The following is a 72,089-nucleotide window of genomic DNA, read 5'->3' on the forward strand; positions in this document are numbered from 1 at the left end:
CGGATTCTGTGTCTCCCTCTCTCTGACCCTCCCCCATTCATGCTCTCAAAAAAGTAATAAACGTTAAAAAAATTTTTTTGATCCCTATTTATAATCTAGAACACTTTCTATATATGTCAGTTTTATCAAGCTGATTCCTAGTGTTTTGACAGTCTTCCATAGTCCTTCTGATTTTGTGACTATCTGTTCTTACTTACTGAAGAAAGAGATTTCAATCTTCAAGTACACTCATTGAATTGTTTATTTATCCTTCTAATTCTGTCAGTTTCTATTTCATGTGTTTAAGGGTTCTGATGTTAGGTGATTAATATATGTTTATAATTGTTTTATCTTCCTCTTATATTGACAACCTTAACATTTTGAAATGTTTCTTTTAATTTCGGCTAACATTTCTTGTTTTAACAGCTACTTTGTTATTAGAACAGTCATTTCTACTCACTTCTTTTGGTTACTGTCTGTAGGGTCTATTGTTTTGCTATCCTTTTATTTTCACCAATGTATGCCTTTGAATCTACAATGTGTCAGTTACAGGGAGCATATAGATGGATACTACTCTTTTATTCAGGATGACACTCTCTATCTTATCATTGGAATACTTATTTAATTCCCATGAATATTCATTCGTTGTAGAGAACATATAGATGGATCTTTTTTTAAATTCAGAATGTTAATTTCTAACTTTGATTATATTTATTTCATTCAAATTAAGGCAATTATTTGTGTCCTTGGATTTAGGTCTGTCATTTGCTGAATGTTCTCGATGTATGTGTTATTTTCTTCTTCCACCTTACCTGACATCTTTTGGATTAAACACATATTTTAGTATTCCCTTTTAAATCCTCTGCTGATGTCTTAGCTATATTTTTAAATTATGTACTTCGTAGTTGCTGTAAGTATAACAAATATATCTTTTGTTTGTGTTTCGTGAGATATAATTAACATACAACACTGCCTAATACATTACAGTATGGTTACTATGGTAATATGCATTAGCTAACACCTTTGTCGTGTCACATATGTATTTAGTTTTAGTTTTTATTTATTTAGATTTACTTTTTCAGCAATTTCAAAATTCATAATGCAGTAATGCTGACCATTTCATTATATGGTACATTAGATCTTTAGAACTTCTTTATCTGTTTGTTGCAAGTTTGTAAACTTAAACAACACCACCCCGGTTCCCCCACCCCTCAGGCTCAGGTAAACAACATTTGGCTATATGTTTCCTTTACAAGTTCAGTTTTCTGAGATTCCATATGTAAGTAAGATCATACAGTATTTGTGTATCTCTCTCTGACTTAAGTCGCTAAATAAAATGCCTTGAAGGGACATCTATTTGTCACAAATGGCAAGATTTCCTTTTTTCTCTTGGCTGAATAGCATTTATATATATGCATAGTCATTATACATATACATTATATACACATTTAGAGTCATTATACATATCTTTGTAACCACTTATCTGGTGGCAGATACTTAGGTTGCTTTCATATATTGGCTATTGTAAGTAAAGTTGTAGTGAGCGTGGCTGTGCAGATATCCTTTTGAGATACTGATTTCAGTTCCTTCTAATACATACCCAAGATATATCCTACAAACTAACCATAAGTGAGAAGAAATGGCTATTCTAATAGGATTTCCTTCCTTTTTCTGGCTGAATAATATTACACTGGTAGGTGTATACCACGCTTTCTTTCTCCATTCATCCATCAGTGGACATTTGGGCTCTTCTACACCGTGGCTCTTAGGAGTATTGCTGCACTGAGCATGGGTGTGCACGTATCCTCGAGATCTTGCTTTCAATTCTTGTAGATAGTTTCTCACATGTGGGATTGCTGACTCCTGTGCTAACTGTAGTTTTAATCTCTGGAGGAAGCTCCATCCACGTCTTCATAACGGCTGACCGATGTGCATTCCCAACCACCATGTGTAAGTCTCCTTCTTTTTGACCTCCTCACTGAAGCATTTTTAAAGAGTATTTATTTATTTATTTATTTATTTTGAGAGAAAGAAAGAAAGAGAGCAAGCAGGGAAGGTGCAGAGGGAGGGAGATAGACAGCATCCAAAGCCGGCTTTGCACCATCAACACAGAGCCCAACGCGGGGCTCACCCTAAAACTGTGAGATCATTACCTGAGCCAAAACTGAAAGTCAGACACTTAACTGACTGAGCCACCAGACGACTCAACAATTTTCTGCTGTGTGCATCCATCTTAGTGAGTATGAAGTGATAAGTAATCATGATTTTGATTTGCATTTCTCTGATCATTAGCGATATTGAGCATCTTTCCATATGATTTTCACAATTTATATTGTCTTTGGAAATATGTCTGTTTAATTTCTTTGCCCATTTTTTCATTGTGTTCTTGGTGTTTATTGTTGTTGATACTAAGTTGTAGGCTAATTATATATTTTAGACGTGATTCCCTGTTTGATATATGATTTGCAAGTGTTTTCTCCACTCTGTCTTTTCATTGTTGATCATTCCCTTTAATGCACAGAAATGTTTAGGTTGATATAGCCCATTTGTCTACAATGGACTTTTCCTTTGTGGTCTGGTTTTGGTGGCAGAGCCAAGAAATCATTGCCAAATACAATGTTGTTTATATTCCCCCCCATTTTTTCTTTGAGGAACTTCTTCACCTTACATTTATGTCTTTAGTCCATTTTGAGTTAATTTTAGTATATGGTGTAAATGGAAACATCCAACTTCATTCTTCTGCATGTGGGAGGGAAGTCAGTTTCCCAACACCCTTTGTGAAAGATGCTGTCTTTCCCTATTGAATGGTCCTGGCACCCTTATCAAAGCTGGTTAGACTGATTATACCTCGGTTTGTGTCTGGATATTTTTAAGGTATTGTTTCCATGGGGGATTTAGAGTCTGTGTCTTTCTGTTCCTTGAATTTGCTGCTTGTATCCCGTTCCACTCGGAACTAGTGTGCAGGGCAGGGATATGGATTCTGTCCTAGATAATGTGGTGTAAGGCTGATGGAGGTGGAAGACGTGTCATCCATCCCTGATTTTCACGCTGACTTAAGTCACTTCACAATCCACTCTCTTCCCTCAAGACTATTTCTTTGTATTTGCCAGTGTTCTTTGGTCATTTCATTATGATGTCATGAGACGTGGATTTGTACGTGCTCATTCTGTTAGCAGTTTGCTAAGCCTCTGGTGTCTATAAATATTTTACATTATATTAGTGCGCAGTTCATTCGTCGTGCCTTAACATTGTTGTCCTGTTTTTTTCTGCCTCTGTTGTTCTTCTCATATTCTCCTTAGACCTATGCTGGCTTTCCTGATACTGTTTTGAAAGTGTCTGAATTCTGTAAGTGGTTTTCTTTTTTCTCTCTCATCCTAAGGTATAAATAAATTTTGTTACTCTTTCACATTCATTAGTTTTGTTTTTTTTTTTGTTTCTACTTGAGTGGATTTTCCATTTCCAGTATGGAATGATGCACTCAGATTCTCTGTGGTTTCTTCATATAGTTTTGTTTCTCTATTGATATTTCCTACTTGCTAAATTGCTGCCATCACATATTCATGCAAATTTTTCAACTAAGTTTTCTTTATAGTTTTCATATGTGTATAAATATGACTTTTATTTTTATTATGTAAAAAAATTTTTAATGCTTTTATTTATTTTTGAGAGAGAGAGAGACAGAGCACGAGCAGGTGAGGAGCAGAGAGAGAGGGAGACACAGACTGGGAAGCAGGCTCCAGGCTCTGAGCTGTCAGCACAGAGCCAGATGCGGGGCTCGAACTCACGGCCTCTGAGATCATGACCTGAGCCGAAGTCAGACGCCCAACCGACTGAGCCACCCAGGCGCTCTTAAATATGACTTTTAAGTACTTTTGGTCTAATATGTGCAACAACTTATCCCAGCAGATGTTTCTATTGACCTATGCTTTCCTTTCATTGGAAGATTTTTTAAATTTATCTTCATATTTTTTTACTTTTTAGGGAGACACTTTTTAAAAATACACTTCAGTAAACATGCATTGTATGTCATTTTTCCTAGATTTACTATTTTTTGTTGCCAAACATTTATGGCAGAATCTTCTCTACTATAATCTGTTTGCTGATAGTTTTGTTCATTTTTTCCAAATTCTTATTGCTTATTTTTATGACCTTGTGACTTTTACCTTTGAGGTTAATTACTGCTGATCAAGTCTCCACCTATGGCACCAGCACCCTTGCTCTTTGCAGCTTCTCCCAGTTGTAACATTTCAGTCTTCTTGATCGCTGAGCCAGGGGTGGGCAGGTGGGGAGACACTGAGCATCCTAGGCGAGAAGATGTCGGATGTGCTTCCTCCTTGAATCTCCAGGATTTTTTCCAATGTACCTATTTCATAAGTTATTAACCTGTGATCCATTTTCTAAACTCTGAAATTGTCTTCACGGTCAGTTTGTCCTCTTCACTTAGTCCTACTAAGATAATTTTATACTTTTGTGTCCACCGTGTAACATTATATTATAATTTGAAAGTGTCTACAAAGGAAGAAAGGATGAACTTTTATGTGTTATTACAGAATTCAAGTGAGCATAAGAGCTTGAATTTGACTCCCAATAAATTTTATTTTCTCATAGTTTTTGTTGAATTTACTCTCTGCTACTACATGGGTTAGAGGCTCCCAGAGAAGAAATCATAGTTCATCTGTGCAGCCAAAAGCCTTAACATTTTCTTCTGAAGTGTAAGTCTCCTGACAACTTTTTATTTTATGCCTCACAAGAATTGTTCTTAGAAACAAAAACAGCAATGTGTGAACAATCAGATAAACACAGTAGCTGTATGAGAAATATGGAGATTGAGATATATGAGTCAAAATGGATGGTTTATTCATTAAAATACTATGGTACCTAGTAAGAGATATAAGCAACCTTATGGTAAAATTAATGAGATATAATTGTCTGTATTTCAGGTTGTCAGTATCTTCAGAGAGTGACAAGAATTGTCCATATTTCAATTTTCGTGCAAAAAAAACTTATTTTGCACCCTGCTCAGTAATAAGACCATATGTTTGTAAGCACCAAGTGTTTTAGTTACCTCATTTGGGTATAATGTTATTTCACCATTTATAAAGAATACATCTCTCATTATTTCAAAACCCATATGATTATTTTCTTTGCATATTTTTAAGATAATATTTTTAGTGTAATTTTAGGCTCACAACAAAATTAAGAAGAAGCTCCTGAGATTTCCTGGATTGTCCCCGTCTGCACATGTGCATGGCCTCTCCCATTATCATCATCACTCACTAGAATGTTTCATTTCTTACCAAGGATGAATCCGCATCAATGCATATATATATTGCCCAAAGTCCAAAGAGTACTTGAGGCTTCATTCTTGGTGTTATGGAACTGTTCTCAAATGTAATTATATTAGTGTAAAAAAACATACTTGGTATATATTATTTATTTCTTATGCTTTGCTATTTAGTAGAATAAAATATATATTAATTACAAATCATAACATTAGTGTAAAATTCTCAATACAGTGAATAATTCCATTTCTATTTCCAAATTACCTGATTTGTTCTAGCCCTTTAAGGGCCTCAAATGAGGATTGAACACTCCAGGGTGACAAGGGTATCAGTCAGAATTGAGTCAGGAGACAGAAACAAGGAAGGAAGTTGAAGTAAACAATTATTATCTACTTGTAAGGGAAAGCTTACTAAGGGGAAAGGCTACTAAGTAAATAAAATCACAAAGAATATCTTAGAATTAAAGGAGGGATCACTGGGAAGCTAGGTCTACTCTCGAAAGATGGGATTCAGATGTCGTTGAAGGTGATGTGGGTACACACAGCTCATGGCTGACATGCTCACTTAAATGGCCTGGGACAGAGCAGCTCCATATTCCACGGGCTGAACTTGGTGAGGAAGGATCTCAGGCTGTGTCAGGCAAACAGGAAGAGCTCCCTGTCAGAGCATCAGGAGGAAAGACCAGAAGACAGGACACTGACGGACTGGCTACAATAAGTTGCTGGAGGACAAATACACAGGACTTCCTGCAAGACTGCAACTGGCAACCAAGCCATGGCGGCCAAAGGAGAGAAAACACCATGAAGCCAGGAAGAAGAGCCCTTTCTGCTGCACTGTATCTCCATTGTCTTTTACTGACAAAAGTCAACTTCATGTGAGATGACAAGAGAGAAAATGGATAGGATATTGCACCGTTATCTGAGAACAGGGCACTGAGGGTGGATTTGGAACTGAGAGTACTAAATGAACGGCCCCTCAGGGTTATCATGGAACAACCACAGGGTTTCTGTGTAAGAGCCACTCATATCAGCCCCACTTCCTCCAAGAATGGAACTCCAGTGTATTCTCTGAATCTGTCTTAGTGCAGCACTATCAACGATTAGATTTATTTCAAGGTAGAGATTGGTTTCTAATTGGATAATAACCAGTGTCCTTTGATACCTTTTCTTATATGTTGTTTTCCTCAACTGGGTTCATATATTTTGGATTACATTTAATTTTTTTCAATTTTTTATGTGCCCACTTCTGTCAGTCTTTACAGCCAGGCTAAAAAACACTTTGATGCAAAAAAATAAAATGTTAAATAATGAAGAAAACCAAAAATTAAAATGTACAGATATTTGTGTGGGTCAAACAGCTAGTTATTGACAGAATTCAAGACAAAATTGAGTAATTAGATGAATCAGAAATATTCCTACCCTGGGGCGCCTGCGTGGCGCAGTCGGTTAAGCGTCCGACTTCAGCCAGGTCACGATCTCGCGGTCCGGGAGTTCGAGCCCCGCATCGGGCTCTGGGCTGATGGCTCAGAGCCTGGAGCCTGTTTCCGATCCTGTGTCTCCCTCTCTCTCTGCCCCTCCCCCGTTCATGCTCTGTCTCTCTCTGTCCCAAAAATAAATAAACGTTGAAAAAAAATTTAAAAAAAAAAAGAAATATTCCTACCCTAAGTCAATTATAAGAGGGAAGTAGTTTAAACTCGATTATTATTTGCAAAATACATTCATATCTCATATACATTTTTCTGTGAAGATAGACATATTCTTTATATTCTCTCTACATATTCCCTATTATCTTATAGAAAAATTACATGAATATTCAAAATGAATTGAATATAACTGTTTATGGTAGCTGTAACTAATTACTAAAGTTGTGTTTCATACAACCCAAGATTGCAATGACATTAAAAATTAAGCATTTAATTTTCATTCACCTGTTTGTGGTTTGGCTCTGTTAGGGTTGATCAAGTCTGGGCATTTATGGACTTGACTCCAGACTACATATAGATGCAGCTCAGATCCTGGTATATGATCTTGCATAGCAGAGATAGCAACTTGCAGAAATGTGTTTCTTAGTGCCTGAACTTAGTGCCTCTGAACTCATAACCTATCACATTACCCACACGTTATATTGTGAAAACAAGTCACAATGGCAAACTCATCATTGGTTGTCTGTAGATTATACTCTTCTCAAAGTGGTCAGAGGGAAGAAATGTAGATTCACTGAAAATAACCTAATCTACCATTGTAGCCATAGGAATATTTTTTATAATATTTCAAGAGATAGATAAGTTTGTAAAGGAAAATTATTTGGAAGTAGATTAAAAATTTAATACTCTCTTAACTTCCCATCTGTTTTTTTTTTCTTGTGTGCCTAAAACCCTTGTAAAGCAGTTTTGTATAGAGACAAACATGATGGTTTCACCATGGTTCTTGATCAAATAAGGCATAACCAGAAGGTATAATGTTAAAGGACGTTGGCATTGAAACTGGTTACTTCATGTAATTTCTAATGTTTATTTATTTTTGAGAGAGTGAGAGAGAGAGAGAGAGACAGAGAGACAGCAAGCAGGGGAGGAGCAGAGAGAAAGGGAGACACAGGACCCGAAGCAGGCTCCAGGCTCTGAGCTGTCAGCACAGAGCCTGACGCAGGGCTAGAACCCACAAACAGTGAGATCATGACCTGAGCCAAAGTCAGATGCTCAACCGACTGAGCCACCCAGGATCCCCTGAAACTGGTCACTTCATATAATTTCTAAGTGCACACTCTTAGCCCTGGGGCTTAGTTACATAACTGCTCTGGCTGTTTCCTTTGCTGGAATATATGGTAGAAATAGTATCTTATTCATAGTTACTTGAAGAGTATTTGAACAGTACCTCTTGGCACAAGTAGTCACTAGATTTCAGTGGTTTGGGCTTAAGAAACTGACGCTTTTGTGCCATCACCTGTGACATTATGATCTTAATTGTAGCAACTTCATAGGGCTTTTCTGAGCAATAAATAACAATAAATAATATAATGCGTAAAGATCCTTATAATAAAGCCCAACCGCATGAACTTCTTGCTGTCTGTGATCTCTTCATATTTTGCTTTTGTCGATATTCAATAAAGGCCATCTTCCAGCTAAACCAAAGCCCTATAACTGTCACCTTCCTTCCACACAGTGAAATAGCCAGGCATCAGAAATGCTATCTGGCGACCATTTTGATCATATACATCAAAGCAATTTGCATTTTAAAAAGGGGAGAAATTCAATACACGTCATGTGTGGACACTAGAGTATTTTTTTCTGTATATGTGTTTGCTGTCTCGAAATCAAGTTGCAAGTACTGTTCTTTCCCTTATCCTAAAGATCAAATTGGTAATTTTCTCTGTGTCTTCCTTTGTGAGAATATCCATAGGTATCTAACATAATGGACTTGTTATTTTGGATCCCAGAAGTAAATAGTACCCATTTAGTGCTAAATTCAGAGAAAGATGGTGCCTTTTTAAAACCTACTATTGTTGAAACAGAGCAGAAAATGTATTCTTTGCAGGCAGCCATTGCCAAGGAGAATGCAGGAAGGACTAGGCTGTGTATCCTTAATCTCTTGTACCAAATTTACTAATCTGAAAATTTTGTTTTCTGGTAATTAATGGGTGTAAGGTTGGAGATAAAACTACAAGGGCACTTAGGTGGCTCAGTCACTTTAGTGTCTGACTTTTGATTTTGGCTCAGTTCATTATCTCATGGTTCATGATATTGAGTCTGCACTGACAGCACAGGGACTGCTTGGGATACTCTCTTTCTCTTCCTTTATCTCTCTCCCAGTATCTCTGCCTCTTCCCTCACCAAAATAAATATGTTTATTTAAAAAAAATAATCCTTTCCAGCATCTATGGTTTCCTGATTTGTTCATTTCAGCCACTCTGACTGGCGTGAGGTGGTATCTCAGTGTGGTTTTGATTTGTATTTCCCTGATAAGGAGTGACGTTGAGCATCTTTTCATGTGCCTGTTGGTCATCTGGATGTCTTCTTTAGAGAAGTGTCTATTCATGTTTTCTGCCCAGTTCTTCACTGGATTATTGTTTTTCGGGTGTGGAGAAATGACAACCCTCTTGCACTGTTGGTGGGAATGCAAACTGGTGCAGCCACTCTGGAAAACAGTGTGGAGGTTCCTCAAAAAATTAAAACTAGACCTACCCTATGACCCAGCAATAGCACTGCTAGCAATTTACCCAAGGGATACAGGAGTGCCGATGCATAGGGGCACTTGTACCCCAATGTTTAGAGCAGCACTCTCAACAATAGCCAAATTATGGAAAGAGCCTAAATGTCCATCAGCTGACAAATGGATAAAGAAGATGGATTTATATACACAATGGAGTACTACGTGGCAATGAGAAAGAATGAAATCTGGCCTTTTGTAGCAACGTGGATGGAACTGGAGAGTGTTATGCTAAGTGAAATAAGTCATAGAGAGAAAGACAGATACCATACATTTTCACTCTTATGTGGATCCTGAGAAACATAACAGAAGACCATGGGGGAGGGGAAGGGAAAAAAAAAAAAGCGAGGGAGCCAAACCATAAGAGACTCTTAAAAACTGAGAATAAACTAAGGGTTGATGGGGGGGGGGGCCCGGGAGGGTGAGGAGGGTGGGTGATGGGCATTGAAGAAGGCACCTGTTGGGATAAGCACTGGGTGTTGTATGGAAACCTATTTGACAGTAAATTTCATATTAATAAATAAATAAATAAATAAATAAATAATCCTTGGAAACAAATTCACTTTACCATCATATTTCAAATATATTTTCACTATTTTTGACTTCCAATTTATCCATCTCTCTTAGGTCACTTGGTTTGCCATTATTAGAAATAGGCAGTTAAATATATACCTTTATATCATAAAATGTAAATTCAACTATCCATATTATTTTGAGTAATTTTGGGTGTGTTTTTTATACTGATAGGCATAGATTTCATTAGAGTTAAAAGCCAAAAATGGGTACCCATATTTCTCCATGTAACAAAGGACATTATAAATTATGTAATTAAAAGCATAAATGTTTATAAATACAGGAATAACAGATATAAGTGCATCTAACTTCAGAAGACATTAGTGAATTTTACATTATTTGGCATCATTAATGAATGCTTTGTTCTAATCTTACCTATAGATAGAAAGAAACAGTCAAGGAAAATGAGGAGATAGGGGAATATGTTCCAAATGGAAGAATAAGATAAAATCTCCGAAAAAGATTGAAATAACATGGAGATAAGCAATCTATCTGATAACCAGTTCAAAGTAATGATCATAAACATGTTCACCCAAGAGAAGGATAAGATGAACACAGTGAGAATGTCAACAAAGAAATGGAAAATATAAAATAGAACCAATCAGACCTGGAGAGAAGAATGATGGAAATTTAAAAATACACTAGAATGAATCAATAACAGATTAGGTGATGCAGAAAGGATCAACTACCTGGGAAACAAGGTAGTAGAAATCATGCAAGCAGAACAACAACAACAAAGAATTAGTTTTATTTTATTTTATTTTTATTTATTTTTACTTGAGAGAGAGAGAGAGAGAGAGAGAGAGAGAGCATGAATAGGGAGAGGGGCAGGAGATAGAGAATCTCAAGCAGGTTCCATGCTCAGTGCAGAGCTGAACGTGGGGCTCTATCCCTTGACACTGGAATGACCTGAGCTAAAATCATAAATTAGAGTCTCAACTGACTGAGCTACCCAGGCACCCCAATTCTACAAAATACCTCTGCATCTTAAATTAGTCTCAAAACTGAAGACAATAGAAAATTACCAAATTCATTCCATATGGATAGCATTACCCTGAAATCAAAACCAAACAAAGACACAAAACATACACACACACCCACACACACACACACGCACACACACATGCACACACACACACACACACACAATTATAGACCAATATCCCTGATCAAAATCCAAAAATCATCACTCAAATATTAGCAAACTGAATTTCACAATACAAGAAAAGGATCATACACCATGGTTACATGGCTTTATTCCACTTATGCAAAGATGGATCAACACCTGCAAATTAACCAACTTGACACATCACATTAACTGACTCAATGATCAAACTCACATGGTAATCTCAACAGATGCAGAGAAAGCATTTGAGAAAATTCAACATCCAGTTATAATAATAACTGCCCAGAAAGTGTGTAGAGAGGGAATGTCCCTCCATACAATAAAGTTCATATATTACCAGCCCACAACCAACAACTTCTGAACAGTGAAAAGCCAAAAGCTTTTCCTTTCAGATCAGGATCAAGACAAGGAATTCCAGTCTTACCACTTTTATTCAACACAGTTCTGGAGGTCCTAGCCACAGAAATCTGAAAAGAAAAAGAAAAAAAAGGCATCCAAACTAATAAGGAAAATGCAAAACTGTCACTATTTTCCAATGACATTATTCTCTAGATAGAAAAACCTATACTCCACTAAAAATACCATTAGAACTAATAAGTGTAATTAGTTAGGTTGCAGGATACCAAATTAATATGCAGAAATCTGCTGCATTCTTATACACTAGTAAATAACTATGAGAAAGAGAAATTAAGAAACAATCTCATTTATAATTGAATTTATAAGAATAAATCATTTAAGAAGGAATTAACCAGAGAAGTAACTCATATCCTCTAAATTATAAGGCACTGGTAAAAGAAATTCAAAGATGACACAAATCAAAAATAAGGTGATATGCCATGCTTATAGACTGGTAGAATTAATATTATGCAAATATTCATATTACACAAAAAGACCAATGGATTCAATGTAATCCCTATGAAAACACCAATAGCATTTTTTCATAGGACTAGAATAAATTATCTTAAAGTTGGTATGGAACTACAAAAGACCCTAAATATTGAAAGCAACCTTTATTTTATTTTTTTAAGTTTTTCTGTTGATTGCAGTCAGTTAACATATAATGTAATATTAGTTACAAGTAGTTAATATAGTGATTCAACACATCCATACCACACTCAGTGCTCATCACAGCAAGTGTACTCCTTAAGCACCATCACCTATTACACTCATTCTGCCACCCACCTGCCCTCTAGTAACCATCAGTTTGTTCCATACAGTTAAGATTCTGTGTCTTGCTTTGCCTCTCTCTCTCTCACTTTTCACCCTTGGTTTTGTTTCTTAAATTCCAGATATGAGTGAAATCATAGGGTATTTCTCTTTCTCTGACTGACTTATTTCTCTTAGCATAATAGACGTTAGTTCTATCCACATCATTGCTGATGGCAAGATGACATCTTTTTTTAAAAAAAGTTTATTTATTTGAGAGAGAGAGAGCGTGAGTGGGGAAGGGGCAGACAGAGAGAGAGAGAGAGGGAATTCCAAGAAGCTTCCATACTATCAGCACAAGCCCAATGTGGGGATGAACTCACGAGCCATGAGATCATGACCCGAGCAGAAACCAAGAGCCAGACCTTCAACCGACTGAGCCATCCAAGCACCCCAAGATTACATCTTTTGATGGCTAAGCAATATATGTATACACACACACACACACACACACACCCCACATCTTCTTTATCCATTCATCAGTTGATGGACATTTGGGTTCTTTCCATAATTTGGCTATCGTTGATAATCCTGCTATAAACACAGGGTGCACGTGCCCCTTTGAATCAGTATGTTTGTGTCCTTTGAGTAAATACATAGTAGTACAATTACTAGGTCATCGTGCAGTTTTATTTTTAACTTTTTGAGGAGTCTCCATACTGTTTCCCACAGTGGCTGCACCAGTTTGTATTCCCACCAACAGTGTAAGAGAATTCCCCTTTTTTCGCATACTTGACAACATCTGTTGTTTCTTCTGTTGTTCATTTTTGCCACCCTGACAGGGGTGAGGTCATATCTCATCATGATTTTGATTTGTATTTCCCTGATGGTGAATGATGCTGAGCATCTGTTTATGCATCTGTGGGCCATCTATATATCTTTTCTAGAAAAATGTCTATTCATATCTTCTGCCCATTTCTTAACTGGATCATTTATTTTGAGTGTTGAGTTTGATAAATTCTTTATAAATTTTGGATACTAACTCTTTACCAGAAATATCACTTGTAAGTATCTTCTTCCACTCTGTAGGTTACCTTTTAATTGTTTTACACTTTCCCTCACTGTGAAGGAGGTTTTTATGTTGATGAGGTCCCAATAGTTTAGTTTTGCTTTTGTTTCCCTTGCCTCTGGAGACATATCTAGAAAGAAGATGTGCAGGCCAAGGACAAAGACTTTGCTACCTGTGTTCTCCTCTAGGATTTTAACGGTTCCCTGTCTCAACTTTAGGTCTTTCATCCATTTTGAACTTATTTGTGTGTATGGTGTAAGACAGTGGTCCGGTTTCATTCTTCTTTCTGTACGTTGTTGTCCTATTTTCCTAACAACATTTGTTGAAAAGACTGTTTTCCCCCCCCCACTGGATATTCTTACTGCTTTGTCAAAGATTAAGTTGACCAAACAACAGTGTGTTTACTTTTGGGTTATCTATTTTGTTCTATTGATCTTTGTGTCTTTTATTTTTCTATTACCATAGAGCTTTGTCATATAGCTTGAATTCTGGAATTGTGATGCCACAAGTGCCCAGAAAAATATAAACTATAAAAAATAAAACAGGAAGAAATAGAAAATTTGAACACACCCACAAGCACCAAAAAAGTTGAATTAGTAATCAAAAATCTCCCAATGAACAAAAGCCCAGGGCAGGATCACTTCCCAGGGGAATTCTACCAGATATTTAAAGAAGACTTAATACCCAATCTTCTCAAACTGCTCCAAAAAAATAGAACTGGAAGGAAAAATTCCAAACTCACTCTATGAGGCCAGCATTACCTTGATGCCCAAACCAGAAAAAAACCACTAAAAAGGAGAATTCCAGACTAATAACCCTGATGAACATAGATGCAAAAATTCTTAACAAGACACCAGCATATTGAATCCAACAGTACATTAAAATAATTATTCACCACGATCACATGGGATTTATTCCTGGACTACAAGCGTGGTTCAATATCTGCAAATCAACCAAAGTGATACACTGTATTAATAAAGGAAAGTATAAGAACCATATCATCTACTTAATAGACGCAAAATAAGCATTTGACAAAATACAGCATCCATTCTTGATAAAAACCCTCGATAAAGTAGGGATAGATAGAACACACCTCAACACCATAAAGGCTACATACAAAAGACCCACAGTTAAATCATCCTTAATGGAGAAAAACTAAGAGAAAAACTATTCCTCTAGGGTCAGGAACAAGACAGGGAGGTCTTGTTACTACTTAACATCATAATGGAAATCTTAGCCTCAGTAATCAGACAACAAAAATAAATAAAAGGCATCCAAACCTTCAAGTAAGTAGTCAAACTTTCACTATTTGCAGATGACATGATACTCTATGGGGAAAACCCAAAAGATTCCACCAAAAATTGCTAGAACTAATACATGAATTCAGCGAAGTCGCACAATACAAACTCAATGTACAGAAATCTGTTGCATTTCTATCCACCAGTAACGAAGCAGCAGAAAGGCATCAGAAACATAATCTGACTTATATACTTCGATCATACATACCAAAGATATTTGCATTTTAAAACATTTGATGATAACGTTTATATATATACGTTTTATATATATATATATACACACGTTATATATATATACGTTATATATATACGTTATATATATATATATATATACACATATATATATAGTATTTGTATTTAAGCAAGCAAAAACAGCATTTTTAGGAAATAGAAGTGAGGGTGGTTAGGTCTTTTCACTGCTTGAAAATGAGTAAAGGTACTAATTTGTTAGACTTTAATGAGCAAAGAATATATGCTATAAAATGTAGGGCACAGTAAAAGGATGTTTAAAACATATTAAATTCATATCTTCTTACAGAGGAAAGTTAAATAAAATATATATTGTGAAAAATAAGTAAACCAGGAAAAAGTAGAGTTCTAAGAAATGATAGTGTTTATCCAAATGAATTGATAAATATGGTATACTTAACAATTAATTATGTGTGTGTGTGTGTATACTTACCACAGAGATAAAATGTATCAGTAAAACTTATATAAGAAGTTAAAAATTATATTAACATAAATAGGATAATGTTCGTCTCAATTCCAAGAATGTTTATACTTAAGTAACTGTTTTTTAAATTGTTAATGAGATATTCCTTCAACAGAAGCAAACATAACAATAAAAGTATAAAAAATGTAAAAAAAAATCATCCAACACAAGCCAGAAAACTGCTCTGTCAAAATACAAGGCAAAAACCTTTGTTGGAAATGATGAAGCACAATTCACGGTGACAGACTGAGTATCCAAACCATTAGCAATGTTTCATAAAACTTGAACGTACTTAATAATACAAGTTGAACACAGACTGGAAACAAAAGGGAAGAAAATAATCATAAATGGAGATTCAAACAATTCTATCATCCTGCTTATCAAACAAGCAGATTTACCAGGAATACTATAGAAAGACTTAATCTACACAATTAACAAATACATATATGCACATACATAATACATGATCTATGTATTAGTATAGACTACCCATATTTTTAACATCATATGAAAATTTTCCAAAGTTTCACAAAATACACTATATACATATATACACATATATACACTCACATTTTCATGTATAGTAATATAAAATATATAGAGCAGTGATGTCACTGCAATAACCACTAGCCAACCTTTATAATTGGGCACATGTACATGAATATTTAAATTTAATTTTAAGTAATTAAACATAAACAAAAGCTTAATATTGGGTCAGCAGTCATACTAGCCATATTAAACACAAATGTAGACCACATCCACCATTATAGAACATTCTCCAACTACAGTTCACCAACAATTTGCAAACCCTTGAATGGTTTTATCTCCCTAGCATATTTCTAATTAACATATGAGCCAGATATATAATCACACTGGATGTTTACAATTTTTAAGGAGTTACAATAAAATTATAACAGCAATATTATGTCTTGTGAAATATTAATTGCCTTAAGTGCATATATTACAAAAGAGAGAGAGCAGAAATATGAGCATACGCCACAAGAAGCTAAAAACAGGAAAGCTTTGGATTTTCTTTTTTTTCCACACCATGTACAAAAATAAATTCAAAATGAATGAAAGACCTGAGTGTGACACAGAAAACCATCAAAATCCTAGAGGAAAACACAGGCAGTAAACTCTTTGATCTTGGCCATAGCAATTTCTTACCAGACATGTCTCTAGAGGCAAGGGAAACAAAAGCAAAAACGAACTATTGGGACCCCATCAAGATATAAAGCTCCTGCACAACAAAGGAAACAATCAACAAACCTTAAAGGCAGCCTACAGAATGGGAGACGATATTGTCAAAGTGACATATCTGATAAAGGGTTAATATCCAAAAATATAAAGAACTTATCAAACTCAACACCCCAAAAAACAAAAAAATCCAGTTAAGTCATGGGCAGAAGACATGCATAGACACTTCTCCAAAGAAGACATACAGATGGCCAACAGACATGAAAAAATGCTCAACATCACTCATGATCAAGGAAATACAAATTAAAACCACAATGAGATAGCACCTCATGCCTGTCTGAATGGCTAAAATTAACAACACAGGAAACAATAGAGGTTTGCAAAAATGCAGAGAAAAGGGAACCCTCTTACACTGTAGACAGCAATGCAAACTGGTGCACCCAATCTGGAAAATAGTATCAATGTTCTTAAAAAAAAAGAGAGAAAGAAAAGAAATAGAACTACATTACAACCGAGCAATTTCACTACTAGGTATTTAACCCAAAGGACACAAAAATGCTGATTGGAAGGGGCACATGCGCCCTGATGTTTCTACAGCATCATCAGTAACAGCCAAATTATGGAAAGAGTGCAAATTCCTATCAACTGATGAATGCATAAAGGATACACACACACACACACACACACACACACACACACACACTCAGGCATGCATATATATATAATATATATCTATATATATATATTATATATATATAATTCAGGCATCAAAAAGAATGAAATCTTGCCCTTTGCAAGGATGTGGACAGAGCTAGAGAATATTATGCTAAGCAAATAAGCAAAATTATAGTCAGAGAACTACAAATACCATATGACTTCACTCATATGTGGAATTAAAAAAAAACAAAATGGATGAACACAGAGGAAGGGAAAAAAAAAAAACAAAGAGAGGGAAGCAAACCATAAAAGACTATTAACCATAGAGAACAAACTGAGGGTTGATGGAGGGGAAATAGGCAGGGGGATGGGCTAAATGGGTAACAGGTGTCAAGGAGGGCACTGTTGGGTAGAACACTGGGTGCTATATATAAGTAATGAATCAGAAAATTTGACTTCTGAAGCCAATCTCACACCATATGTTAACTAACTAGAATATAAATAAATATTTGAAGAAAAGAAAATGCTACAATGTAAAGATTCTCTCAAAATTTTACATACTACCATACCGTATAGAAAATAAAATTGTTGGACAATAAAAAAAAATAAAAACATAAAAGCAAATATTAGGTGACATTATATACAAAGTAAATAAGAGAAAATAATAAATAGTACAAAATCATGACAGAGAACAAATCTGCAGTAGAAAGGATCAAAAAAGGACAGGAGTATTTTCATTGAAAAGACATAAAAAATGGATACGGCTGTCAAAGGAAAAAATAAAGACAAGGACCTTTTAGGTCTGAATTAAACTCGGGAATACATTATTCTTTGCACAGATATTAAATGTTAATAAAGCCATATTATAAATAGAATGTAAAACCTATATATAAAAAAACTTCCTAGAAAAGGCTAAATACTAAATTGGAGTTCAACAAAAAGAAACCTAAGCAAACCAACCATGTATGAAAGAAATTGAGTTCATTATATAAAACTTCCTACAAAAAAATTCTACTCACAAGCTCAGATGGCATCAGTAGTGAATAAATGACACTTTAAAAATATGATTACCCCCTTGTCCCATTACGGCATAGTTTCATATGTGTTACATCCTACATACACTGTATACGCTGGAAAACACTTTTGCAAACTTTGAATACTTATGCAGACTGCATAGAAATTAACAGAAGATTGTCTTTCATACTTACCCAGAGATTTATAACTTTCCATGCTCTTCTTTTTAGAAGGATGAAATAGTAAAGATGAGAATGGAAATAATTGGAAATGAGGCTATAAAAACAATAGAAAAGATCAATGAAACCAAAAGAGCTGCTTCATGGAAAAAGTATAGAGAACTGATAAAATATTAACCAGAATTATCAGGAAAAAAAGGGTGAGGACCCAGGTAAATACCTTCAGAAACTAGGAGCAGAAGGGACAACCCACACTTCCGAAATACAGATGATCATAAGAGACATATGTGAAGAGTTATATGCCAACAAACTGGACAATCTAGAAGAATTGGACCAATACCTAGAAATATTCAAATTTTCAAGATTGCATCAGGAATAAAGTCTAAAGAGACTAATTAATAGTAGAGAAATTGAATCAGTAGGCAAAAAACTCCCAATAAAAATACATATCCAGGACCAGATGTCCACTCTTATAACTTTTATTCATCACAGTACTTCTAGCCAGAGTAATCTGAAAGAAAAAGAAATAAAAGACACCGAAATTGATAAGGGCAATGCAAAATGGTCCCTATTTTCAAATGACAGGATTCTCTAGATATAAAAACCTAAAAGCTCTGCCAAAAATATACAAAACACTGACAATAACAAAAAAAAAACCCCAAAAAACAAAAAACCAAAACCAAAACCAAAATGATTAGAATAAATAAAATCAGTTAGGTTTCAGAATACAAAATTAATATGCAGAAAACTGTGGGTTTTTTTCTGCACACTAGTAAAAAACTATGAGACAGAGAAATGAAGAAAACAATCCCATTTATGTTTATAAGAATAAATTACTGAAGAATAAATATAACCAAGGAAGTAAGTCCTACATTATGAAAACTATCAGACATTGATAAAAGAAATTCAAAGATGACATAAATCAGTAAATGGGAAGATATACCTTGCTCATGGACTGGAAGAATTAATATTGTGAAAATATCCATATTACACAAAACGACCTACGGATTCAATGGCCCAATCCGTAGTGAACTAATATTTGATCTATTCTGGACAATGTTCAACATGCACTTGAAAAAGATGTGAATTCTGCAATGTTAGGATGGATTCTGAATATATTTGTTAAGTCCATCTGATACAGAATGTCTTTCAAAGTCGTCGTTTACTTGTTTATTTTCTGTTTGGTAATCTGTCCATTGTTGTAAGTGGGTGTTAAAGTCCCCTACGATTATTGTGTTACTATCAAACAGTACCTTTGGTTTGTTATTAGTTGTTTTATATATTTGGGTGCTTCCACTTTGGGTGCATAAATATATACAATTGTTAGATCTTCTTGTTGGCTTGTCCCCTTTATGATTATATAATGCCCTTCTCTGTCTCTTTTTTACTGTCCAGATCCAGAAGGCACAGAGAACTCCTGTCAAAATCAACAAAAGCTACTCAACACCACCAAGACATATTGTAATTCGACGTGCAAAAGATGTTGATGAAGAAAAAAATCTTAAACACAGAAAGACAAAAGAAATCCTTAACTTATAATGGAAAACCCATAGGGGTCACTGCACTTTTCTCAACAAAAACTTGGGAAGTCAGAAGGGAGTGGGCTGGTATATTCAAATGCTGAATGAGAAAAATCTGCAGCCATGAAAACTCTATCCAGTAAGGCTATCTTCAGAATAGAAGGCGAGGTAAAGACTCATTCAGACAAATGAAACTAAAGGAGTTCATGACCAATAACCAGTCCTGAAAGTAATGAAAATGGATCCGGAAGATTTTATCCTAAATGAAATTAGTCAGACAGAGAAACACATGCACCATATGATTTAGCTGATAGTGTGGAATCTAAAAACAAACAAACAAAACAGAAGCAGACATATACAGAGAGGCTAAAGTTGTGATTGACATAAGGAAGGAGGGAAGGAATGTCTGAAATAGGCAAAAGAAAGTAAGTGGTACAAACTTTCAGTTATACAATAAATAAATCACAGGGATGTAAATTATAACATATGGAATATAGGCAACAATATTGTATTAATTTTGTATGGTGATTGATATAAAGAGCTTTATTGTGATGATTGTATTATAATGTGGATAAATGTGGAATCACCTGAAACTAATATAATATTCTATGCCAACTCTCATTAAAATCATTAAAAATAAATACATAAAAATAAAATAGCCACCCACCTTTGCAAAAACGAAAAACAAAAACACAGAAACACAGACCAATAGAAATATACAGGCAAATATCCTCAAAAATTATTCACAAACAAAGTCCAATAATGTACAACAAAGGAAAAGAATTCCATTGAGGCAAATTAGGTAATTTACATTTAATTTGGTTTTTTTCTTTTGATATTCATGTATCATTTAATTGTGTTTTAAAAGTACTTTTCTCTGCGCTCTCCCAATGTTGTCAGTTAAGTGAAATTTTTATTTTTTTTTTAAATTTTTTTTTTCAACGTTTATTTATTTTTGGGACAGAGAGAGACAGAGCATGAACGGGGAAGGGGCAGAGAGAGAGGGAGACACAGAATCGGAAACAGGCTCCAGGCTCTGAGCCATCAGCCCAGAGCCCGACGCGGGGCTCGAACTCACGGACCGCGAGATCGTGACCTGGCTGAAGTCGGACGAGTTAAGTGAAATTTTTAAAAAATCACATTCATTTTCCCACCCACCTTAGGCTCTTCTCATGTACAACAAATATTCCTAATTAAATAGAGACAACTAGCTATCACTGGAGGATGAAGCAATGAATAATATGAGTAATTATTTAACATTCACATTTCTGGCATGGTGCTGTTGTTCACTATTGTTCAATGTTTTATCCTTCCCACAGGCATTTACTTACCAGCAGCAACCTAAATAACTCATTTGCAAATAACATTGAGTACAGGTATATTAAAACTAAGGCAGAAAAATTGAGAAGAAAGGTTCTGAAATTGTTATCTTTGTGCCAGTGACAATAAAATTGAAAATGTAGTAAGTCTTCAGAATTACTGCCAAATACCATTAAATACCTGTTACGGGGATGATGATTTTAGAATATTCTCCGTATAATAGAAATGACAAACCAAGGGCATAAAAAAAGAAGTTGGTAATGTGAAGATGTAGCAAAATTGCCTAAAAGTAAAACTTAAACATCGAAGATATTTTACACGAGGCATAAGTTCTCAGTGTTTGTGTCAGATGCAAACAAATTAACACCCTAAGTGGTCAAGTCTCTGACCTCAGTGTCTTGTGGAACACAAAAAGTTCTCAGAGGCACTTGCCAATGGACAAACTACATGACTACAAGCTCAAAGTTCCCTACATTCTTGAGGTGTGTGAGGAGATAAAGTGTCTTCACAATAGCCCAAGGGTAAGAATTTCCTGTTCAAATTTGAAGTGACACACTGATGAGAAATCTACTTTTTCCATGATTGCCTCCTTCTGAGGTCTCACAGGGCCGGCAGGCTGTGAAGACCATAGATACTGTCTGGTTACAAGAGGAACCTGGTTCCTTCCGGACGATGCATGACTGTCTGGCCAACAGAAGGTATGTGTCACTACTGCCACTATTAGTCACCTCATTTAGTGGGAGATACAAATGCTGGATGGGATGCACCTGAGGCACAACTAATACACAATCACATTGCAGAAAACATTGGTATCTGTACTCCAACAACTCAGGGTGAAAAACAAGGATGAGTAGGAAACATATTGGAGAATTTCTTAAAATATTTAAATTCTCGCCTGTGGAAAAGTAATTAAGTGCATATACACATGTGCAATTGTGTTTGCAAATCAACATCATTTCACGTGAAACCCATGAGCATCGTGTATAAACCTTTAATTTGCATTTGCCGTTAATTATAGATACAGTTACGTTGATATTTAGCTCAGCCTTAAGAAAGAGATCTTAAGATGAATCCATCAAATCATAATGGTCGAACGTAATTCCTCATACATTTGCTTAGATGAATGAAAGCAGTTTGATTTTTCATAAAAAGCAAGATGAGGCACTTTCTGTAAAATGCTAATTTAAACTGAACTATAAACAATCAAAACACTTCCTAAAAAATTGAACAAAACTTGGCAAAAAAGATATTCAATATTGAAAGACATTCCTGTCTAATGAATTATGTTACATGGTCCAAAGGACATGAATCAGTAAAGTTAATGTGGCTATTGTGTTAAAAATAGTTAAAATAACTGCTATATTATTGAGAGCTTTAAAAAGCCAGATTGACTATTAAAGGCTTTATATGCATTCTATTTAACTTATTTTCATCCCCATTTTATATTAGTAAAAACTAGGTAGCTGGACACGAAGTAACTTTTTTTTTTTTTAATTTTTTTTTTTCAACGTTTATTTATTTTTGGGACAGAGAGAGAGACAGAGCACGAACGGGGGAGGGGCAGAGAGAGAGGGAGACACAGAATCGGAAACAGGCTCCAGGCTCCGAGCCATCCGCCCAGAGCCCGACGCGGGGCTCGAACTCACGGACCGCGAGATCGTGACCTGGCTGAAGTCGGACGCCCAACCGACTGCGCCACCCAGGCGCCCCACGAAGTAACTTTTTAAAGGTCATTCTTTGTACGTTTGAGAGCCAAAAGGAATTCCAGATTTCGTTGCCTGCAGAGCTCATTGACTGAATTATTACATTACAATTATTTGATTTATTAGAATTCCTTATACAACTAAAGCTACCCTCACTGCCTTGAGATTCATAGATCTTTCTGGAATTTTGTACCAACAGCATTCTTCCATAAAAGTTCTACACTTTTATTTATTACTTTATGGTGTAATATATTTGCCATTATATCAATTGACTATGTCTGGTGTTGTATAAATCCTTAACAAATATTTTTTGCGGGCAGAACAGCATGGAAATTTTTGTGTGTGTCTCACTTCCATGAAATACAACCAGAATAACACTAAACCATCCTGCACACCTAGAAAACTGGTCTGAGGAGTAACACAGCGATCTGCACAACCTGAACCACAGAATTCAGCAGGTACTCGGCACAGAGAGATGAACTGGGGGAGAGAGAAACTGCAGAGGGCAGGGAGCTGTTTTTGGGTGCAGAGAGAGGATGGAGATGGGGGTGGGGGGGAAGTGGGGGACAGAATATGGGAAAAGCAACCCCCCCAAAAGCAGCTGGAGAGAAAGTGGAAAAGTGGAAACAGCCGCAGGGACTGAACTAAAAAGGGAGAAGGGAGAAAGGAGAGGGTTTAAATTCCATTAAGACTATAAACAGGGAGAGCACAGAGGCTGCAACTCTGCAGCTCGATACCTGGTGGTGCTCTGGTGGGAAGGACGAGTCCCCAGGAGCAGAGTGGAGTCCGGATGTCTTCGGGCCACATGGGAAGAGCCGGTTCCCCTCCTGAGAGGACACCTGGTAGAGGGTGCGTGAGTCCCACAAAGGCAAGGCTCCAGCGGACCCGGGAGAAAAACCACATTCGCTGGTGCTGGAACAAGGTTGCTGGGGATGAAGCCTGGTTGCCGATGCGTGTTGTGACTTGCCTTAATCCCTGAAATGCTGCTGCTACGCGATCGCGTGAACTTTTTCTGAGGCAGGCTGGCACCTGGCTGCAGGCTCTGGGCATTGGCAGCAGCACGGTCCCGCGAACGTTCCTGGGTGCAGCCGGCACCCGGCCATTGCTCAGTGAGTCCTTCCCACAGAGAGGTGGAGCGGGTCAAAGCCGCAATTCTTCAGAAGTAAGGGGCCGGTAAGAACAGGCACATCTGAGATAAAACTCAGTACGGAGATTCTGCCTGGGGCTTGGTCACAGGCAGTGTAAAAACGGGGAGTGGACGGAGCCAAAGACAAAGGACAGGTGCACGATTGCTATTCGGGAAGAACACAGTTCTAATACTGGAGATTGGGTGGCTGAGGGACGCCATTTCCACTGCTTCCATGCATGCGCATGCGCATGCGCACTGATGAGCACGCAGCAATCCACCCCAGTAGGCTAGCAGCGCCATCTCGTGGAGAGCGGAGCTGTTACACTAAGCCCTGCCCAACTGGGCCAAGCTCGCTGTTCAAGAACACAAATCTCTCTGCCTGTTTAGTTTATGGACTATAAAGTGCTTCATAGTTGGACTTTTAGGGCCAAACGAAGTAATTTCAGTCGTATTTCAGTCTGTTTGCCGGTCCATCTATTCAATTTTCTTTCTTTTTTTTTCCTTTTTTCTCTTTTTTGTTTTTCTTTTTCTTGAATACAGGAAGAGAAAAAATTCACTTTTATTTTCAATTCTTATTAAAAATATTTTTCTTTTATTTTTCTTTTACTGTATTTTTTACTTTTGTGTAAATTTTTTCAAATTCTATTTTACTTCCATGATTTTATTTTATTCTACTTCAGTGTATTCAGTTTTTCAAATTTTCTGATTTCCTTTTTTTTTCTTTTTCTTTTTTTTCTCTAATCTATTAACCCCTTTCAACACCCAGACTAAAACACACTTAGGATCTAGCATCATTTATTCAATTTTTTTGTGTGTGTCTCCTTTTAATTTTTCAATTTTAATATTTTTTTAATTTTAATTTTTTAATTTTAATTCTTATCTCATTAATTCCTTTTCTCCCTTAAAACTAACAAAACAAAGGAATTTACTCCAAAAGAAAGAGAGGAATCTACCCCAAATAGAAAGAGAAACGACAGCCAGGGACTTAACCAACACAGATACAGGCAAGATGTCTGAACCAAAAGTTAGAATCACGATAACAAGAATACTAGCTGGTGTCAAAAATAGATTAGAATCCCTTTCTGCAGAGGTAAAAGAAGTAAAAGCTAGTCAGGATGAAATAAAAAATGCTATAACTGAGCAGCAATCTCAAATGTATGCCACGGTGGCAAAGATGGATGAGGTTGAACAATCAGCGATATAAAGGACAAACTTATGGAAAATAATGAAGAGGAAAAATAGAGGGATATCAAGGCAAAAGAGCATTATTTAGGAATTAGAGAAATCAGTGACTCATTAAAAAGGAACAACATCAGAATCATAGGGGTCACAGAAGAGGAAGAGAGAGAAATAGGGGTAGAAGGGTTATGGGAGCAAATCATAGTGGAAAACTTTCCTAACCTGGGGAAAGACACAGGCATCAAAATCCAAGAAGCACAGAGGATTCCCATTAGATTCAACAAAAACTAACCGCCAACAAGGCATATCATAGTCAAATTCACAAAATACTCAGGCAAGGAAAGAATCATGAAAGCAGCAAGGAAAAAAAAGTCCCTAATCTACAAGGAAAAACAGATCAGGTTTGCAGCAGATCTATCCACAGAAACTTGGCAGGCCAGAAAGGAGTGGCAGGATATACTCAATGTGCTCAATCAGAAAAATATGCAGCCGAGAATTCTTTATCCAGCAAGGCTGTCACTCAAAATAGAAGGAGAGATAAAAAGTTTCCCAGACAAACAAAAATTAAAGGAGTTTGTGACCACTAAACTAGCCCTGCAAGAAATTTTAAGGGGGACTCTCTGAGGGAAGAAAACATGAGAAAGAAAGAAAGAAAGAAAGGCCAAAAGCAACTGAGATGAGAAAGGACCAGAGAACACCACCAGAAATTCCAACCCTACAAGCAACATAATGGCAATAAATTCGTATCTTTCAGTACTCACGCTAAACATCAATGGACTCAATGCTCCAATCAAAAGACATAGGGTAACAGAATGGCTAAGAAAATAAGATCCATCTATATGCTGTTTACAAGAGACCCACTTTAGACCTAAAGACACCTTCATATTGAAAGTAAGGGGATGGAGAACCATCTATCATGCTAATGGTCAACAAAAAAAAAGCTGGAGTAGCCATATTTATATAAGACAATGTAGAGTTTAAAATAAAGACTATATCAAGAGATGAAGAAGGGAAGTATATCATAATTAAGGGGTCTATCCACCAAGAAGACCTAACAATTATAAATATTTATGCGCCAAATGTGAGAACACCCAAATATGTAAATCAATTAATCACAAACATAAAGAAACTCATTGGTAATAATACCATAATAGTAGGGGACTTCAACATCCCACTTACAGCAATGGACAGATCATCTAATAAAAAAATCAACAAGGAAATAACGGCTTTGAATGACACACTGGACCAGATGGTCTTAACAGATATATTCAGAACATTTCATCCTAAAGCAGCAGAATATACATTCTTCTCCAGTGCACATGGAACGTTCTCCAGAATAGACCACATACTGGGACACAAATCAGCCCTCAAACAAGTACAAAAAGATTTAGATCATACTGTGCATACTTTCAGACCACACCACTATGAAACTTGAAATCAACCACAAGAAAAAAATTTGGAAAGGTAACAAATACTTGGAGACTGAAGAACATCCTACTAAATAATGAATGGGCTGACCAAGAAGTTAAAGAGAAAATTAAAAAGTTCATGGAATCCAATGAAAATGATAACACCACAACCCAAAACCTCTGGGATGCAGGAAAGGTGGTCATAAGAGGAAAGTATATAACAATTCAGGCCTTCCTAAAGAAGGAAGAAAGATCTCACATACACAACCTAACTTTGCACCTTAAAGAGCTGGAAAAAGAACAGCAAATAAAACCCAAACCAGCAGAAGACAGGAAATAATAAAGATGAAAGCAGAAATTAATGCTAAGGAAACCAAAGAACAAAAACAAACAAACAAACAAACAAAAACAAACAAGCAAAAAACAGTAGAACAGATCAATGAAACCAGAAGCTGGTTCTTTGAAAGAATTAACAAAATTGATAAACCACTACCCAGTTTGATCAAAAAGAAAAAGGAACGGACCCAAATAAAGAAAATCAAGAATGAAAGAGGAGAGATCACCACCAACACAGCAGAAATGAAAACAATCATATGAGAATATCATGAGCAATTATACACCAATAAAATGAACAATCTGGAAGAAATGGACAAATTCCTCAAAACATATACACTACCAAAACTGAAACAGGAAGAAATCAAAAATTTGAACAGACCCATAACCAGTAAAGAAATCGAACTAGTAATCAAAAATCTCCTCAAAAACAAGAGTCCAGGGTCAGATGGCTTTCCAGGGAAATTCTAACAAACATTTAAGGAAGAGTAACACCTATACCCTTGAAGCTGTGCCAAAAAATAGAAATGGAAGGAAAACTTCCAAACTCTTCCTATGAAGCCGACATTACCTTGATTCCAAAACCAGACAGAGACCACACTAAAAAGGAGAACTATAGACCAATTTCCCTGGTGAACATGGATGCAAAAATCCTCAATAAGATATTAGCCAACCGGATCCAACAATACATTAAAAAAAATTATCCACCACTACCAAGTGGGATTTATACCTGGGATCCAGGACTGGTTCAATATGCACAAAACAATCAATGTGATTCAGCACACCAATAAAAGAAAGGACAAAAACCACATGATCCTCTCAATAGATGCAGAGAAAGCATTTGACAAAATAATTTCTTGATAAAAACCCTCAAGAAAGTAGGGATACGAGGATCAAACCACAAGATCATAAAAGCCATATATGAAAGACCCAACGCTAATATTATCCTCAAGGGGAAAAAACTGAGAGCTTTCCCCTAAGGTCAGAAACAAGACAGGGATGTCCACTCTCACCACTGTTATTCAACATAGTACTGGAAGGCTTAGCCTCTGCAATCAGACAACACAAAGAAATAAAAAGCATCCAAATTGGCCAGGAGGAGGTCAGACTTTCACTCTTCGCAGATGACATGATACTCTATACGGAAAACCCAAAAGATTCCACCAAAAAACTTCTAGAACTGATTCATGAATTCAGCAAAGTTGCAGGATATAAAATCAATGCACACAAATCGGTTGCATTCCTATACACCAACAATGAAGCAACAGAAAGAGAAATCAAGGAATCTATCCCATTTCCAATTGGAACAAAAATGATAAAATACCTAGGAATAAATTTAACCAAAGAGGTGAAAAATCTCTACACTGGTAACTATAGAAAGCTTATAAAAGAAATGGAAGAAGACACAAAAAAATGGAAAAATATTCCATGCGCCTGGATAGGAATAACAAATATTGTTAAAATGTCAATACTACCCAAAGTTATCTATATATTCAATGCAATTTCTATCAAAATAACACCGGAATTCTTCACAGAGCTGGAACAAATAATCCTAAAATTTGTATGGAACCAGAAAAGACCTCGAATAGCCAAAGCAATCTTGAAAAGAAAACCAAAGCGGGAGGCATCACAATCCCAGACTTCAAGCTATACTACAAAGCTGTAATCATCAAGACAGTATGGTACTGGCACAAGAACAGACACTCAGATCAATGGAACAGAATAGAGAACCCACAAATGGACCCACAAGCATATGGCCAACTAATCTTTGACAAAGCAGGAAAGAATATCCAAGAGAACAAAGACAGTCTCTTCAGCAAGTGTTGCTGGGAAAACTGGACAGCGACATGCAGAAGGATGAACCTAGACCACTTTATTACACCCTACACAAAAAGAAACTCAAAATGGATGAAAGACCTAATTGTAAGACAAGAAGCCATCAAAATCCTTGAGGAGAAAGCAGACAAAAACCTCTTTGATCTTGGCTGCTGCAACTTCTTACTCAGCACATCTCCAGAGGCAGGGAAACAAAAGCAAAATGAACTATTGGGACCTCATCAAAATACAAACTTCTGCACAGCAAAAGAAGTAATCAGCAAAACTAAAAGGCAACCCACGGAATGGGAGAAGATATTTGCAAATAACATATCAGATAAAGGGTTAGTATCCAAAATCTACAAAGAACTTCTCAAACTCAATGCCCATAAAATAAATAATCCAGTGAAGAAATGGGCAAAAGACATGAATAGATACCTCTCCAAAGAAGACATCCAGATGGGCAACCAACCAATGAAAAAATGCTCCACATCACTCATCATCAGGGAAATACAAATCGAAACCACAATGAGATACCACCTCACCCCTGTCAGAATGGCTAATATTAACAATTCAGGCAACAACAGATATTGGCGAAGATGTGGAGAAAGAGGATCTCTTTTACATTGTTGGTGGCAATGCAAGCTGGTGCAGCCACTCTGGAAAACAGTATGGAGGGTCCTCAAAAAATTAAAAATAGAACTACCCTATGACCCAGCAATTGCACCACTAGGTATTTATTCAAGGGATACAGGTATGCTATTTCGAAGGGACACATGCACCCCAATGTTTATAGCAGCACTATCAACAATAGCCAAAGTCTGGAAAGAGCCCACATGTCCATCAATGGATGAATGGATAAAGAAGTTGTGTTCGTTGGAACCAGAGGGTATTATGCTAAGCAAAATTAGTCAGAGAAAGACAAATATCATATGACTTCGTTCATCTGAGGACTTTAAGACATAGAACAGATGAACACAAGGGAAAGGAAACAAAAGTAATATAAAAACAGGGAGGGGGACAAAACAGAAGAGACTCATAAATATGGAGAACAAACTGAGGGTTACTGGAGGGGTTGTGTGAGGGGGGATGCTCTATGTGGGTAAGGGGCATTAAAGAATCTACTCCTGAAATCATTGTTGTGCTATATGCTAATTAATTTGGATGTAAATTAAAAAAATAAAAATTAAAAAATATATACATATTTTGCTCTTCTGTTTTCAGTGTTGTTCAGGTTTCAGATACGTTTAGTGGGTCATGTAGTATTTTGCAACATATAAAATCTTTCTTTTAAAATTTAACGATGTCACAGAATTCCAAATTTGTTTAAAATAAAAGATCATTTGATAGCACATGACCTTTCAGAAAAGAAATCTAAGTCCCCAAATAGAAATATTTTACTTCAGGGAATTTCTATTTGTGCTAAAACTAGTATTCTCCAATCAGAACACTCAATTTTTAGCCAATAGCAGTTTTAAATTGTCCAAAAAATCATGCAGCATTCTTTTCCTAATACTGAGTTTTAATTTTAGCCCAGTTAATAGTGTTGAAATGTTTCTGCGGAATCATAAGGACAGTATTACTCATGAATTCCTTTATTCCTCTCTCACTTATTTCTTTACATTTTTCCAACAAATACTATTGTGTCAAACATAGAATAGCATAGTAAAAACCACTTATTCTATCATGAAACACTTATTTGTATCTCTACGGAAGTTAGTACCAGACTTTATATTGTTCAACTGCAAATGAGTAGCATCCCTCACCCTGCACCCCACCCGGTGTCACTGTACTAGCAATGTTGTCAGCACATGACACACACTCTTGATCAAGACCTTCAGGGCAGTTTCATCCACATTGTAGCTGACACTACTCAGCTGCAGACATGAACAACCAAGGCGTGACTTATGCGGAACTCCATCATGCTAAGGGCTCAAAAAGACAGCAAGTGCAACCTAAGGGCACGAAAAGTTCCATTTCAGTAACTGAGGAGGAGATAGCCTATGCAGAATTAAATCTTCAAAATGCCTCTCGGGCCCTTCAAGGGAATGGCAAGAAGTCTCCCTGCAAAGGTAAAACATTTAATACACACACAGTATACCTGTTCTAGAATGTGCAGTTGGGGTACAGGGGTGTAGGGAGTGAGTAGGGAATGATCTCGCATATTTTTCATTTGTGAGAATCCGAACTTAAATTTGGAATACGGTACTGTAATTAAAATCTGAGAACTAACTTTGTTCAGGCATTGTTGTAATTTGTAGTCTTTACCAACATGTCATGGAGTAGTATATTTACTGTAAATGCAAGGGTATATTCTGAGAGAAGATTACAATAGCAGATACGGGTTTGGAGTCCACGTTTTTATGTGGGATTCCATGTGCATCCTTGGTTCTGTTTGTAAATTTTCTAAATGATTATTTCTGTACATCCTTTCTCAGTGTTTTCATTTCTCTTTCTACTATTTATCATCATGTCCAGAGAAGCTCATTGCTGGGATCCTGGGAATCATCTGTCTTGTCTTGATGTCCACTGTGGTAATACTAGCTGTTAATCCCGGTCAGTAAGTGTTTAAATGACGAAAGGGAGTATTTCACTTTAGTGGTCCTCAGTCGCTCGAAATATTTCATAACATTATGGAATTTTATTCTCTTAATGCATATAAGCTCTAACTTGGAATGATTATTCTGAAACTGCCAAAGGTAGAAATAACAACAATTGTCGATAGTATTACATATTTATTCTCATAACTCGGATTTCATAACCCAAAGACAAGGTATAGGAAACAGACCTTATGGAGAAACACAAATTAATTCTTGAGATTGGTTACCAAATACTGTAAGAGGTGGTGCAGTTTGATTCTTTTAGGCTTTTGAAATGTCTTCCCCCGTTATTCACTTTTTACTGGTAAAAGTAATTTTATTACAGTTTTCGAATTCTAAACCATACACCAAATTTCAAACTAAGAGACTCAGTCATTATGATTTGTTTAGTTTAACATGAAGTTTTTATGAGGATTACTTTAATTGTTCTAGGTACTGACACACCGGAGCAGAATAATTCTTCCCTGGAAACAAGGATCCAGAAAGGTACAACATCATTTTCAAAATTCTGTTATTAGTATAGTTTCTATTTTGTCTCCATCTGAGGCTAGGCAAAGAAGTCAATCGAGTCTATTTGGGTGAAAATCAATTAGAAGTTCACATCTAAACTTTCTGAAATAATGATTGTCAGAGAATATTACTTCTTCTGTAACAATGTGAAGAAATGCTCATTTAAAATCACCATACCCATTGTTACCAATCACCTCAAACTTCCTCTTGCTATAACATGATAAGAGTCAAATCATTTTACTCTCCATAAAACTGATTTTGTTCAGTGACTCTCAGGACATGTAGAGATGGATATTTTTGTGTGTTTGCTTTATATGGGCACATAAATTAGGATGAGAACCTGACCATTCTCTGTGAGTGTGTGTGAGCCTATTTTATTTATACCATCCTGGGAGGATGCGTAGATATGTTATGTATACATATGTACATACCCATGCAAAAATTTGAATTTTGTAATATTCAAAATTTCTGATAATATCTCATAATCTTCTTCTAGCACATCACTGTGGTCGTTGTCCAGAAGAGTGGGTTACGTATTGCAACAATTGCTATTACATCAGCACTGAAAAAAAACCGTGGAATGAGAGTTTGATGTCCTGTGCTTCTAAAAACTCTAACCTGCTCTCCGTAGATAATGAAGAGGATGTGGTAAGATTTCAAATGCTTCCAGAGTTTATTAAAAGCTTATCAGTTAATATTATATTTGTAGAGCTCATCCATATTTTTGTAAATATTTGTAGTTTATTTGTTTTGAAGTCTGTTTATAGTTTGGGTATGATATTTTATGTATATTTTTATATCGTTACTGCACATTTAATAATTTCCAGTTCTTGCTTTTCATAGAAAACCATGTTTCTATAAATGCCCTTCAGCATGAAATAAACTTTACTATTTAATTTTGACGCATCAAGGAAAGTAAGTACATGATTGCACAAATTGAACACAAACTAGTTAGAACCACGCGATTACAAGTCAGATCATGAGGTAGAAGTTTAGGGCCTTTATTAGCCCTACCCATTTACATTATGAAGTATCTTTGCTTAATTTTGGACTTTTTCTCAATGGAATCATGCAGTATGCATTTTTATGTGTGTCTCCCTTCGCTCTCATATGACATTTGTAAGGCACTTATATTATTGCATTTGCCTATAGTTTGTGAATTTTCACTGCTGTCTTCTATGAATATGACATTTTATTTTTTTTTTTAAACGTTTATTTATTTTTGAGACAGAGCGTGAATGGGGGAGGGGCAGAGAGAGGGAGACACAGAATCGGAAGCAGGCTCCAGGCTCTGAGCCATCAGCCCAGAGCCCGACGCGGGGCTCGAACTCACAGACTATGAGATCGTGACCTGAGCCGAAGTCATACGCTTAACCGACTGAGCCACCCAGGCGCCCCAGAATATGACATTTTAAAATTTATTTTCACAAATTTAGTTCCCTTTTAGTATGTGGATATTATGAATAACTTTTTATGGAAAGCTTTCTCCATGGCTTTTTTTCACATATTGTGCTGTATTTATAATAACTTATATATGATGCATAACTATATAGTATATGATATATTGCATTTGCTTATAAATATTACACTTATCATAAGAAAATACAAATCTAGAAGTATAAGATAATTGTCCTTATGGGTATTTATAATACATTTTCTTCTAAGCATTAGAATGAAATTACACAGTTACGTGTATATTTCAATTTATCACCTTATTCCAACATTTTTCTAATGTATTGCATAAACACACCGTGTACAAAATAACCCCTTAATCTCACATTCACTAGTGAAAAATTAATGTAATAATTTCTGATGATTATATAACAGTGCCATTTCCTGTGAGAATGCTTGAGTGTATCTCTTGCCCATTTCTCCCGGACAGTGTCACTTTTCCCTTCTTAGAAGTCCTCGTCCAATTTTAGACATGAGCTCTTTTTTGAGTTTGTAAGACACGAATAGATTTTGGATGCTGTGACTATCATTTTTACCCTCACATTGGAGGTTTTAATGACGCAAATGCATTAATGATACTATAGTCCAATTTATCATTTTGAATGGTGGTGATTATTTTGGACCTACTTCAGAAGTTAGTCAATGTTCAGGACTATCCTGTCCTATGTTACTTTCTAAGATTTAACTTTTCTCTTCATGTCTTTATTTTTTTTACTCTTAATTAAGGTTTATGACCTACTGGAGCTTTCTTTTTGGTGATGCTGTGTTTGTCATGCTGTAAGAAAAAGATTATACTTTTCTACATCATGACCTAATTGATGGAGCATAATTTGTAGCAGAGTGGGTCTTTTCTTCATAAATAACTTTATATATGTACTTATGTGCTTTAATCTGCTTTATATAAATAATGTAGATATCAAACATCTTTATATAGGTGATTACATTTTCAGAGATCATAGTCTACGCAGTCTATCACAACCCACAGCAGTTTGAGTAAAATGTAGAGCCTCACTTTCCTTTATGGCCCCTAATGTTGTCCCATTCATAATATAATTGTCGTAAATATTTCTCTACTAAAATTGAGAATCAAACTGATTTTATAATTTTGCTGCAACTGATAATTTTCCCTCAAATATGAAACAATTTTCGAAAGCACGAGAGGTGAAGGAAGTCCATTAGAACCAGTATTCTTTTTATTTTCTTTTGTTCTTTCATCCTGAGATTCGCTGATTCCTTTTGTTATCAGCAAGCTGCTAAAGGAAATTATTTTCCGAGTGGGTCCGGTGGTGACACATTTTTTTTTAAGCTTGCTTATTTCGAGAGAGACAGAGATAGCACGATTTGGGGGAGAGGGTGGAGAGAGAGAGAGAGACAGACAGACAGACAGACAGAGAGAAAGGGAGAGAATCTCAAGCCAGGCTCCACACTACCAGCACAGAACCAAGTGCAGGGTTTGAACTCACAAAACTGTGAGGTCAGAACGTGAGCAGAAACCCAAGAGTGGTACACTTAACTGACTTGAGCCACCCAGAGGCCCCTGGTGACAAATGTTCTTAGTTTTCCTTCACCGGACAATGTGTTGATTTCCCCTGCATGCCTGGGTGGTATTTCTGTGGGTTAGTCAATTGGTTTTGGTTGGAATTTGCAGTTAGTGTCGAAAACTTTTGCCACTCCGGCATGCCCTTTTTCTGTTACTTTGACCGGAGAGAAAAAAACGTTTTGGGGACTTCCTTTGCTTTTTAAAAAGGTGTATTTACTGTGGAGAGAGAGGGAGAGACAGCAAAAGCAGGGGAGGGGCCGAGAGAGAGGGAGACCCAGAATCCGAAGCGGGCTCCGGGCTCCGAGGCGGCGGCCCAGAGCCCGACGCGGGGCTCGGACTCCCGGACCGCGAGATCGCGACCGGAGCTGAAGTCGGACACTCAACCGACTGCGCCACCCAGGCGCCCCCAGCTGGTGGTTTTGATTTGCACTTCCCTGATGATTAGTGACCTTGCGCACCTTACCTGTATCTGCTTGCCATTTGTATGTCTTTCAAAAAATATCTACTCAAGTCCTTCGCCCATTCTTTGAATTGGATTGTGTTCTTTGCTTTTATTACATGGTAAGAGTTCTTTATATAAATGGATATCATTCCCTTATCTGATATTTGTTTGCAGATATTTTCTTCTGCTCTCTACATTGTTCTTTCACTTGCTTGGTTCTTTCCTTGCTGAAAAGATGCTCTTTGGCTTAATGCAGTCCCACTTTTCTTATTTTAGTTTTTGTTGCCTGTGGTTTCGGTATCCAAGAAACCATCGTCTACACCAATGTCAAGGGTATTGTTCCTTTCGCCTCTACCAGTGATTCTATATGTTTATGTGTTTCAATGTTTCTAATTTTCCTCTCTCTGTTTCAGCTTCAAGAATTCCCTTTAGCATTTCAGTTAGGCAGGTCAAATACTTAAAACTGGTTCTGACACATGGTGGTCTAGAGACCACCACGAGAGTCATGGTGCTGCTGTCCTCCGCCATCCGGGGCAAGCTGAACCATTGACACACCGTCCTGTGACAGGCTGGGAAAGCTTTTATCTCTTCTTCGTTTTCGAATGACAGCTTTGCTGAGTAATGCATTCTTGGTTGGCTGTTTTTTTCCCCCTTTGACCGCCTTAAAAATATCATCCCACTCGGGGCGCCTGGGTGGCGCAGTCGGTTGAGCGTCCGACTTCAGCCAGGTCACGATCTCGCGGTCCGTGAGTTCGAGCCCCGCGTCGGGCTCTGGGCTGATGGCTCAGAGCCTGGAGCCTGTTTCCGATTCTGTGTCTCCCTCTCTCTCTGCCCCTCCCCCGTTCATGCTCTGTCTCTCTCTGTCCCAAAAATAAATAAACGTTGAAAAAAAAATAAAAAATTTAAAAAAAAATATCATCCCACTCCCTCCTGCCTTATGTTTGGGAAGAAGATCTTGTCGAGATGATCTTTCTGGTATCAGGTACTGCATGCTGGCCTCAGAGCCCTCAGAGCAGTACTGGAACTGTCATCCAAGGTCAGGCACAGATAGAACTACCATCGCCACAAGGTCTCAGTGCACAGGTCCACTTACTGTGGCTGTGGCACTGGGGTCTAAGGTGGAGACACTTGCAGATATGCCACGGAAACTGTACCTGGGTCTCAGGGGCTCATCGCTCTGACTCTGGTTGACAGAAGCTATGTAGCGGTGACCACGGAACTTAGGATGACAAGCCCTAGCAAGGATGGGTCAGAGGCTGGAGTTGCCATGGGTGATGTCATGTTTTCAAACAATAGCAACCTCGTGTTAGCAATGGCAGTCCAGAATCTAGGCATCGAGTGGGGATGGGGTTCAGAGCAGCAGGAGGACCCTTTACATGAAGATACAGAGTCATGACATGGAACACTATGGGTAGAATTCAGGACAGCAGCAACTTGCACCTAGAGTGGCAGCTAAAGCATTCTTAGGAGCTGTGGGCAGTGTTCAGGGCAGCAGAGTCTGCCCTGATAATGTTGAGACAGATCCCCAACCTGGGACCAGGAGAGGGCAAAAATCAGACCAGCTCTAGTCTTGTATAAGGGAGGCGCTGTGGCACCCAGTCCCTAAAAGCAGCGGTTGGCGTCCCCGAAGGCAAGTCTGACCAGCAACAGACCCAGGCTCTGGGAGGAGATACAGAGAGAGCACGCTGGGCTGCTCCAACTAGTGGGATCAGGATCAGTATCGGTGGGACACCTCTGTTGCAAAAGCTGCAGGTGTCCACATCGTTGAAGATTATTGGGTTCTCCTGCTCCTCTTCTCTCCATGAGGTGACTCCCCCTAAGGGGGTTCCTCCAGGTGCCAAGTGGCTCTCAGCTGCAGGGTTGGGGGATGCAGGTAAAATGCTTCCTTTACGTTCTATGGGACCATCCTGGATTTTTGAATTACACCTGGTGTGTGCTGCTTCTCTGTGGTCTAGATTGTTCCCTGAGCAGTTCTCAGTTTGGAGTTGTATAATTATTGTTCTTATTGCTTTTATTGGGATTTGCTCATCTTCTATCTTGCTGATAGCACTCTTTACGCATATATCATTAGCTGATCGCCATCTACTTCAAATTAATTCTAATTTCCATTAAAATATGTTATATTAACACGAATATAGCTCCTTTTCCCCCTCCTAAGTATTACAGGTATTCCTCAGCTGTTCAAAAATTTGCATTATGCCTGCGGCACCTGCGTGGCTCAGTTGGTTAAGCGTCCAACTCTTGATTTTGGCTCAGGTTGTGATCACATGGTCCATGAGATATGAAGCCTTGAGTCCAGCTCTGCCCTGACAGTGGGTAGCCTGCTTGGGATATTCTCTCTCCCTCTCTCTGTGCCCCCTCCCCCCATGCTCTTAATAAAATAACAAACACACTTTTAGGAAAATTTGCCTTACGTCAGTTTGCTTTTGTGAAAGACCTACGTTAGTACCAGTTTTTGCTGAACAACAGAATCTGAAGGGGATTAACGTATTTAGGAGAAAAGGTGAAAAGCAAAAATTGTGCTCGCTGCTAGTTTTACTGTTAGAGGCAGCTCACACCCTCCAAGCAGCAAGATTGGCCCTGTCAATTTCATTCCTCAGAAACTATACTCAGCATCTGAGTTCAGTACCAAGCATAGCTTTCAATTGTGTTTTTGAGCATCTGTGTTCAATTTATTTTTCATATCCATTCGCAAGGTGTGTCTTATATCAGAAAAACGTAAGGGAAGTTATTTGGGGGTTATTTATTTTGGTGGGGAATGTTTTGGGGATCAGGGAATATTCAACAATTTTTCCACGTGAATTAATGTTATTTACTTCTTTAGTGTCCACCATTTCGGCTTAGGAACATTTTCATAGGGACGCTCAACTTTCAGAGAGAGCCAGAAACCTGTTCTTACAAGGTTGTACTGAAGCCAGCTACCTTCAGATTCCAAACACTGATTTCCCACTGGGGACTTGAAATGACGCACTCTTGGTGACTTCGCGCCACAGAAATTAACAAATGCTAAAAAAATAACGTACGTGGTATAGATCCCACCGTACAGTGTTATAATGATTGCTTTAAATAATCTCATCTTTTGAAGCAATTCAGAGAGGAAAACATACACACAGAGTTTAAAATATACAAATATATTTACCATTTCTGCCGATCATATTCCGTCTTGTAGATATGCATTACCAACTGGCATCATTTCCTTGTAGCTTAAAGAACGTTTTTAGAGGGCAGGTATACTAAGAGGAAATTGTCTTAGATTTTGTGTTCGTTGTGGGGTCTTTATGCAACTTCTTTTTTGAAAATTTGTTTTGTGAATTTATAATTCTTGTTTGACAAGTGTTTTTATTTTGTTTTGTTTTGGGTTTGTGTGTGTGTGTGTGTGTAGGGAGTTGGTTTGTTTCTTGCTTTTTTTTTTCCAGGACTTTCAGCTCTGAATTTGACCTTCCCTGTCTTTTATTCTTTATTGTTTCTGGTAAGAACTCATCTATTAATCATATCGTTATTTTACTAAATGTAATGAGTAGTTTTTTTTTTCTTGCTTCTGTCAAGATCACCTCCTTTCTTTTGTTTGCCTTTTTATTTTATTTTTGTTTAAGTTGTGGCAAAAAAAAAAATGCACATAACGTAAAACTGACCACATTATCCATGTTAACAAAACTGGACTGTTTTCTTGGAGCAGTTTTAGGCTCACAGCAAAACTCAGACAAAGCACAGAGATTTTCTGTATTCCTCTACTATCTATGTGTCTGTGCACCAGTAATGCAGAGACTTTCTCACTTTCAGCATCCCTCAGTGGGGTGGTTCGTTTGCTTCAATTGATACACCTATCTTGACACATCTTTGTCACCCAAAGACCATAGTTTACTTTAAGGTGTACTCCTGATGTTGTGCATTTTATGAGTTTGGAGAAATATATAATGATGTGTATCAACCATTATGGAGTTATACAGAATAGTTTCACTGCCTTCAAAGTCCTCTATGCTCTACCTATCCAAACTTCCTTCCCCCAAACCCTGTCAACCACTGATCTATTTATGGTCCCTGTAGTTTTGTTTCTTCCGTATTTTCACACAGTGGGAATCACACGCTATTTCACATCTTACATTGCATTTAACTAGATCATGCATCTTAAGCAACTCTAAGCACCCATGCTAGGAGCACTAACTATATCTAGAACTTCTACCTTGTAAAACTGGGACTCTATACTCATTTAAACAATAATTACCTTCTCCACTTTCCCTTCAACCGTTAGCAATCGCCATTCTACTCACTGTTTCTACTAATCTGACTACTTTAGACGCTTCATGTAATTGGAATCATACACTTTTTTTTTTTCTTTTTTGCGTTTGTGTGACTGGCTTGTTTCACTTAGCATAATGTCCTGGAGTTTCATCCATATTATAGAATTGGTTAGATTTCCTTCTTTTTTAAGGCTGGATAAATACATTGTTATGTGTATTGCACATTGCACATTATGTGTTATGTGTATTGCACATTGCACGTTTTCTTGATCCATCCATCCATCAGTAGACATTTGGACTGCTTCTACTACTTGGCTTTTGTGAATAATGCTTCAGTGAGGATGGATGTACACATCTCTTTGAGGTCTTGCTTTCAATTCCTTTAGATATTTTGCAACATGTGGGATGATTGCAACATGATTCAGTTGGTAATTGTATTTTTAATTTCTTGGAGAGGCTCCATACTCTCCTTCATAACAGCTGACCAATTTATGTTCCCAACAACAGTATGCAAGGCTCCTCTTTTTCACCTTCTCACCAAAACTTTTTTGATTCTACCCAGCCTAATGAGAATGAGGTGCTATCTCATCGTGGTTTTGATTTGCATTTCTCAGATTATTAGTGCTATTGAGCATCTTTTCATATGCTTTTTGACCATTTGTATATTTTCTTTGGAGATAAATCTATTCAATTTCTTTGCTCATTTTTTTAACTGTGTGGTTTGGTTTTTGTTGTTGTTACTGACTTGTAAGTTTCCTTATATATTTTGGAAATGAATCCCTTGTTTGATGTATGATTTGCAAGTTGTTTTTGCCACTACTCATTCTGTTGATCACGCCCTCTGACGCATAGAAATGTTTTAGTTTGATGTAGCCTGTTTCTCTACAACGGACTTTTCCTTTGTAGTCTATGGTTTGGGTGGCATACCCGAGAAATCATTGCCAAACACAATGTTGTTTACTTTCCCCCCAGGTTTTCTTCATGCATTTACATAGTTTTACATTTATGTTTAGGTCCTTAGTCCTTTTTGAGTTAACTTTAGTATATGGTGGAAATGTAAGCAGCCAACTTCATTCTTTTACATGTGGATAGCCAGGTTCCCACACCATTTGTGACAGATACTGTTCTTTCCCTTCTGAATGGTCTTGGCACCCTTAAAAAAATGATGAGCTGAATATACATGGGTTTGTGTCTGAATATATCTTTAAATTATTGTTTCCATGGGAGATTCAGGGCCCGGGGCTTCCTATTCCTTCCTCTTGCTGATGATATCCCACTTCAGTCTGAAATTGTGTGTAGGGCAGATATGGATTCTGTGGTACATGATGTGGTCCGAGGCTGATTGAGGTGGAAAATATGTCACCCGTTCCCTGATTTTCACACTGACTTAAAACACATCTTAATCCACCCTGTTACCGCAAGATTATTTCTTGGTCTAGGTTTGCAAGTGTCCCTCGGTCATTTCATTATGTCATGAGATGTGGATTTGTATGCGTTCATGCTATTAGCAGTTTGCTAAGCCTCTGGTGTCCACAAATATTTATTAACTATATCTAATAAGTTGTTCATTCATTGTGATTTACGGATGTTGTTCTTTTTTTTTTTTTTCTGCCTCTGTTGTTCTTATCAGATTCTACTTAGACCTAAGTTGGTTTTCCTGATCCTGTTTTGAAGGTTTTGAACCCTGTTAAATTTTCTCTTTTTTTTCTCTCTCATCCTATGGGATGAATAAATTCTGTCACTGTAACCACCGTCTCATCAGTTTTGTCTACAGCATCTCCAATTTTCTGCAGAGAAAATTTAGTGAATTTTTCACTTCAGGTATGAATTTATACACTCAAAACGTCTCTGTGGTTTATTCATATAGTTTTATTTCACTGTTGGTATCACTGACTTGTTCTGTTGCTGCCATCACATTGTTCATTTAATTATTTGAAGTAACTTTTCATTATAATTTACATATATTTATGAATATTATTTGAAAATACTTTCTTCTGATAAATGTAACGTCTTATCCTATTAGAGGTTTCCAATGGCCTATGAATTCTCTTACTATGGAAGACATTTTCCAACTTCTTTTTATGTGTTCTGATTTTTCAAGTAGACATTCTTTGAAATATACTTTAGCAAACATACATTCTATTTTTTTTAGATTTATTATTTTTATAATTTGCATAAACGTTACTGCAGAATCTTCTCTTCTAAAGTCTGCCTGCTGATATTTTTGTTCAGGTTTTCCAGATTCTTTTTGTTGATTTTTATTTTTCAGCCTATCTTCCTAGGGATTGCCCTTATAATTTTGTAGCTTAGATGTCAAATACCAATTTTTTTATTTTTTAATTTTTTTTCAATATATGAAGTTTATTGTCAAATTGGTTTCCATACAACACCCAGTGCTCATCCCAAAGGGTGCCCTCCTCAATACCCATCATCCACCCTCCCCTCCTTCCCACCCACATCAACCCTCAGTTTGTTCTCAGTTTTTAAGAGTCTCTTATGCTTTGGCTCTCTCCCACTCTAACCTCTTTTTTTTTCCCCCTTCTCCTCCCCATGGGTTCCTGTTAAGTTTCTCAGGATCCACATAAGAGTGAAAACATATGGTATCTCTCTTTCTCTGTATGGCTTATTTCACTTAGCATAACACTGTCCAGTTCCATCCATGTTGCTACAAAGGACCATATTTCATTCTTTCTCATTGCCATGTAGAACTCCATTGTGTATATAAACCACAATTTCTTTATCCACTCATCAGTTGATGGACATTTAGGCTCTTTCCATAATTTGGCTATTGTTGAGAGTGCTGCTATAAACGTTGGGGTACAAGTGCCCCTATGCATCAATACTCCTGTATCCCTTGGGTAGATTCCTAGCAGTGCTACTGCTGGGTCATAGGGTAGCTCTAGTGTTAATTTTTTAAGGAACCTCCACACTGTTCTCCAGAGTGGCTGCACCAGTTTGCATTCCCACCAACAGTGTAAGAGGGTTCCCATTTCTCCACATCCTCTCCAGCATCTATAGTCTCCTGATTTGTTCATTTTGGCCACTCTGACTGGCATGAGGTGATATCTGAGTGTAAATACCAATTTTTTTTAAAGACCGCATTCCCCAATGTTTATAGCAGCTCTACAACAATAGCCAAATTATGGAAAGAGGCTGAATGTCCATCAACTGATGAGTGGATAAAGAATATGTGGTTTATATATACAATGGAACACTAGTCGGCAATGAAAAAGAGTGAAATCCTGCCATTTGTAACAATGTCAATGGAACTGGAGGGTATTATGCTAAGTGAAATAAGTCAGGCAGAGAAAGACAGATATCATATGTTTTTCACTTATCTGTGGAATTTGAGAAACTTAACAGAAGACCATGGGGGATGAGAAAGGGAAAAAAGTTGTTACAAACAGAGAGAGAGACAAACCATAAGACAGTCTTAAATACAGAGAACAAACTGAAGGTTGATGGACGGGTGTGGGGTAGCAGGCAAAATGGGTGATGGACATCGAGGAGGGCACTTGTTGGGATGAGCACCGGGTATTGTATGTAAGTGATGAATAATGGGAATCTACTCCCCAAACTAAGAACACACTGTATACACTGTATGTTAGCCAACCTGACAATAAATTATATTTAAAAAATAATAAATAATAAAAAACAAACAAAAGACTGCATTCAAATACTGCAAATCAGGAGGATTCCCCCCTCTGCCATGTGATGTGTGTGCATGTGTGTGTGTTTGTGCACATGTGTGAATGTGGGAGGGGACAGCTCATAACTTTACTATGAGTTCTCAAGTCTCTTTCTGTTCTTACTTTCTCCTGAGTTCGTCTTGGCCTCCTCTCCATGTGTGCATATTCTTTTCCATCAGCCAAGAGTGTGTTTTACAGAACTACCTTCCCATTATATTTATGGGGGGGGGGTCACAGAGCTTGACACAAAGACCAAAACCTCTGACTAGTAAGAGTATGGGTTTTCTTCAACATTACCTAGTGAAATCAGCACTTGGAGCTGAAAATCAATAGGCTAGTTTGCCCCCAACCCCACCGCTAATCAAGTCTGCCCCTGTGGCACCAATACCATTGTTTTTTTTGCAGCTTCTCGAACTGTAAAAACTGTGATTCTTCTTGATCGCTGAGCTAGGGTCAACAGGTGGGGAGGCATGGGAGCATCCCAGGCAAGAAAATGACAAATGTGCTGCTTCCTACTTGAATCTCTAGGATTTTTTCCAATGTGAATATGTCACAAATTATCATTAACCTTTCGTCAATAATCAGAACCCCAAAATTATGACCTTCGTCAGCATGTCCTCCTCACTTAATCCTGCTAAGAGACTTTTATAATGTGTCCAGTGCATAACATTATATTATAATTTGAAAGATTTTATAAAGTAGGAAAGAATTAACTTTATTTGGTACTACAAAATCCAAATGAATACAAGAGCTTTTCTAATAAAATTTATTTTCTCATAGTATTTGTTGAATTTATTCATTCCTACTTCATGGATTAGAGGTTGCCACAGAAGCAATAAAAATTCATCTGTGTGGTCAAGAGGCTCAACTGTCTCTTCCAAAGTGTAAGTTTCCTAAGAACTTTTTTTTTTATGCCTTCGAGGAATTAATCTTAGAAAGAAAACCAGCAATATGTGGACAATTTTATAGACACAATTGTTGAAGTGTTTCCATATAAAAATGATAGGGGAAATATTTGCATTTCGATGCATAACTATTAATCAAAATAGTTTATCCATCAAAAGATTATTGTATATATTGCTAAGATTAATGCAATATAATTCTCTGTATTTCAGGTTGCCAGTATCTTCAGAGAGTGACCAGAATTGTCCATATTTCAATTTTAAATTAAAGAAGAGCTATTTTGAATCCTGCTTAATCACAAGACCATATGTTTGTAAGCACTAGGCATTTTAGTTACCTCATTTTGGTATAACGCTATCTCACCATCTATATAGAGCATATCTCACATTTCCTCATACGCCATCCAATTATTTTCTCAGAATACTTTTAAGATATTCTTTGTTTGACCAATATTAGGTTCACAACAAAACTCAGAGGAAGGTACAGAGGTTTCCTACATTGTCTCTGCCTGTACACATGCATGGCCTCTCCCATTATCAAGGTCACTCACTAGAACGGTCCATTTGTTACCAAGGATGAATCCACAGTGATGCATCATAATCACTCAAGTCCAAAGTGTACCTGAAGATTCACCCTTGGTGTTCTTCAATCTTTAGTTACATTAATGTAAAAAATATGTTCTCAAGGTACATAATATATATTCCTTAAGCTTTTGCTTTTTATTAAAATAAATTATAAATTCCAAATCATAATATCAAGCACTGTTACTGTAAAGCTCTCAATAAAGTAAACAATTCTAATCATATTTCCAAATTAATTGATTTGTCCTAGCCCTTAAAGGGGCTGCAAAGGAGGGTTGAACAATGCAGAGTGGCAAGGTTATCAGTCAGAATTCAATCAAGAGACAGAAACCAAAGGAAGTTTGATGTATACAAGTATTCTCTATTTGTAAGGGAAAGCCTACTAAGAGAAAAGACTACTAAGATGAAAAAAATTTATAAGAATAACTTAGAGTGAGGGGTGCCTGTCTCAATTGGTTGAGCCTCCAACCAATTGGCTCAATTGGTTGAGCCTCCAACTTCAGCTCAGGTCATGATCTCACAGTTCGTGGGTTCGAGCCCCATGTCGGGTTCTGTGCTGGTCGCTCAGAGCCTGGAGCCTGCTTCAGATTCTGTGTCCCCCTCTCTCTCTCTCTATCCCTCCCTGCTGGCTCTCTGTCTGTGTCTCACTCAAAAATAAATAAACAGTAAAAAGAATTTTAAATAAAAGAATATGTCAGAGTTAAAGGAGAGTACCGAAAGGAGCGATCACTGGGAAGCCAGGCTTACTCTCCGATGACAGGATTTAGATGTCACTAAAGACATTGTTGCTACACACAGCTTCATGGCAGACATGCTTCCTGGATTGGCGTGGGACAGAGCAGCTCCACAGTCCACTGGTGAGGATAGATCTCAGGCTGTGACCGGCAGGCAAGAAGAACCCACACCAGAGTGTTAGGAGGCACAGAGCTGAGGGCAGGAAACTGATGGACAGGCCACCAAAACTTCTTCCAGGCTGAATACACAGGACTTCCTGCAAGCATATGGCTGGCAACCAAGCCACGGTGGCCAAAGGAGGGAAAACACCATGAAACCAGGAAGAAGATGTCTTTCTGCTGCACCGACTCTCCATTGTCTTTTACCGACAAAAGTCAACATCGTGTGAGATGACGAGGGCGAGAAGTTTACAGGATGTAACTCCATTATCGGAGAACGGAACATGGAGGGTAGATTTGGAGCTGAGAGTACTAAATTGTTAATGGGCACTCAGGGTTATCATGCAACTACCACAGGGTTGCTGTCTAAGAGCCATTCAGATCTGCCCACTTCCTCGGAGAATGGAACCAAGCTGTACCTTCTGAATCCGTTTTAGTGCAGCGTTTTTAGTGATTAGTTTCATTTTTTGGTAAAGATTGGTATCTTCATCGGCTAATAACCGGTGTCCTTCGACATTCACACACGTTTTCACACACGTTTTCTTGTGTGTTGTTCTCCTCACCTGGATTGTACATAGTGTGGAACATATCCTGTTTTCTTAAATGTTCCAGATCCTAACTTTTGCTAACTCTTTACTACAATGCCTAGGAAATACTTTAATGGGAAAAATAGTGTTGAATAATAAAGAAAACAAGAATTAAAAGCAGAAAGAGTTTTCTGTGGTCAAGCAGCTGGTTATTGACAGAATTGGGGAGACCCTTGAGTAATTTGATAATCATTCAGAGATATTTCTACCCTAGTTCGCTCACAAGAGGGAAAGGGTTTACCTTTGATTATTGTTTGCCAAATAACTTACTGTTTCATATACATTCATCTCTCTGAATGTAGCCTTCCTTATATTCTCTGTATGTAGTCCCTATACTCCTGTAGAAAAATTATATGAGTATTTAAAATTAATTTCATACAACATGTAAATGACAGCTGTAACTAATCGCTGAAGTCGTGTTACAAAAAACTCAAGATTGCATTGATGTTTACAAAGAATTTAAACTTATTTTTCATTCAACCATTTAGAGTTTGAGGGTGTTTCAGTTGATGTAGGCTGGGTAAACATGAACTTGGCTCCATACAGATTCAGCTCAGATCTTTTTTATATATTTTATTCTCAGAGGAGGGGATACCTGGTATATGACCTTTTATAACAGAGATTAGTAGCTCTCAGAGGAGTCAGCAGATATGTACTTCTTTTTTTTAATGTTTATTTATTTTTGAGAGAGAGAGAGAGAGAGCACAAGTGGGGGAGGAGTAGAGAGAGAGGGAGACACAGAATCCGAAGCAGGCTCCAGGCTCTGAGCTGTCAGCACAGAGCCCAACATGGGCTTGAACTCACGAATCGCCAGATCATGACCTGAGCCAAAGCTGGATGCTTAACTGAGTCACCCAGGCACCCCAGCAGATGTGTGCTTCTTAATTCTTGGGCCCTAAACTTGTAAGGTGTCCCTTTCTCACTCACATTATGTTGTGAAAAGAAGTCACATGACCGAAACTGTCACTAAGTTTCTGCAAAGTATATCTGCTTTCAAAACAGTCAGATGGAAGAAATGTAGATCACTGAAATATAACCTAATCTACTATTATAGGTATAGGAATATTTTTGTCATATTTTATGAAATAGGTAAGCATGTTTGTAAAGAAAATACTGGAAAATAGTTAAAACACTTAGTACTTTAAGCAACTTCCTTTCTAGATTTTTGTTTCCTCTGTACCCAATATTCTCATAAGGTAGTTTTGTATAGTGGTAAACATCATCATATAGATGCTTTCACCAGGGTCCTTGATCAATGTAAAATGGGGAGTAAGCAGTAGAGCATAAAGTTTAAGAACGTTGGCAATGAAACCAAGTCATTTCAATGTGCTTTCAGAAGGCACACTCTTAGTCCTGTGACTCAGTTATATAACTACTCTGGCTCAGTTTCCTCTCCAGTAACATATGACAGACATAGTATTTTATTCAGAGAGTTACTTGAAGGGTATTTGAAAGCACCTGTTGGCACTCAAGCATTCACTAGACCTCAGTCATTTTTACTTAAGTCTTTAGTCTTTAGTCTTCAGTTCCATCATCTGATAGGAGGATGTTCCATCATCTGATAAGACTGTAATTGTAGCCACCTAATAGGGCTGATCTGAGGAATAAATAATGTAATGCCTAAAGATTCTTTAAATAAAGTATAACCACACCGAGTTCTTGCTGTATGTCCTCTTTTCATATTTTGCTTCCCAAATATTCAGTAAACTCTGGTTCCAAGAGGACTCAAAGTCTCAAACTCTGCCTTCCTCTTTTCACCCATCCAAATGTCTGCCGTCAATATATTAGTTTAATACGGGACCAAAAATATCACCTCATTTGACCAACTCAATCATATACATCAAAGATATTTGCATGTTAAACAAAGTTTTTGAGAAAGTCAACATGCCACGTATGAACACTAAACAAGAGTCGTTTTTTTACTGGGCAGGCAGTCCCATTTTGAAATCAAGTCACATTTACTGTTCCTTTTCTCGGTGATGAAGAACCCTTGTTTCCTTCCACAGTTGTTGTTTTGGATGTATTTTAAGGCCATCTTTTTCTGGAATTGAAGAAATTTGAAAGGAATTCTCAAGGTTGGACAAGATAGCCTAATTCGAATCGTAGATTTAAGAAGCCTACGGGATGCTAGGGGAAGAGGAGACTTATGTGCCCTCTTCTTTCCAATGTTGGAGTATCCCATCCACACATATGCATCTCTTACCATTAGGAATAGAGAAAGGTTAGAGAGAAGCTGCTTAATACATTCTGAGGTGGAATACCTCCCAATTTTCTCCCAGAGTATTTTCTACATGTCTAAATACGTGCATAAAAAGGTGCCTAAAGTCTTACAAGTACCCATAAGAATCCATGGAAACCATTTGGTAGCGTGAGCTCAGGTTAGGGGATCCACCAAAACCACTGGAGATATATATATAAATATGGAAGGATATTAAGAGGGTGTTAATCAAGAGTGAATTCAGAATAGAAAGAGTCCTGCAGAAGCCAGGGATATAAAAATCAAAACGGTAGTGTTCTCTGTGACTTTCTGAGAACGCACATTAGGCGTTGAACATAATGGACTTGTTATTCTGGATCCCAGAGTGAAACAGTACTCATTTCAGTATTGAAATCTGAGGAAGGCGGGGGGGGGGGGGGGGGGGGGCTTTTAAATGTTACTGTTGTCGGGGCAGAGAGGAAAGCGTATTCTTTGCAGGCAGCCAGTTCCAGAGAAAATGCAAAAAGAACAGACTTGTGTCTGTTCAATCTCGTGTGCCAAATTCACTAATCCGAAAATTTTGTTTTCTGGTAACTAATGGGTGCAAAGTTATGGATAAAATAAGACATTTAAAAAGTGTTGCTCTGCCCTGCATTTTCTGAGGCTCTTCCCTTAATTACAACCATTGTTTCCTTGTTGTTTCTCCTAAGGCAACGTGTAAATATCTAGCTTTGCCCCTCTCCTGCCCAATTATTCCAAATTAGATAAGAGTAATAATGCAATCTTTAGGGGAGCAAAAATAATTTTACAAGAGAGTTCAATGTGATAATATCAAAAGCTATGACACCTGTAATTAGGATCTTACAAGGAGAAGAAAACATGTGGCAGAAAAATATTTGAAGAAATAATAGCTGAAACTATTCCAAATTTGTTGAGAAACAAAGTTAAATTCAGGAAGCGCAACAAAGCCCAAATAAGATCATCTAAATCACAAGTGGGTACATTGTACTCATTCTTCTGAAGGGGAGAAAAACAAAATCTTGAAAGCAACCAGAGAATAATGATACATATATGCCAGAAATTCATTATGAGTAATGAAAATAAGAAATGATGGAATATTCACCTGAAGAAAAAGTAATCTGCCAATCCAGAATCCTATATCATTGATAGCCTTCCAGAATGAAGGTAAATTAAGACATTTTCAAACACGACTGGGAACATTCATCACCAACAGAACTGCATTACGAGTGGCAAAGGAAGGAAATTCTTTGGTACCAGATAGAAAATTGGGTATTGAAGAAGGTAAGAAGAGCATGAGAAATTATAAATATCTGGGTAAGTATTAAAGACAATCTTCTGTTAATTCCTGCAGTGGGCATGACTATTCAAAGCAAATTTTATAACATTGCCTTCAGTGTTTACAATGTATGTAGGATGTAATACATGCAACAACTTACACCATAATGGGTTGGGGAGGTGATCAATAAACCTGTTTGTTACAGGATTTCTCAAGTTGTAGAAAAATAATTCTAAAAAGACTGTGAAAAGTTAGGAGTGTGTACTATAATCTTTAGAACAACCATTCTAAACAATCTGTTTAGAATAGAATGTAAACAGATATAGCCTGGAAGCCAATACACATATATTTTTAGGGTTAATTTATTTATTTTGAAAGAGAGAGTGAGAAAGATGGAAGGGCAGAGAGAGAGGGAGACAGAGGATCTGAAGCAGGCTCTGAGCTGACAACAGAGAGCCTGATGCAGGGCTTGAACCCACAAACCACGAGATCATGACCTGGACCCACGTCGGAGGCTTAACCAACCGAGCCACCCAGGATCCCAGGAAGCCAATATATTAATTGCAACGGAATTCTAAAAAAAAGTATTCAAATAATTCCAAAGAAGACAGGCACAGAAGGCACAAAGACAAAACAAATTATGAATCTAGAATAATTTAACTTCGAAATTAACACTTAAGTAGTATAAAAGACTAAAAATAATTAAGAAAATCATTCATCTACACCAAATTCTTACTTTGTTTCTTCTCACCATAAAGTATGTTGCCTGGATTAAGTTAGTATTCTTAGGGAGATTCGGCTCAAGTCGCCTTTCCCTGAAATAGATGTAATATTTTCCAACCACAAAAAATTGGATTTAGAAACACGACAGATGGTAACTACAGTTGTGGTGAGCATAGTGTAACGTATAAACTTGTCAGATCACAGTTTTACACCTGAAACTAATGTAACATTGTGTATCAGCTGTACTCAACCAAAACAAACAAAAATCTTATGTTTGTTATTTTTAAACTTTCAAAAGCGTATGAGTGCATAAAATCATCAAAACACTAATCTTTCATCCACATAAGCACCATCATCATCACTGGAATCATCATCATCTTCATAATAAAACAAAATTCCTCGCCCTTAGAGTTTATCATATGCAAAATGATTTTCTTAGATGCCAGGGATCATTGGCTCCAAAGATAATGGCGAACCTAATGATACCTCAACAACAGGAAGATATCCTGACAACCTTTTTTGGGGGTAACTGCTATTTTTAAATGCTAATTTTTCATTTTGCTAGGTAATCTTAACCTTTTTTAAGAAATCTTTTTTATACAGTTAAATGCGTACGTAGCAGGGATAATAATAAGCCTCTAATATTCTCTCCTCTTAGATATGTTGCTTTTTCTGCAAAGTTTAGAAACGTTGTAAAAGGCTTTCAACTTAACTTACCAGGTCTTACTTGAAGTACTTTTACTTCCACACTCAAACCCCATGAGTTATCCGTTTCGCATTGATCTCTGTAAGTCTGGACCTCTAATAATACATTGAGTGTGGATCGCTTCTAATGACATAACTTCTACATTCTCTCCGGATTTGTAGTTTTAGTCCTGACATTGGCTGTTTTGGCTTTTTGGGTTTTGGAAATATTCAGATCTAAGAAATCGATGTCCCAAGGAAGATTTTCATAACACGTTCACAATTTTTGTACCTGGAATAGTCATTTTCACCACGTTTCTCACATGAAACCAATACTGATGCATATGGTGTAGTCTAGAGGCACGACACGACCTCCTTGTCTTCCTGATGCTGACTTTTCACAGATTTTAAATTGTCTTGGCCTGGGGCGCCTGGGTGGCGCAGTCGGTTAAGTGTCCGACTTCAACCAGGTCACGATCTCGCGGTCCGTGAGTTCGAGCCCGGCTCAGGCTCTGGGCTGATGGCTCAGAGCCTGGAGCCTGTTTCCGATTCTGTGTCTCCCTCTCTCTGCCCCTCCCCCGTTCATGCTCTGTCTCTCTCTGCCCCAAAAATAAATAAACGTTGAAAAAAAAAATTTAAAAATAAATAAATAAATAAATTGTCTTGGCCTTGCTAGCATTTATTTCTGAGATCGATCTATCCGTCTATCTATCTATCTATCTATCATCTATCTATCTGTCTATCATCTAGTTGGCCCTTGAACCATGTAGGCATTAAAGGTGTTGACCCCCACTGCCGTCAAAAATCTTCATAGAATCTTGATTTCCCCCCACATTAACTACTCATAGCCTACTGTTGACTGGAAGCCTTACCAATAACATAAATGGTCAATTAACACACATTTTGTATGTTATACATCTTATATGTTGTATTCTTATTATAAATTAAGCTAGAAAAAAGAAAATATTATTAAGAAAATCATAAGGAAGAGAAAATACATTCGCAGTATTGTATTGTCAAATATCCACATATGAGTGGACCCTTGTAGTTCCAACTGGGTTGTTCAAGGATCAACTGTGTATATAATATATATATATATATATATATATTATATATCTTTGTATAGACAGTATTTATTTCTGAAATATTTATGTAAATAATTTTTTTGTTCATTGTTATATGCTTCTAATGTTTTCTTTGTTCCACTCGCCTACTCAGTTTAATGAGGCTAGCTGAATTTGTAACCAATAAATTCAGTTGAATTGCTATGGAATATTAATGTTCCTGGAGAGGATTATGTATCTTCATGCTGTTGGGCTCAAGTTGGGCACTTCTGAGAAGAAATGCTAAGAGCAAAGTTCATGGCTTTCTGTAGCTCCTTTCTCTCTGACACCAGAACCATCAATGTTCCAGATTGAGTCTACTTAAAAAAACCGTGTCCAGGGGTGAAAGTGATCTGGGTGACACCTATATGGTATAAGTAAGAAACAAAGTTCTCTTGCTGCAGATACCTTTTTTTTTGTTGATGTAATAAGACCCAATATTCTGAAATTATTTGTTACTGCATGATAACCTCACCTCTCTTGACTGATATACTGGTTTTGAGTGTTTCATTTGCTTTTTATTTCCTTTTGATTCCTGGCCAAGGCAACTAATCTTCCCTAATTGGCTTTCTCAATAACTTTCCATGTAGTAATTGCTACTTTAGTATAGAATCCCCCAAATATGCATATGTATATATGCCTTTTTAATATATTTTATATACATATTTATTTTAATGTAATATTATATATAGTATATATGTGTGTATATATGTATATATGTATATATGTATATATGTAATATTATATATAGTATATATTATATATATGTAATATTATATATATGTATGTATGTATATATACACATGCATCTTTGTTGCCGCCCACTAAAGAAGAAGTTTTCAGACACCAGACTGAGCGGATGTGCAGGGCTGCCTCTGTGAGAGAGCAACAGCAACAGTAGAATGCACATAGCCTTTATTTCATATTTTATTAGCTATATGTATCAAAGAATATCAAAGCATGGAAAAAGAACACAAAGGGTCTTCAGACATTAACCAGACATACACCTGGTGGCTATGTGAAGGCATGCAGGAAGTACCTGTTCCTTTCAAGGAGTGTCAGGGAGTTACAGCAGGTTTTGTATCTTCACTGTCCTCTGGGGGTCATGGGGCTCTGTGTCTCATAATGCTATCGCGTTTGACAGCCTGGAGACCAGAACATTGCTGACGTTTCCGCTATTGTCCCATTCACCCTCCAGGACTTACAATACATTCTCTAGAAATAACTCCACATACCCTTTCACACAAGATCTCCATATGCTTTTCCGAAGCAAAGGCATAGTTATGCCACGAGAACATTGTAATACAGGCACTATTTGACTATAAAATACTTGAATATAAAAATAATAAATGAACAAATACGCTTTTCCACTTAAAAATATTACTCCTGTGGGGGCACCTGCGTGGCTCAGTCGGTAAAGAGTCTGACTCTTGTGGTTTTGGCTCAGGTCATGGTCTCGTGGTTCATGAGTTTGAGCCCCACATTGGGCTCCACATTGTCAGTTGTTTGGGATTCTTGGGAATCCCTGCTTGGGATTCAATCTCTCTCTCTCTCTCTTCCCTGCTTCCATTCTCTCTCTCAAAATGAAAAAAATAAACTTAAAAAATATTACTCCTGTGTTGGATCAAGTTGAACACAGTTAGCATATATGGCTACTTCATAACTTACTGTCCCTTTAAATCATAGGAAAAAATTTTTGTGAAATAGCTAGTTGTTTACCAGACCTTAAAAACAACATAAAATAAATACAGGAAAATATTTTGTGAAATTACTTACAATAGTAAAAGCAAATGCAATGGCATTCACAGAAAATTAAATTAAATATCAAATTAAATTATAAGGCAAAATTAAAGTAAAAGTTGAAGTACAAATTAAGTCATTTTTAGGGCAAGTATAGCAAAAATCAGGACTAAGAGATAGAAGATTAGCTTAAAGGTAAGAGGTCACAGGGTATTTGGATGCTTAGGACTAATGTCAGGGTAAGAATTTACAGACTTTAATGAAATTATCTAATTCTACCTCAAGATGATCTAGGCTATGTGGGCTTTTTTTGAAACTTAACAAAATAAAAATCAATAGATTTGGTCTTGTTGGTATGACTCTAAGAGAAAAGCACTCAGGAATGTGATTTGAGGCATAGAAGATACCAGAGTGTATGCTAAGTGTGCCGAAGAGACTCGTGTACTACGTTATGACCACCTGCAGGAAGAATAGAAATCCCATAAGGCAGGGGCACATGGTGGTTCAGTTGGTTAAGCATCCAACTTCCGCTCAAGTCATGATCTGGCAGCTTGTGCGTTGCAGCCCCGCATCGGGCTCTGTGCTGACAGCTCAGAGCCTGGAGCTTGCTTCGGATTCTGGGTCTCCCCCTCTCTCTGTCCCTCCCCTGCTCTCATTCTGTCTCTCTCTCTCACTCTCAAAAATAAACATTTTTTTAATTAAAAAAAATCTTTCAGTATTGTTAACACACAGTGTTATGTTAGTATCAAGTGTACAATATAGTGAGTGATTCAACAATTCTTTATATTACTCAGTGCTCATCATGATGAGCGTATTCTTAACCTTCTTCACCTATTTCACCCATCCCTCCAGCCACCTTCCCTCTGGTAACCATCAGCGTGTTCTCTATATTTCAGATATTTTTACTTCGGTATGTCCATTAGCATCCAGACTCAGCTCTCTTTCTCTGTCTTGTTTGATTTTCTTTCTTGTTTTTGTTGACTTTAGAATTTTTCTTTTGGACCTGTCTCTGATCAGTTCAAAAATATTTACAGGAAAGTCAAGACTACAAAAGTTCCATCTGGTCCTGACCACATACCTTATACTTTCATTTCTGGGCAACTGCCCAGTAAATACCTCTGACCACATCCAGGTTCAGTGTCACATCTTGAGGTAAGCATCCTGCCGAGAGGACAGTTTCTCACCACAAAGTTGCACTGTGGCTCAACACCTCCTCCGCTTAGGATACACAGGAAGAGCTTAATACACGCTCGGCCATGTACGTCAAGACCAGTGGACTGGGGCTTGGAGGATGGTTATTCTCATTTAACAAAAGTAATTTCCCAGTAGTTTGTTGAAGTGGTGATGGGTGCTCTTAAATGACTTGAACCCAGGCTGTTTGCAAAGCACTGGTACTTTCTTTCTCCAATAGTTTTAAGAGGCCAGATAAATAATGTCCATATGAAGCCGATACGTATATTTTTGTAGTCAGATGAGCATTTCTGTATACATTTTTGTGAGTTTAATTTCATTTATTAGAAAGTATGTTTTCTGAAGATTATGTCACATCCTTTTGAATTTTACATGTCACCACATGATCACTGCTGTTCAGCAAATCTTCAATAAATGTTCCAAGGTGACAGATGAGGAGTATGTGCTTAGCATCCATTTACTTTGGAAAGGAGCGAGCTATTAACAGAGACTCCCCTTTACTTAAGGAACTTAACTGCATAACAGGGCAGCCTTTGTTGTTGTTATTCCCAACATCTCCTTTTACCTTCTTGCTAAGGAGCTTTCTTCCTTTTGTATCCTCAGGCCCTCCCCTTCTCCTTAACTTCATATGAGCTTTATGTTGCCTGATTGCCTTTGGAATTTCATATCTGTGTGGATTTCCCATACCGACGCCTATTAAATTTGATTTTCTCCTGTTAGTCTGTCTCATGTCAATTTGATTCTAAGTTCAACTAGAAGGACCATAGCAGAGGAAGATCTTCCTCCCTGACAATAAATATATCATCAGAAAAAAAAAAAAATAAATAAATTTAAGGCCTTATCTGTTTAATTTCCTATGGTGGTCGTAAATGTGCTGAAAAATCTCCACAATAACATTGAAAAGAAGGGATGTTAGAGACTGCTTTGTTTTATGATTTTCCAAAAGACTATTAATATCTCAAAGTTAAGAACGATATTGATATAAATCCTCTCATATGTCTGCTAATGATTGTTTTTATCATGAAAAGGTGTTGAATTACAGCAAATGTGCTTTCCACCTTGATGTAATCATATTCTATTTCTTTAATCTATTGTTTATAGCAAATTACATTTAATGATTTTTCTTTCAAAGGAAAACTATTACACTCCTGAAATAAACTCAATTTGATCAACTATATGAGTATTATACACTGTTTGTTTTGGTTTAGTGTTGTTTTAGGATTTTGCAGCAATTTTCATAAATGAGATTGACTTTTCTTTTTCCTTTCTTATCATATTCTCACCTAATTTAGGCACCAAGATAATTCCACTTGTAGTGAAAGAAATAACAACTATTCCTTTTGTCCACACCATCTAGAAGAGTTTGTGTAAGTTATAATGCCTTTTTCTTGAAAGTTTATGATTTCTCTCCTGTAAAACTATTTGGCATTTGTGTTGACCATATGGGAAGATTTCAAATAACCTACTGATTTCATTATTTTTTCTAGCTTTATCAAATTTTGTGGAATCAGTGCTTGTGTATGTTAATTGTATGTGATACATATTGTACATAGCTTCTTACAACGTCCAATTGTTTTATTAGCTAAAGACTATTGCCTAATCATGATCTCTGATTGAATGGACTTAGATGCACTGAATGAAGTTTGTTTTCATGAGCTCATGTTCAGTGAAGAGTTAATGGGAGTGACTGCTTTTTCAGATATTTCTCTCCAGTGTCTTTTTGTTCATTTAAAGCGTCCCATGTGTATTATACTAATGAAATAATAACTACTATTATAACATTATAAAGAAGCCCCAGTACTTGCTTTTAAATAAACCCTTCATTTTTTTTTTAATTTTTTTTTCAACATTTATTTATTTTTGGGACAGAGAGAGACAGAGCATGAACGGGGGAGGGGCAGAGAGAGAGGGAGACACAGAATCGGAAATAGGCTCCAGGCTCTGAGCCATCAGCCCAGAGCCCGACGTGGGGCTCGAACTCCCGGACCGCGAGATCGTGACCTGGCTGAAGTCGGACGCTTAACCGACTGTGCCACCCAGGCGCCCCTAAACCCTTTATTTTAGAATAGTCTTAAATTTATAGAAAAATTGCAAATATAGTAGAGTTTCCATATACCCCATCTCCAGTTTCCTGTAGTAACAGCTGACATTATGACCCATTTGTCACAATGAATGAACTGATATCGACATTTTTTAAATAAAGAACATACTTTTTTTCAGGTTTCCTTAGTTTTTACCTAATATCTTCTTTTCTGTTTCAGTTAGCCCAGCCAGGATACCATATTACATTTAGTCATTACGTCTCTTTAAGCTCCTTTTGGCTGTGACAGTTCCTTTTATCATTTCTTAATGTAATGAAAATTATGAGTAGCTAAAAACCAGAATACTAAGACATTAGTTGATTTTTTGTGTTGCTATTCTGGCATACGATTTGGTGCTATTGTTCTGAATAATAGACAGTAATATAATGAGTGACGTTGAAGGAAAATAGAGAAAAGGACTTATTTAATAGGAACAGAGATGGATCTGAGACACCACGTATATCATAAATGAAGTCATATTGGCTACAAATTGATAATTGTTTGAGCTAGGCATATGATGGTTCATCATAGAATTTTTACTTTGTAAACACTTTATATTTTTATAATTAAAAGGTTATGTATGTACACATGTATGTCTATTCACATGTATGCATTTATGTGTGTGCATATACTTATACATATATCTATGAAAGATATCTTTCTATAGTTCCAATTTACATGAAATACGTCGCATACTTGGTTCCATTCAAATTTGTAACAGCATGTACACAGGATGATTAAGAAGTTAATTTAATTTTCTTATTTGTTTTCACACAGTACTTGCAGCCATATTTTAGAACAATTTTTCACTTTTAATTCAGAAAGAGATTATGTAATCCCATCATAACTCTCTTAACTCTGGGAAACTTCTTGTCACTGGATTAATCATTTTAAGTCATAAAATCGTGTTCACACCTCACATTTATTTCATCTGTTAGCAGAATTTTCTGTGCTGTGATAAGGCGGAAATACTGTGGTTGTTTTGTGTTTTTTCACAAGGTGAGATTAAAATAACATCTATCATATCTCCTTCAGGGATCAAAGGTTACATCTCTAGTTTTCATTCTAAATTGGTAACCGAGGACATGTCGCAATTTTTCAGTTGTCTAGGAGGCTTTTATCCACAAGAATCAAGATCTTCCTTCTTGGATCAGGTGTGTTTCTGTGTGTGTTTTTGTTTCTGACAACGATTAGTCCAGAAATGAGAAATTCTTGAGATTTCAAACTCAAGAAAGTTTCCAAAACGATTTACACAATAAGGGAATTATAACTGCTTTTTATCTGTTTGAATAGAATTGTGGAGGGTAAAGAATGCTTCTTACTTCTGAGGTATATACTCTTTTTTCCTGTATTCAATGACGAGTAGATAGGAGAAACTTACTGAAGAGTAAGTTATGGTGTTGCTATAAAGAAACATGGAGTGTTTGACGGAGTGGTATCATCAAACAAAACTCCAAGAATGAATCTACTTTTGGGATTAAAGAATGGAATTTCAACTTGAATTCTCACACCTGAGTTTTTTGGGCTGGTGCCGGGCACGTAACCTTCTGTGATACACAGCTTTATTTGCAAATGAAAAACATGTTGTTACTTCCAACTACTGTGATCAAATATGAAATGGCTTTTTTTTTTTAACCTAAGCATGATATATAGTTATTAAATAGCCATTTTTTCCCTAAGAGTTCTTCTAGACATTGTAAGATGTTACTATATAAATATGAGATTATTTTTGCTAATGATGGTGATGACAACTTATAGGTGATGATGATGGTGGTGGTGATGATATGGACAGAAGTTGAATTCATGTTGAATTAACAACATAAAATAACTATACATAGAAAATTATGTGTGTTGGGGCACCTGGGTGGCTCAGTCGGTTAAGCGTCTGACTTCAGCCCAGGTCATGATCTCACAGTTCGTGAGTTCAAGCCCCGTGTCAGGCTCTGTGCTGACAGCTTGGAGCCTGGAGCCTGCTTCGGATTCTGTGTCTCCGTCTCTCTCTCTGCACCTCCTCAGCTCATGCTCGCACTCTGTCTCTGTCAAAAATCAATAAACTTTAAAAAAAATTAAAAAAAAAAGAAAATTATGTGTGTTGTCATTCGATATCAGTGATAAAAAATATTTCTGATTACGTATCTTAATGTAGGTGAATTAAAACGCCTGTTATTTTTTTGAAATAATTATTTATTATTTTGTAAGCAAGAGAAGTTTAAAAAATTAATTTTACTTGGTTTATTTACCTGGCTTTGTATGAACTCTTATTTTCATTTTTTTCCCTTTATATATATGAACGGTAAAAATACTGTTATGTTCTCATTTTCCTAATGAAGATATGTCATCTCACCCTAAGGAAAGAAAACAAGAAAAAACGCCCAATTTTATTTTATTCAGGATTCCTTTGTAAAACGAAGTTTTTTTGATCACCACTGGCATAAAGAAACAGTCATAATTATACAATGAATCTGGTCCGAGATCGGTGGGCTTGTCACAGCATGGGTATGTACTTACCACTTAAATGTGCAGTTTGGTTTGTGTATAATTTTTTTTAAGTTTATTTATTTATTATGAGAGAGAGTGAGAGAGTATACCAGGGACAGAGAGAGAGAGGAGAGAGAGAGGATCCCAAGCAGACTCTGTACTGTCAGCGCAGAGCCTGACATGGGCCTCAAACCCACAAACCATGAGATCATGACATGAGCTGAAGTCAAGAGCCAGAGATTTAACCGACTTAATCACCCAGGCACCCTGACTTGTATATAGTTTTTTAATAATTTTTTTAATGTTTATTTTTGAAAGAAATAGAGAGAGCACGAACAATGGAGGTGTAGAGAGAGAAGGAGACACAGAATCTGAAGCAGGCTCCAGGCTCTGGGCTATCAGCACAGAGCTGGACGTGCGGCTCGAACTCATGAACCGCAAGACCATGCCCTGAGCTGGAGTGGGTCGCTTGACTGACTGAGCCACCCAGGTGCCCCTCTGTAATTGCTAAGATACCTAGAATTTGATACAAGCACACAAGGCATAAGAAAGCAAATTACTCCAGGGGTGCCTGGGTGGCTCATTCAGTTAAGCGGCTGACTCTTGGTTTTGGTTCAGGTCATGATTTCACAGTTCTTGAATTCGACCCCACATCAGTCTCTATGTTGACTGTGCAGAGCCTGGTTGGGATTCTGTCTCTGCTTCTCTCTCTCTACCTCTCCTCTCCTCATCTTCTGTCTCTCAAAATAAATAAATGAACACTAAAAAGAAGAAAGCAAATTACTCTGATTCACTTATGTCCATTTCATATTATGTTCATGTTATATTTTAAATAAAGTTTCAAAAACTTGAAAGATTTTTTCCTCCTTTTTCTTTTTTTATTAACTACCTAAAGTAAAATCTTTCACAATCTGAGGCAGCCTGAAATAGTGACAGCATAATGATTTAGAGCTGGAAGAATGTTCCACAGACTTTCACCAGTCTCTAGCTTTGAGATCTGAGGGCAATCCACAGCCTCTACGCACTTAAGTTTCCTTTTTCTATCGAGTAGAGATATAAAACACGCTACATTGACCTTAGTAGATTTCTATTTCTAGCATTATATTAAATAAGCAATATGATTTTGGCCACCTGTAACATTCAATTTCTTCATCCACAAAATACTACCTACCCTCTTCACATGTTTGATAATTAAATTACATATGGTATGTACAAAAAATGCTTCAGTATAATTTTAAGTATAAAAGATAATTAGTATTAACATTCCATTTGTAAAAGGTAATGATTGCTATCTCAGGAAGAGAGCAAAATGATTTTTTATTTGTTTTGTTCAGGGACAAGATTCTTTTATGTGTCTTTATCTTAAAATGTTATGCCTTATTATATTATTCATTGTATATCCCTCACTTTAAACAAAAACTAGGCATTTAGTAAGTGTTTACTACATGATGAACATTATTGATACTAAATGCATATTATTTAATTTCACTTTTTAAAATACCCATAACTAATTGTACTGATGTCCTTTGTTCTTTCCTTTTCTCTTTTTTCTTATCATTTCTTCTTCCTTCCTTCCTTCCTTGCTTCCTTCCTTCCTTCTTCTTTCTTTCTTTCTTTCTTTCTTCCTTTCTTTCAAGTTGTTAACTTAGCAAATGTGGCTCCATGAGTTAAACACATATCTACCTCTTTAGGTCCCTGTCTTTCTTATTATACACTGTCTTTATTTTATTTTAATTTTTTTAATTTATGTATTTATTTTGAGAGAGAGAGAGAGTGCACGTGTAAGTGAGTGGGGAAGGGTGAGAAGAAAGCGAGAGACAATCCCAAGCTGGCTCTGTGCCCCTAACGAAATGTGAGATCATTATCTGAGCCAAAACCAAGAGTCGGACACTTAACTGACTCCCAGGCACTCCTACACTGTCATTGTTATAATGTTTCATTTCATTGCACGTTAAGAATTGACTTATTTTAATAGAACGGAAGATCTTGCTAGAGAGATTTTGCCATAGAATAAATCTAATTTTAATCATCTTAAAAGCACAAAAATCATAATCGTGAAGTAGTATAAAACAAAAGTAACTTGATGTTATTGAAAAGGGACATGAATAGAATGGCAAGTGAAGTTGTGAAAATGTGTGACCCAAGTGGCAGAAAGGCTATGACTCCTATTGGCCTGAATTGTTTTCGTCTAGCCATGGACGCAGTCCGTAATTCCAACTCTGAGCTGGTATATCATGGTATTTCCACACGACCAAAGAGAAGGCGTGTATTAAACACAAGCAAATATAGAGAAAACCGTAAGTTCCACGTCGCATCTATTTGTCTGCTCTCGGTATGTTGAGGGGAATTGCGGAATCCGTATGATTAGATCAGTGGCAAACATTCAGTTTAGTTTACCTTCAGGAGGAAAGCAGAAATGAAATTCACTCTACTATACTATTGGAATATATAATACAGTTACGCAGAAACTGTTCAGTTTGGGATTTTTTTCATGCTCTGCAAATGATGAGATTATCATTAACATAATAATGACTGTAGTTAACTGACTTAACATAATTGAGACTGTAGTTTCTTGAGTTTCTTTTCAAGTTTTCATCTAAATTCCAGTTAATTAACATAGAGTGCAATATTAGTTTCCAGTTTGGAATTTAGGGATTCATCGCTTCCATGCAATATTCAGTGCTCATCACAAGTGTGTTCCTTAATCCCCATTACCTATTTAGCACGTCCTCACCCGTCTCCCCTCTGGTAACTATCAGTTTATTCTCTGTAGTTAAGAGTCTGATTCTTGGTGTGTTTCTTTTTTCCCCTCTATGTTCATTTATTTTGTTTCTTAAATTCCACATATGAGTGAAATCATATGGGGGACTTCTCCCAGAGAGGAACTCAAAAAGATGTGCAATTATGTAAAAATGTATTCATCTTCTGATATCTAATAGCAAAACTAAGAAACAATTTAAATACACATGGGGAAAAAAATTAAAAACTGTCAGGAGATTTTTGTCCATATACCAATGAAAGACAATGCAAGAAGCTATGTATAAAAATTTGACAACTTTACAAGACATGATGTGGAATAATCTCCAAGATATTTCCTTAAGTGAAAAAAACTCACGGGATATTTTGCGCAGTTTCTTAAAGGTGTGTTTTTAAAAAGGGATTGAAAGGAACTGTCTGTATTTGTTATTGTATCTACATGAAAAAGTTTAAAAATTATAACCATGATTTATACTAAGGAGGAAACTGGGGGACTTTTGTGGAGAAGCAGGAGGGAATATGTATGCATTTCTATAGTCTCTCTTTTTTTAATCATTTGCAAAGTACCTATGTTACTTGTTCTGAGAAAAATAATTAGGGTAAAAGTACTGATACCACCCCTCCTATTAAAAAAAATCATCTAATGTTTATATTAAAATGAGCATACCAAAAATGTTTAATCCTTATTTTCTCATCTTTCTCACTCTTTTTTTGTTTGTTTGTTTGCTTGTTTGTTTTCTTTTGTTTCTTACAGCATCTCCATTTTTCCTAGTACATTCCATTGCTATAGCTCTGGGGATCCACTTCATTATTATGGTAATGATATGCGGTGCCATAATCATACATTGTAAGTGACAGTAGAGAAGTAGATAGAGCATTCTTTTTTTTTTTATATGAAAATTTATTGTCAAATTGGTTTCCATACAACACCCAGTGCTTATCCCAACAGGTGCCCTCCTCAGTGCCCATCACCCACTTTCCCCTCCCTCCTACCCCCCCATCAACCCTCAATTTATTCTCATTTTTTAAGAGTCTCTTATGGTTTGCCTCTCTCTCTCTCTCTCTCTCTCTCTCTCTCTTTTTTTCCTTCCCCTCCCCCATGGTCTTCTGTTAAGTTTCTCAGGATCCACATAAGAGTGAAAACATATGGTATCTGTCTTTCTCTGTATGACTTATTTCACTTAGTGTAACACTCTCCAGTTCCATCCACGTTGCTACAAAAGGCCAGATTTCATTCTTTCTCATTGCCAAGTAGTATTCCATTGTATATATAAACCACAACTTCTTTATCCATTCATCAGTTGATGGACACTTAGGCTCTTTCCATAATTTGGCTATTGTTGAAAGTGCTGCTATAAACATTGGGGTACAAGTGCCCCTATGCATCAGTACTCCTGTCTCCCTTGGGTAAACTCCTAGCAGTGCTATTGCTGGGTCATAGGGTAGATCTATTTTTAATTTTTTGAGGAACCTCCACACTGTTTTCCAGAGTGGCTGCACCAGTTTGCATTCCCACCAACAGTGCAAGAGGGTTCCCATTTCTCCATATCCTCACCAGCATCTATAGTCTCCTGATTTGTTCATTTTAGCCACTCTGACCAGCGTGAGGTGGTATCTCAGTGTGGTTTTGATTTGTGTTTCCCTAATGAGGACTGAGGTTGAGCATCTTTTCATGTGCCCATTGGCCTACATAGAGCGTTCTTGACCTAATGGTTGCAATGCATTACTTTGATTAGCATTCAGATGCACAGCAACAAAAACTAATAATACTGGACGTGTCCTTATATTTTTGCTATCCGTCTAGAAATTTGTCAACTACTTCTGCTAGAACTGTAAGTTACTAACAACACAAACCCTTTTACTAATTATGGTTTTTTTGTTATTGAAATATGTCTTACATACAAGGTTTTAGGTGTACAAGGTAGTAATTCGATTCTTGTATACATTATTCAATGCCCACTGCGGAGAGCATAATCTCCATCTGTCACTATACAAGGTCATTACAATATTATTGACTATCCTCCCTGTGTTCTACTTGTCATCTTTATAACATACTTATTTTACAACTGGAAGTTTGTACCTCTTAATCCTCTCAATGATTATTTTAATAGCATTATTCCACCAAGAAGCTCCACTTCCTTTACAAGGTAAGTGAAAGTCTTCTAATATTTTGAAGCACAAATTACATGTATCTCTGTATAACTGGGTATAGGCATGTATCCCACAGTGTTAACAAGAGCGTGTATAAGAAAATGATGAATTCTTGTCCGTAATCTGTAGCGTTCCAACATTTTTATTTTATTTGTTCATCTTTTAACAATGAAGGAGTGCTCGTAAAAAGCAGAAAATACTTAGTCTTTGGCATCTGTGTATATATACAAATGTGTGGGGCCATGTCATTGGAGATGATCAGATTGGCTCATCTGAAATGTTAGAGTTGGAATAAAAGGTATTTAATTTGTCTAGGCAGAATCTGCTATAATGCTCAGACCTGTACAGAATTAATAACATATTCTCCCTTTCTAGAAAGTTATTGTGGCCCATGTCCTAAAAACTGGATATGTTATAGAAATACCTGCTACCAATTTTTTAATGAAAGCAAAAGCTGGTACCAAAGCCAAGCCTCTTGTGTGTCTCAAAATTCCAGTCTCTTGAAGATATACAGCAGAGAACACCAGGTTGAGTATTTATTTTAACTTCCCTTCCTCTATTTACTCCTAATCACTGGACCATTACCTGAAACATAAGAGGGGCACTAACCCAGATATGTCTACCCTAAGTCTTTCTGCATTAAAAATAAGAAAGCATTTTGTAGGTATTAGGTATGGTGTTGTTTAAGTCAGAATTAGGCTAGAGGACAGAATCCATTTCCCCGAGTGTGAGGAAAAAAATGATTACATGATTATGGCCTTGAATTAACTAAAAGTCTTAGCACTGGTTCTATTTGTGGTTTCAACCAGGATTTCCTAAAATTGGTGAAGTCTTATCATTGGATGGGACTAATACAAACGCCACCAAATGGATCATGGCAATGGGAAGATGGCAGCATTCTCTTACCCGACCAGTAAGTTTATACCAATCGGGGGTTTGTCTCTTCGGGGGTTTGTCCCTAAACTAGCCCTGTGGTCTTTCAACGATCACGTTACCTCACACAATCCCAGGATGCTCCCATATTCTAATAGTTTCAGCAGAAAGCTCTGAGGGCCTAAATTTAGGAAGAGCAGCCAATACCACAACAATGAGTAACATTAATTGCAATGTGCCAAGTGCAGTGCAAGGTAAGTCTAATACTACACCCTGTTTACAGATAAGGAGACTAAAGCAGAGAGGTTAAGTATCACATATATTCATTCTTTCAGGTTTCACCTGAATTGTTGAGATACAATTATATTCAAGAAACTGCATATATTTGAAATGTGCAATTTGATAAATTCTGAGAAATGTATACATCCACAAAACCGTTAATAACATCAAGATAATCAACATTTATCACCTGCCAAACTTTCCTTTGCACCCTTGTAATCTTTCCTTCCTACTCCTTTCTTTTTTTTAATGTTTATTTATTTATTGTGTGTAAGACAGAGAGAGCACACACGTAAACAGAGCAGAGGCAGAGAGAGAAGGAGGGAGAGAATCCGAAGCAGGCTCTGTGCTGTCAGTCGAGAGCTCAGACTGGCACTCCATCTCACGAACCATGAGATCACGACCTGAGCCCAAATCAAGAGTCGAACGGTTAACTGACTGAGCCACCCAGACGCGCCTCCTTTCTCCCCCTTTCTACCTACCTCTTTCCGTCCCCAGGCAACTAGTCTGCTTTCTGTCACTATAGATTAGTCTGCAATTTATAGAACTTAGTATCAATGGAGGCACTGCTGTTATGTCTGGCTTTTTCACTCGGCATAATTATTTTGAGATCCAGCCACCTCAAAGCATGTATTAAGAACTAATTTCTTTTTATTCTTGAGAGGTATCTTATTTATGGGTGTAGTTCAATTTGTCTATCCTTTCGCCTGCTGATGGATATTTGGGTAACTTCCAGTTGTTGACCATGAACAACAAAGCCACTTGCTATGAATATTTGTGTACAAGTCTTTGTATGACCATAGGCTTTCTTTTCTCTTACATAAATATCTAGGAGTGGAATGGTTGGATAATAGGTATGCCTTTGACCTTTTAAGAAACTGCCAAACTACTACCCAAAATGACTGTGCCATTTTACCCTCCCACTAGCAGGGTGTGAGAGTTCCAGTTGCTCTGCATTATGGGCGACACTTGTTACGGTCCGTTATTTAAACTTGTTTTATCCCCTTGATTAATTGACCCCTTTGCTACAACATAGTGACCTCCTTTGTCTTGTGTGACTGATTTTGACTTAAAGTCTATTTTGTCTGCCATAACTATAGCCACACCTGCTCTGTTTTGGTTATCATTTGCATGGAATATGACTCTCCATCTGTTCACTTTTGGCCTATGTGTGTCCTCAAAGCTAAAGTACGTCTCTTGCAGGCAGCATATTGTTGTATCTTGTTTTTAATCCATTTAGTCAGCCCATAATACATCATTTTCCCTCCTTCTTACTGCTTTAATGATTTTTCTTTAAAACAGGGTTTGAGGAATTTGTCCGTAATATGCCTTGGATTAGTTTTTTCATATTTCTTGTGCTCGCGTTTTGTTGAGGCTCTCGGATCTGTGGGTTTATAATTTTCAAGCACAATTAGAAAATTTAACTACCATTATTTCTTCAAGTGTTTCCCCTTCTTCATTTCTCTTTTCTCTTCCCCAGACACAGGACAATTACAGATCCATTAAGCAAGTTAGAATTGTGATGAACTGGTGTTCTTTTCACTTGTTTTCTTTGTGTTTCATTGTGGATATTCTCTATTGTCCCGAATTCAATTTTTTTAATCTTTTTTCCTGCAATATCTAATTTTCACTACCCTTTCAAGTGTATAGTTCATCTCAGACACTGACCTTTTCATTTCGGAAGTTTGACTTGGCTGCTATTTCATGAATCTTCCATGTATTTCTTTTAACTTTTTTGAGTATATGGAATTCAGTCATCAAAACTGTCATGATATCTGGGGCGCCTGGGTGGCTCAGTCGGTTGAGGGTCCGACGTCAGCTCAGGTCATGATCTCACTGTTTGTAGTTCAAGCCTCGCATTGGGCTCTCTGCTGTCAGCTCAGAGCCTGGAACTTGATTCAGATTCTGTGCCTCCCTCTTTCTCTGCCCCTCCCCTGCTCGTGCTCCGTCTCTCTCCGTCTTTCAAAAGTGAATAAGCATTAAAAAAAACCAAAAACCGGGGCGCCTGGGTGGTGCAGTCGGTTAAGCTTCCGACTTCAGCCAGGTCACGATCTCACGGTCCGTGAGTTCGAGCCCCGCGTCGGGCTCTGGGCTGATGGCTCAGAGCCTGGAGCCTGTTTCCGATTCTGTGTCTCCCTCTCTCTCTGCCCCTCCCCCGTTCATGCTCTGTCTCTCTCTGTCCCAAAAATAAATAAACGTTGAAAAAAAAAATTAAAAAAAAAAAAACCAAAAACCTATCACAATATCCTTGTCTGTTCATTCTAACATCTGTGTTCGTTCTGGGTCAATTTTAATCGATGGATTTTTCTCCTCCTTATGGTCACATTATTTTGTGTCTTCGCTTACAGTTACTTTTCTATTTAATTTCATACACTGTGAATTCCACCCTTGTTTAGTGCTACATATTTTTTGTCTCTAAAATTATTCATGAGCTCTTTTTTTTCCCCCAGGACACAAATAAGCTACTTGGAAACAGCTTGATCTGGTTTGGCCTTGCTTTTCAGCATTACTAGAATGCTCAGTCTACAATGAATTATGCCCCACTACCAAGCAAAGACACTTTTACGTAATCTACCCAAAGCCTTTTGAAATGTGAAGTTTTGCAATATGGCTGGTGAAGACAGGCACGATTTTAGACCCTGTGCAAGCGCTAGGAAAGTTTTCTTACACACATGCATTAATCAATACTCTTAAATACGCAAGTGAGATCTTCTGCATATCCTCAGATCTCTTTATTCGTTCACCTCTCTCATCTCAAGTCCTATGTCCTGAGAACTCCAGCCGTCTGGCTCTTTGTGGACTCTCCAGTGTCCTATGTATTCCATTTCTATAGCCTGCTCTTTTAACCACTTGATTATACAGCTCAACTGGGCATAGCAGGACCACGTGACAACATCCTAGCGCTCACAGAGTTTATGAATACAGGCTTACTCTTTTGGATGAATGCTAGGGTAGCTCTCTTAAAAGGTCACTTCTATCACTTAGGATACCTGGCTTAGTAATTTCACCATGTTAGCACAAATCTCAGAAATAAAACCGAAGTGGTTTATCAGGTCTGCTGCCCTTAAGTCTCGTGATATCACAGAGGAAACAGAAGTTCTTTGGACTCTAAAAGTTTTTAATTCGTTACTTCAAGTATACTTTACTTATTTGAACCTCTAATTCTGGAGTAAGTAACAAAAACATCACAACAACATCCTTGCTAATGTCAGGTTAATTCAGTTCTTTCTGGAAGACAGTTTTAAGCACTTTATATGTATCTTCTCATTGAAGACTCTTAAAAAGCATCTAACAGAGGTCATTTTTAACCTAATTTTGTGGGTAAGGAACAGAATCATAGAATGTATAATAATTCACTTAAACTATAAAATGAGTAATTGTGGTAGAGAGTCAAATAAATCCCTTTCTTACACTACAGCCAGAATTATCATTAAATGACTTTAAAGAATCTCTTCTCACTGATTTTGGAGTTTACTTTGCTTCTTTAACGCTTAGTTGGCAGTGATCAATGAGTGACCTCTTACTGTCATCTTTTTCTTTCAAATGTCCCCTTATATTCATTGTCAGGGACTATTCATTATATATTTAGAATTTGGATGTCCCAGTTTATCTTAGAATTGATCTGGGGTGATCTCATTTCTGTATGGCTGGATTTTATTTTTGGCAAAAAAAAAAAGTTTATTCTCTGGAAATACTAATAAAATTTTGTATCACCTTACCTCAATATTTATCACTCTGCAAGTGCAAATGTTTGTTTTGGAAGCCAAAGCAAAACAGCTAGCATATTAAGTTTCATTTTGTGCATGTGATGAGTATTTGTTGAGCATTACTCAATTTCCAGAAACCATACAGAGATAACTACAGGGATGAATAGTACAGAACTCCATCAAGACTTTCACACTTCAGTCAGAGAGATGGTTTTAAACAAGTAAAATCCAGAGTTATGCTGTGGTGGACATGCGATGTGAATGGTATGGGAAAACAGACACAGAAGCTGAAAGGAATAGAAAAACAAAGTCCAATTTAAAAGTGAAACTCTAATGTGCAAAGATTGAGACCAACTAAGAGCAGTTACTAAAAATTTCTTAATTGTTTTTTCTCTTATAGTAGGTAGTGGTTTCTATATAGGCTGAGTTTCTTCTCTTGTCCTTTTTTTATTTTTTTCAAAAATTTTTAATGTTTGTTTTTGAAAGAGAGAGACAGAATGTGAGCCTGGGGCGGGGTAGAGAGACAGGGAGTCGTAGAATCTGAAGCAGGCTCCAGGCTCTGAGCTGTCAGCACAGAGCCCGATGCGGGCCTCGAACCTATGAACCTTGAGATCATGACCGGAGCCAAAGTCAGTCACTTAACTGGCTGAGACGCCCAGGCTCCCCATCTCCTCTTGTCCTTTTAAATACGTACTATCAGACCACAGTCTTTCTTTTTTTTTATTGCTCTGATTCACATCAATTCATCATCACTCTTTGCTCAGCCTTCTATTTCTCACCTGTTCCTAGCAGAAAACAATCACCAGATTCCAAGGCAAAATAGACACACAGATAGAACTATCTCTAGATGGAATGCCTACACACACACACACGTGCACATATATATGTTTAAGTTTATGTTATAAACACATATACATATTTATATACACCTAAACATATACACATATATGTATATATACATACATATGTATATTATATATGATATAATATACATATGTATGTATATATACACACATAAAATATATAAGAATTTTACAATTTATTTTTATTTCCTTACCAGGTAAAGTTGCACATATCTAAAGAAGATTGTTTATTTTTGCATAAAACATGACATCTGTTGACCTCATTGAATTCTAACTTCATTTCTCATTTATTTGTTTAAAAAAACATTTAAAAAATTTCATTTCAGGGCTCCTGGGTGGCTCATTCAGTTAAGTGCTAGACTCTTGATCTCAGCTCAAGTCACGATCTCATGTTTTTGCGCGATCCAGTCCTGCATTAGGCTTTGTGCTGACAGCTCGGAGCCTGCTTGGGATTCTCTGTCTTCCCCGCTCTCTGCCCCTCCCCACTGTCTCTCTTTCAAAATAAAAATAAAACTTTTTAAAATAAATATAAACACAAAACTTTTTCAAAAACCTTTCATTTCGCTCAGGTACCTATACCAAGAGAGCCTAGACTTCCTAAAATGACAAATTTCCAAAGTAGACAAAATAGTGACCTATACTAGAATGAAACTTCTACTTTTATAACCGAGTTGGCTATATTCTGCCTATCTTTTAACTAAGAGATGCCAAGCATGGTCCTAAAACATCCTGAAATGATATTACTTTAATACTTATTTTTAAATAAATTGTATTGCATTTTTTTATATTTATGTATTCATAAAGTAAGTGATGAATATAATTTGTCTTTCTCTCTAATCTAGACTAACCATGGTTGACATGCAGAATGGAACCTGTGCAGTTTATGGATCAAATTTTAAAGCTTATACAGAAAACTGTTTAACTCCAAACACATACATCTGCATGCAGAGGATTGTGTAAAAGCTGATGATGTATAAAATATAAAAGATTCAAACACACAGAAGCCTTTTGCCAAATGTGCTGTGGAAAAAAGTTCCAGCAGAAAATTCCACCAATAATTATTGTATTATTTTTCCATCTATGACCTGACACAAAAATAATCTTGCAGGGGAATAAAGGCCAATAAGTTAAAAAACTTATCTTCTATAAGAATGTTTTGTTTAATTTTTGCAAAATTTTGGGTAACGAACAGATTCATTTTTACATTTAATAAACTGTTGATGAAACCCAGGGTTGAACTAAATTTCAAACTATGAGTTTATTAAATGTACACAAAAATTTACACTAAGAAGGCTTTTAGCAATTTTGAAAATCAAATAAATCTAAACTGGGTGAAGGGTATATGAGGGTTCGTGAAATTTACTATATTGAAACATTTTCAAAATAAGGGTTGAAAGGTCAACAGATACACCCTCAAAATTTCAAAATGCCACTACCATTTTAATACAGCACATTTTGGTAGAAATTGAATTACTCCCCCTAGTACTGCGCTGACTGTTGCAAAATACAGAATATGAAGAATTGAGTTTGAAGCGGACTTTCTAGGCTTCGAGGCAAAAATGGCGTTTGAGTGTGAAACCCGTGGAGCGACCAAGATGTTTCTCGGCAAACCAGTAGGATGACAGAACTCTTGGCAAATGGAATAATAACATGCAAGTGAGCAGCATTTGGAAGAGTCTGTTACTCTA

At 37.0% G+C, this 72,089-nt stretch overlaps 3 protein-coding genes across 4 annotated transcripts in view; all 3 read left to right on the top strand.

Annotated features, from left to right (window-relative positions):
* The window catches only part of LOC121038948 (NKG2-A/NKG2-B type II integral membrane protein-like), a 111,566-nt gene extending 106,459 nt beyond the window's left edge, over window positions 1–5,107 (top strand). The window contains exons 3-4 of the mRNA XM_040488935.1: window positions 4,588–4,691; window positions 4,920–5,107. Coding sequence (XP_040344869.1) covers window positions 4,588–4,691; window positions 4,920–5,040 — 225 coding nt within the window. The 3' untranslated portion in view covers window positions 5,041–5,107. The remainder of the gene's footprint in view (window positions 1–4,587; window positions 4,692–4,919) is intronic.
* Window positions 5,108–30,647: 25,540 nt separating this feature from the next.
* LOC121038419 (NKG2-A/NKG2-B type II integral membrane protein-like) lies at window positions 30,648–45,713 on the top strand. Its single transcript, XM_040487877.1, has 6 exons — window positions 30,648–30,914; window positions 31,321–31,398; window positions 31,875–31,928; window positions 32,449–32,600; window positions 44,094–44,197; window positions 45,596–45,713. Exons 1-6 carry the CDS (start codon window positions 30,728–30,730, stop codon window positions 45,711–45,713), a joined length of 693 nt encoding a protein of 230 aa, XP_040343811.1. The 5' UTR covers window positions 30,648–30,727.
* A 12,638-nt stretch (window positions 45,714–58,351) lies between these two features.
* The window catches only part of KLRK1 (killer cell lectin like receptor K1), a 14,788-nt gene continuing 1,050 nt past the window's right edge, over window positions 58,352–72,089 (top strand). Inside the window, exons 1-8 of one of the 2 annotated variants that reach the window (XM_040488937.1) lie at window positions 58,352–58,447; window positions 59,685–59,789; window positions 61,964–62,068; window positions 63,283–63,375; window positions 64,640–64,675; window positions 65,055–65,206; window positions 65,489–65,592; window positions 71,244–72,089. The exon at window positions 71,244–72,089 is cut by the window's right edge and continues 1,050 nt beyond it. In XM_040488937.1, the coding sequence (XP_040344871.1) occupies window positions 59,750–59,789; window positions 61,964–62,068; window positions 63,283–63,375; window positions 64,640–64,675; window positions 65,055–65,206; window positions 65,489–65,592; window positions 71,244–71,361 (648 nt within the window). In that variant the 5' untranslated portion in view covers window positions 58,352–58,447; window positions 59,685–59,749 and the 3' untranslated portion in view covers window positions 71,362–72,089. The remainder of the gene's footprint in view (window positions 58,448–59,684; window positions 59,790–61,963; window positions 62,069–63,282; window positions 63,376–64,639; window positions 64,676–65,054; window positions 65,207–65,488; window positions 65,593–71,243) is intronic. The other variant, XM_040488938.1, reaches the window with a different exon arrangement.

Source organism: Herpailurus yagouaroundi, unplaced genomic scaffold (assembly GCF_014898765.1).
Source record: "Herpailurus yagouaroundi ecotype Mexico unplaced genomic scaffold, PumYag 166, whole genome shotgun sequence".
Classification (NCBI taxonomy): Eukaryota; Metazoa; Chordata; class Mammalia; order Carnivora; family Felidae; genus Herpailurus; species Herpailurus yagouaroundi.

Bases quoted from the DNA above. Each gene is read 5' to 3' on its own strand.
- LOC121038419 (XM_040487877.1), top strand. From the start codon at position 30,728: ATGAACAACCAAGGCGTGACTTATGCGGAACTCCATCATGCTAAGGGC. The intron at 30,915-31,320 runs GTAAAACATTTA...CATCATGTCCAG, and splicing joins CAAGAAGTCTCCCTGCAAAG to AGAAGCTCATTGCTGGGATC. The intron at 31,399-31,874 runs GTCAGTAAGTGT...TAATTGTTCTAG, and splicing joins AATACTAGCTGTTAATCCCG to GTACTGACACACCGGAGCAG.